Source organism: Phyllobates terribilis, unplaced genomic scaffold (assembly GCF_046119375.1).
Source record: "Phyllobates terribilis strain yellow unplaced genomic scaffold, ASM4611937v1 Scaffold_1198__1_contigs__length_366261, whole genome shotgun sequence".
Classification (NCBI taxonomy): Eukaryota; Metazoa; Chordata; class Amphibia; order Anura; family Dendrobatidae; genus Phyllobates; species Phyllobates terribilis.
Window position 1 is genome coordinate 289239 of NW_027363958.1, and position 72089 is coordinate 361327.

A 72089-nucleotide genomic window follows, 5' to 3' on the forward strand; every position below is an offset into this window, starting at 1 on the left:
TGCTCGGGCGAGTACCGAGCAGTGTCGAGCATGCTCGCTCAACACTAGCTATTATATACTAGATGGTGGCCCGATTCTAACTCATCGGGTATTCTAGAATAGGTATGCGGCCGACCGGGCGCAAGCAGCAGAGCGGTGTTTACATTTGGCGCCAAAATCGCTGATTGCTCGAGGCCGGCAACCGCGACCAATCAGCAAAGCGGTATTAAAATTTGGCGCCTATATCGCAGATTGGTCACGGCCGGCGGTCGCGACTAATCAGCAGAGCGGGGTTTAAATTTGGCGCCAATAATGCTGATTGGTCGTGGCCAGCAAACGCGACCCATCAGCAGAACGGGGTTTAAATTTGGCAGCAATAATGCTGATTGTTTGCGGCCGGCGGTCGCGACCAATCAGCAGAGCGGTATTTAGATTTGGCGCCAATAATGGTGATTGGTCAAGGCCGCGACGAATCAGCAGAGCGGTGTTTAAATTTGTCGCCAATAATGCTGGTTATTCGTGACAGATAACCGCGACCAATGAGCAGAGCGGTGTTTAAATATGGCGCCAATATTGCTGATTGGTCGCGATGGCCCGTCCGCGACCAATCAGCGAAGCGGTGTTTAAATTTGGCGCCAATATCGCTGATTGGTCGCGGTCTCCGACCGCGACTAATCAGCAGAGCGGGGTTTACATTTGGCGCCAAAATCGCTGATTAGTCACGCACGGCGGTCGCGAACAATCAGCAGAGCGGGGTTTAAATTTTACGCCAATACTGCTGATTGTTCGCGGCCTGCGACCGCGACCAATTAGCAGAGCATTGTTTAAATTTGGCGCCAATATCGCAGATTGGTCGCGGCTGGCGTCCGCGACCAATCAGCAGAGCGTTGTTTAAATTTGGCGCCAATCTCGCTGATTGGTCGCGGCTGGCGTCCGCGACCAATCAGCAGAGCGTTGTTTAAATTTTGCGCAAAAATCGCTGATTGGTCGCGGCTACCGGTAGCGACCAATCAGCAGAGCGGTGTTTCAATTTGCAACCAAAATCGCTGATTGGTCGGGGCCGGCCACGGCGACCAATCAGCAGAGCGGGGTTTAAATTTGCCGCCCATATCGATGATTGGTCGGGGCCGGCGGCCGCAACCAATCAGCGTCGTATTAGTGAGGACCGGGGAGCGGCGCTGCCTGTGCGGGTACTTCCGCTGCGAGCAGCTGGGAGATGAGCGGCTGCTCGCAGCAGAAGCATCCCGACCGGCGGCGCCGATCCTCGGTCCTCCGTTCACACTTGCCATCGGGACATCATAGCGCTGTTTAAATTAGGCGCCAATCTCGCTGATTGGTCGCGGTCGGCCGCAACCAATCAGCAGAACGTTGTTTAAATTTGGCGCCAATCTCGCTGATTGGTCACGGTCGGCTGTCATCCGCGACCAATCAGCAGAGCTTTGTTTAAATTTGGCGCCAATCTCGCTGATTGGTCGGGGCTGCCGTCCGCGACCAATCAGCAGAGCGTTGTTTAAATTTTGCGCCAATCTCGCTGATTGGTCGCGGCTGGCAACCGTGACCAATCAGTAGAGCGCTGTTTAAATTTGGCGCCAATCTCGCTGATTGGTCGCGGCTGGAGTCCGCGACCAATCAGCAGAGCGTTGTTTAAATTTGGCGCCAAGCTCGCTGATTGGTCGCAGCTGGCGTCCGCGACCAATCAGCACAGCAGTGTTTAAATGTGGCGGCAAGATCGGTGATTGGTCGCGGCCGCTATTTAAATGTGGCGCCCAAATTGCTGATTGGTAGCGGGCAGCGGCCGCGACCAATCAGCAGAGCGGTGTTTAACTTTAGCGCCAAGATCACTGATTGGTCGTGGGCGGAGAGCTCCCCGGTCCTCCCTTGACACGCTAGCCGCTGATGTCCGCACAGTATCCGCATGGTGTTACAAAGGTCCGGACATTTGTGTTAAAAATCGCTGATTGGTCGCTGGCGCTGCCCGCGACAAATCACCGATTTGGTCGGCAAATTTAAATATCGGCCGCGACCAATCACCGATTTTGGCGCCACATTTAAATAGCGGTGATTGGTCGCGGGCAGCGTCCGCGACCAATCAGCACAGTAATTTTTAACTTTTGCGGCAAAATCAGTGATTGGTCGCGGGCCAAGACCGCGACCAATCACTGATTTTGGCGCCACATTTAAATAGCGTCCGCGACCAATCAGTACAGCAGTGTTTAAATGTGGCGCCAAGATCGGTGATTGGTCGCGGCCGATATTTAAATGTGGCGGCCAAATCGGTGATTGGTCGCGGGCAGCGCCAGCGACCAATCAGCGATTTTTAACACAAATGTCCGGACCTTTGTAACACCATGCGGATACTGTGGGGACATCAGCGGCTAGCGTGTCAAGGAAGGACCGGGGAGCGGCGCTGCGGGTCGGGATACTTCTGCTGCGAGCGCCCGCTCATGTCCCGGGTTCTCGCAGCGGAAGTATCCGCACAGGCAGCGCCGCTGACATCCATGCGCCTAGGGTGTGAAGGGAGGACCGGGGAGCGGCGCTGACATCCATTTGGTCGCGGCTGCTATTTAAATGTGCCACACAAATCGGTGATTGGTCGCGGTCTTGGCCCGCGACCAATCACTGATCTTGCCGCAAAAGTTAAACACTACTGTGCTGATTGGTCGCGGACGCTGCCCGCGACCAATAACTGATTTGGGCGGCAAATTTAAATATCGGCCGCGACCAATCACAGATCTTGGCTCCACATTTAAACACCGCTGTGCTGATTGGTCGCGGACGCTATTTAAATGTGGCGCCAAAATCGGTGATTGGTCGCGGGCAGCGTCCGCGACCAATCAGCACAGCGGTGTTTAACTTTTGCGGTAAGATCAGTGATTGGTCGGGTCCGAAGACCGCGACCAATCATCGAATCGTCTTGGTGTGGACCGGGGAGCGCCGCTGCCTGTGCGGGTACTTCCGCTGCGAGAACCCGGGACATGAGCGGGCGCTCGCAGCAGAAGTATCCTGACCCGCAGCGCCGCTCCCCGGTCCTCCCTTCCGCATGGAGGTCAGCGACGCCGGCGGTCCTTCTGCTGCTACCGGCCGGGAGATGAGCGACTCGCGCCGCTCATCTCCCGGTTGCATCTCCGTCCCGCAGATGGGTCCGGCGGTCAAGGTCGTTCTGCTGGTACTGGCCGGGAGATGAGCGCCTCGCGCCGGTCATCTTCCGGCTGCATCGCCGCTGAGCTCCGTCGAGCAGATGAGCCGCTAACGGCCGCCATCGTTTTTCAGAAATCCCGCGGCGCTGATTGGCCGCTGCCAGACGAGACGAGACGATTATATATATACTGTATATAGATGTATTCTCTCCTGCTTTCCAAGATGGAGTTTGAGCCAGGATATGTGTGTGAGATAAAGAGTCTTAGGAATGTCTTTGTCTAATGGACTTAGAGAAAGCATAGTGTAAGGTGGCTAATGGTTGCGTAGTGGATGGGAGGTATGTATCACAGAGATGGCTGGTTTCTGTGATGTAACCCGGAGTATTTTCTCGAGTGCACGCCTGCACTAAGAGGACTAATTGGTGCACCTGGGAGCCAGGGAACGGGATGCCAGGAGAGAATGGGCGGGTCGAGCAACACACATACCTCACCTCTGGGTGTGGTTAACAGCCTATAAAATCGAGGCTGTTGTTTGGCACATGGTCTGTATGCTTGAAGGGAGGAGGCCTCCTGTGTATGTTTTGCCTCCAGACCAAGCCAGGACACCGGATGCTACACCAGCCTGTGTTACCACAGCGCTGGCCATCCAGAGACTTTGATAGAAGGACTGTTATCTTTGTTTTGCCTGCACTAAAGGCTGTTTTGTTTGCATTTTCCTTTTGAACGGTTTATGAAGCAAACATTACGGACATTTAAAGGAACATGCCTCCTGTTTGCCTCAAATCGCACCTGAGTGAGTACCATCAGTACAATTGGTGTTAGACGTGCGGCAGCGTTCCCAGCAGAGATGTGTGATTGCTACAGGAAGGACTACATGTCCTGGGTCAAGTCTGTCACAAGCTAGCAAGCATCGTCAGACAAAATGGAGGACCTGCTGAAGCACCTGGTCCAGTCGCAGCAGCAGGAGACCAACAGGCTGTTGTTACAGCATTTCCAGCAGCACCAGCAGGAACAACGGCAGCAGATGCAGCTTCTGGCAGCCGTCATCCAGAGCAGGACGAGCGCCCCAACCCCAAGTCTGGCTGATAACACCCACGTCCGGAAGGCGGTACGAAAATGGGCTTTGCAGAAAATGACCCCGGGGGATGACGTTGAGGTCTTCCTGACCGTGTTTGAAAGGGTCGCCGAGAGGGAGAAACTTCCGCCAGAGCAGTGAGCAGAGGTACTGGCGCCATACTTGACGGGAGAGCCCCAGAAGGCGTACTATGATTTAGCTTTGCAGGACGCCAATGAGTATAGCTAGCTAAAAACTGAGATTCTCGCACGCTTGGAGGTGACAATGTCTGTCAGGTCACAGCGGGTTCATCGCTGGGCATATCGCCGGGACAAACTACTTCACTCCCAAATTTTTGACCTGTTGCACCTGGTCCAGAAGTGGCTGCAGCTAGAGTCCTCTACGCCTGCGCAGAGAGCAGGTGGTGATGGACCGATTTGTGCACTCCGTACTGAGGCCCATACAGACTTGGGTTACCCAGGGTGATCCCCGGAATGCGGATGAACTGATAGGACTGGTCGAGAGATACCAGGGGGTTGAAGGTTCTTTGGGAAGGCAGCCCACTCCATACTGGGGGTCCCAGCAGGGGACGGAGGCCCAAAAGGGTGTGGGGCTTCCAAGGTCCAAAGGGGCGGGGGAAGTGGTGCCCAAGGTCTCTACGGGTGATGTTGTTTGCCGGAGGTGCCACGGCCCAGGACATCTAGCCACCTGTTGTACCTTGCCCTCCGAGCCGATGGACTGCAGCATAGGACGCCGTTGTTCATGCTATGCATATACGGCCTGCAGTGTGAACTGTCCACCCAGTGAGGGGCCACAAGCGTGTCCCGTGAAGGTGAAGGGGCGGCAGGTAACGGCACTGCTAGACTCTGGGGGTCTGATGACCCTTGTTAGGGTTACCCTTCCTCTCCAATTGATCCCCGGGAAAAAGTCGGCGTACCGTGCATCCATGGTGATGCTAAGGACTACCCTATGGCCAGAGTGAATATTGAAATGGCCCATGGCACTGAGTCCCACGAGGTCGGCGTCGTTCAGGACTTGTTGCACCCTATTATTTTGAGATCTGTGGGGGAAGGGTTCCGGGTTCAGATAGGAAACCAGTTAACCCTGATGAGGTAGCACCACACCGAGAGTCAGACAGGTTTCCCTATTGTGTCCTTGTGGGGGATGAGGAGGTGGTGTCCCCTGAGTCTGATATCCCAGAGTTAGGGGTGACCAGTGAGAATTTTGGGTCTGCCCAACATAGGGACCTAACTCTGAACGAAGCCTTTAATAATGTCACCGTCATAAATGGGGTTGCACAGGAGCCGGGGGCTGACACAAGGTTTCCCTATTTTATGGTGAATGGGTAGTTGTTGTACCGGGTCACGGAAGTGAGGGAAGAGACGGTGGAACAGTTAACAGTGCCGGGTCCCTATAGACGGAAGGTGTTGGACATGGCCCATTCGCATATCTTGGGGTGACATCTAGGGGTGGAAAAAACGCAGGAACGGATTATGCAAAGGTTCTATTGGCCTGTGTGTCACCGGGAAATACTAACGTATTGCAGGTCCTGCCCTACGTGTCAGCTAACTGCCCCCACCTCTCACTTTCGAAGTCCCCTTGTGCCATTGCCCATTATTGAAGTGCCGTTCGAGAGAGTTACCATGGACTTGGTCGGTCGGTCCCCTGGTTAAATCTGCTCGTGGGCATCAATATATCTTAGTCACCCTGGACTATGCCACACGTTATCCGGAAGCAATTCCTGAGAAATTCCTCCACAAAGAGTTTAGCCCACGAATTGGTCCACGTTTTCTCCCGAACAGGTTTACCAAAGGAGATCCTGACCGACCAGAGAACACCTTTTATGAGTAAGGTGATGGGGGAGTTATGCAAGGTCCTGCAAATCTCCCAACTGAGAACTTCAGTGTACAATCCTCAGACAGATGGCCTTAATAAAAACCACCATGGTTTTAATAAACCATCTAATTAAAGATGGTTTAATAAAGCGCTAAAGAGTATGCTGAGGAAGGCCATAGTAAAGGATGGTAGAGACTGGGACTGTCTCTTACCGTATCTGTTATTCTCCGTCCGAAAGGTTCCACGGTCATCTACGAGGTTCTCGCCATTTGAACTTCTCTATGGCCGACATCCGCAAGGTCTCCTGGATATAACCACGTCAACCTCATCAAGGCGTGGCAAGACAGGAAGGTTGTGGACGTTGGAAGAGTCACAATAACGGAAACGCTAACGAAGGCCCAGAAACAGCAGTGTCGGGAGTAACTGCAGAAGAACCGGGATCTGTTCTCGGAATTGCCGGGCAGCACAAGTGTCATAGAATATATATATATATGAGTGACCGATGATGCTATAAAGAGAGATCTACCCTGATGCTCAATGTATCAGCGTGGCTCTTCTGTGCACGTATTTGGATTTTACATTTTAATTTGGACCAGGCACAAAGTCTCAGAATGTCCCAAATTATGTGGTGACGACAGATGAAAAAAAATTCAAAACTGTGTAGAACATTAGAAGCCTGTATACAGATTCCCTTGTGAGTCCATACTATAATAATGCTTCACCAGGCACGTACGGTGATATTCTCCCATAGAAGCTTTGCTAGATTACGGCATGCGGTGGAGCACAGCATGATTGTTCTTCTGTTGGATTTTGAAGAATGAATGCAAGACCAAGAATGATCCACCATGTCCTCCATTTACTTCAGTGACAACTGATGGCGGTGTATATCCATGTCATAAATGTCAGAGACATTCCCCTTCACAGTGAACATATCACCATTTTTACTACATATGTTTTGTATGGCCACATCTGTAACTGTAATATTAAAAGTTGAAAAGGAAAACATCAAAATGGCAGAATTCCTGTTATTTGGTTGCTTCATGTCCTAAAAAAATACAATTAAAAGTAATCAAAACTTCTCATGGATTTCAGCAAGATATCAATAAAAACTAAAGCTCTGCACAGAAAAAGCTCTCACACAGGTTCATTCATATAAAAATGTGATCTGAGTTTCATCCAGCAGACACTAGATGGCGCTGTGGTTCCCGGTAACGTCACCGCTCCTGCAGCCTCTAGTCATTAATAGCAGCACTCAGCATTGCTGGGTGCGGTGGCGCGTGCCTGTAATCCCAGCTACTTGGGAAGCTGAGGCTGGTGGATCACTTGAGTCCAGGAGTTCTGCGCTGCCCTGTGCTATGTCGATCGGGTGTCCACACTAAGTTCAGCATCAATATGGTGACTCTGGGGGAGTTCGGAGCTACCAGGTTGCTCTAATGAGGGGTGAACCGGCCCAGGTTGGAAACAGAGCAGGTCAAAACCCCCGTGCCGATCAGTAGTGGGACCGCGCCTGTGAATAGCCAGTGTAGAGCAGCCTGGACAACACAGCATGACACAGACTTTTTATACAAATAGCAAACGCTAATTTTATATCGGGAGATCATTATTAACCCTTAGTCACATCTGGAACAAATATTATTAGATTGCTGGTTTGAAGGTGAAAATAATTAACTATGCAAAATATTACAATTTATATATTTATATACATCCGTGTATTTGTACTTTCTCACTATTTCCCCAGATTCTGCTTTTCTGTCTCCTGATCTCTCTGTGACACTGAGCGCTACTGACACCTACTGGCAGAACTAAGAATAATGCTTCCATCTGTTGTGCAGTACTGGGTGTTACCAGCAGAGGACGCTCCAGCTCTAAACCTTTAATATAGAACATGAATCACTGATACTCTGAATGATCTTTGTGTTTTTTTTGTTTCATGTTTTTTTCCATATAACAATCTGTATTAAAAATAAAAAGTAATATTACTATTATTTATATTTAGCGCACTATTAATTCCATGGTGCTGTACATGAGAAGGGGTTACATACAGGATGCAAGTATTAAACACGGTGAACAAACTAACAATGACAGACTGGTACAGAAAGGAGAGGACCCTGCCCTTGCGGGCTTACAGTATACAGGATAATGGGGAAGGAGACAGTCGTGTAGGGGGTTGCGGTAGCTGTTATGAACTGCTACAAGCACTAAGGAAAGATAGGAAAACTGTCCCTACAATAGGACTAAGCTGATTCCCTACGATGCAGCGGGCAACCTGTTCCTTGTGAACAGACCCGCCTAAGTCCTCGGCTAGTCTGAACGCAGACCTATAGATATAAGGGAGGGGTCCCTACAAGAACTAAGGACTGGGATATAGATGGACACCTCCTAGCAGAAATTGTAGCAGAGCAAAGACAAACAAACAAAAAGTACTAGTGGTCCAAGGACCAAGCAAACTACAGAGTTAGGTACAAGGCACCTGGCTAGCTTAAGAGTAAATGAAACACTGAAGTCCAGCAAGGCCAGAAGGGCGGAGCTGGATTTTATAGGTAGAAAGTCATGTGACCAACAAAATAGAAAAAAGACTAACAGGAGGGTTCTAACAGTAGCTCCGGTGGTGGTGAGGTGGCAGCCGGGCCGCCTTCAGGTCATTATTGCACTTACTGCTGTATGGGGTTCGGTGAACAGCAGTAAAGAGGAGGGGCCCCCCTCTTGTGCTTCTACTCACTGGGCCCTGGGGTATCGCGTGCTGGCGTGTCGCCGTATATCTCGGCGCAGGGAGTTTCTGCCTTGGAGCTCTCACGGCTGAATGGCCGTGCAGCTCCGAAGAGAGTCCCTCCGCCTCTTCTGTGAAGCGCTGGAGTCGGCGCGTACACGATGACGTCATCACATACCTGCCGGCATCGAGCACCAGGATGCCACTCCGGAAGCAAATCTGCAGGAATCGTATGAGAGGTAAGTATGAAAACTTTTTTTTACAATAGAATTAACTAAATGATCTTGGACTGGGCAGAGCATATGATGAACTGGGACTGGGGAGTGGGCAGAGCATATGATGAACTGGGACTGGGGAGTGGGCAGAGCAGATGATGAACTGGGACTGGGGAGTGGGCAGAGCATATGATGAACTGGGACTGGGGAGTGGGCAGAGCATATGATGAACTGGGACTGGGGACTGGGCAGAGCATATGATGAACTGGGACTGGGGAGTGGGCAGAGCAGATGATGAACTGGGACTGGGGAGTGGGCAGAGCATATGATGAACTGGGACTGGGGGGTGGGCAGAGCATATGATGAACTGGGACTGGGGAGTGGGCAGAGCATATGATGAACTGGGACTGGGGAGTGGGCAGAGCATATGAGGAACTGGGACTGGGGAGTGGGCAGAGCATATGATGAACTGGGATGAATTTGCGCCAATACTGCTGATTGTTCGCGGCCTGCGACCGCGACCAATTAGCAGAGCATTGTTTAAATTTGGCGCCAATCTCGCTGATTGGTCGCGGCTGGCGTCCGCGACCAATCAGCAGAGCGTTGTTTAAATTTGGCGCCAATCTCGCTGATTGGTCGCGGCTGGCGTCCGCGACCAATCAGCAGAGCGTTGTTTAAATTTTGCGCAAAAATCGCTGATTGGTCGCGGCTGCCGGTAGCGACCAATCAGCAGAGCGGTGTTTCAATTTGCAACCAAAATCGCTGATTGGTCGGGGCCGGCCACCGCGACCAATCAGCAGAGCGGGGTTTAAATTTGCCGCCCATATCGATGATTGGTCGGGGCCGGCGGCCACAACCAATCAGCGTCGTATTAGTGAGGACCGGGGAGCGGCGCTGCCTGTGCGGGTACTTCCGCTGCGAGCAGCTGGGAGATGAGCGGCTGCTCGCAGCAGAAGCATCCCGACCGGTGGCGCCGCTCCTCGGTCCTCCGTTCACACTTGCCATCGGGAGATCATAGCGCTGTTTAAATTAGGCGCCAATCTCGCTGATTGGTCACGGTCGGCTGGCGGCCGCAACCAATCAGCAGAACGTTGTTTAAATTTGGCGCCAATCTCGCTGATTGGTCGCGGCTGCCGTCCGCGACCAATCCGCTGATTGGTCGCGGCTGCCGTCCGCGACCAAACAGCAGAGCGTTGTTTAAATTTTGCGCCAATCTCGCTGATTGGTCGCGGCTGGCAACCGCGACCAATCAGTAGAGCGCTGTTTAAATTTGGCGCCAATCTCGCTGATTGGTCGCGGCTGGAGTCCGCGACCAATCAGCAGAGCGTTGTTTAAATTTGGCGCCAAGCTCGCTGATTGGTCGCAGCTGGCGTCCGCGACCAATCAGCACAGCAGTGTTTAAATGTGGCGGCAAGATCGGTGATTGGTCGCGGCCGCTATTTAAATGTGGCGCCCAAATTGCTGATTGGTCGCGGGCAGCGGCCGCGACCAATCAGCAGAGCGGTGTTTAACTTTAGCGCCAAGATCACTGATTGGTCGTGGGCGGAGAGCTCCCCGGTCCTCCCTTGACACGCTAGCCGCTGATTTCCGCACAGTATCCGCATGGTGTTACAAAGGTCCGGACATTTGTGTTAAAAATCGCTGATTGGTCGCTGGCGCTGCCCGCGACCAATCACCGATTTGGGCGGCAAATTTAAATATCGGCCGCGACCAATCACCGATTTTGGCGCCACATTTAAATAGCGGTGATTGGTCGCGGGCAGCATCCGCGACCAATCAGCACAGTAATTTTTAACTTTTGCGCCAAAATCAGTGATTGGTCGCGGGTCAAGACCGCGACCAATCACCGATTTTGGCGCCACATTTAAATAGCGTCCGCGACCAATCAGCACAGCGGTGTTTAAATGTGGCGCCAAGATCGGTGATTGGTCGCGGCCGATATTTAAATGTGGCGGCCAAATCGGTGATTGGTCGCGGGCAGCGCCGGCGGCCAAATCGGTGATTGGTCGCCGGCAGCGCCAGCGACCAATCAGCGATTTTTAACACAAATGTCCGGACCTTTGTGACACCATGCGGATACTGTGGGGACATCAGCGGCTAGCGTGTCAAGGAAGGACCGGGGAGCGGCGCTGCGGGTCGGGATACTTCTGCTGCGAGCGCCCGCTCATGTCCCGGGTTCTCGCAGCGGAAGTATCCGCACAGGCAGCGCCGCTGACATCCATGCGCCTAGGGTGTGAAGGGAGGACCGGGGAGCGGCGCTGACATCCAATTGGTCGCGGCCGCTATTTAAATGTGCCCCACAAATCGGTGATTGGTCGCGGTCTTGGCCCGCGACCAATCACTGATCTTGCCGCAAAAGTTAAACACTACTGTGCTGATTGGTCGCGGACGCTGCCCTCGACCAATCACCGATTTGGGCGGCAAATTTAAATATCGGCCGCGACCAATCACAGATCTTGGCTCCACATTTAAACACCGCTGTGCTGATTGGTCGCGGACGCTATTTAAATGTGGCGCCAAAATCGGTGATTGGTCGCGCCCGGCGTCGGCGACCAATCAGCACAGCGGTGTTTAACTTTTGCGGTAAGATCAGTGATTGGTCGCGTCCGAAGACCGCGACCAATCATCGAATCGTCTTGGTGTGGACCGGGGAGCGCCGCTGCCTGTGCGGGTACTTCCGCTGCGAGAACCCGGGACATGAGCGGGCGCTCGCGGCAGAAGTATCTCGACCCGCAGCGCCGCTCCCCGGTCCTCCCTTCCGCATGGAGGTCAGCGACGCCGGCGGTCCTTCTGCTGCTACCGGCCGGGAGATGAGCGCCTCGCGCCGCTCATCTCCCGGCTGTATCTCCTTCCCAATGATGGGTCCGGCGGTCGAGGTCCTTCTGATGGTACCGGCCGGGAGGTGAGCGACTCGCGCCGCTCATCTCCCGGTTGCATCTCCGTTCCGCAGATGGGTCCGGCGGTCAAGGTCGTTCTGCTGGTACTGGCCGGGAGATGAGCGCCTCGCGCCGATCATCTTCCGGCTGCATCGCCGCTGAGCTCCGTCGAGCAGATGAGCCGCTAAAGGCCGCCATCTTTTTTCAGAAATCCCGCGGCGCTGATTGGCCGCTGCCAGACGAGACGAGACGATTATATATATACTGTATATAGATGTATTTTCTCCTGCTTTCCAAGATGGAGTTTGAGCCAGGATATGTGTGTGAGATAAAGAGTCTTAGGAATGTCTTTGTCTAACGGACTTAGAGAAAGCATAGTGTAAGGTGGCAAATGGTTGCGTAGTCGATGGGAGGTATGTATCACAGAGATGGCTGGTTTCTGTGATGTAACCCGGAGTATTTTCTCGAGTGCACGCCTGCACTAAGAGGACTAATTGGTGCACCTGGGAGCCAGGGTACGGGATGCTAGGAGAGAATGGGCGGGTCGAGCAACACACATACCTCACCTCTGGGTGTGGTTAACAGCCTATAAAATCGAGGCTGTTGTTTGGCACATGGTCTGTATGCTTGAAGGGAGGAGGCCTCCTGTGTATGTTTTGCCTCCAGACCAAGCCAGGACACCGGATGCTACACCAGCCTGTGTTACCACAGCGCTGGCCATCCAGAGACTTTGATAGAAGGACTGTTATCTTTGTTTTGCCTGCACTAAAGGCTGTTTTGTTTGCATTTTCCTTTTGAACGGGTTATGAAGCAAACATTACTGACATTTAAAGGAACATGCCTCCTGTTTGCCTCAAACCGCACCTGAGTGAGTACCATCAGTACAATTGGTGTTAGAGGTGCGGCAGCGTTCCCAGCAGAGATGTGTGATTGCTACAGGAAGGACTACATGTCCTGGGTCAAGTCTGTCACAAGCTAGCAAGCATCGTTAGACAAAATGGAGGACCTGCTGAAGCACCTGGTCCAGTCGCAGCAGCAGCAGCAGGAGACCAACAGGCTGTTGTTACAGCATTTCCAGCAGCATCAGCAGGAACAACGGCAGCAGATGCAGCTTCTGGCAGCCGTCATCCAGAGCAGGACGAGCGCCCCAACCCCAAGTCTGGCTGATAACACCCACGTCCGGAAGACGGTACGAAAATGGGCTTTGCAGAAAATGACCCCGGGGGATGACGTTGAGTCTTCCTGACCGTGTTTGAAAGGGTCGCCGAGAGGGAGAAACTTCCGCCAGAGCAGTGAGCAGAGGTACTGGCGCCATACTTGACGGGAGAGCCCCAGAAGGCGTACTATGATTTAGCTTTGCAGGACGCCAATGAGTATAGCTAGCTAAAAACTGAGATTCTCACACGCTTGGAGGTGACAATGTCTGTCAGGTCACAGCGGGTTCATCGCTGGGCATATCGCCGGGACAAACTACTTCACTCCCAAATTTTTGACCTGTTGCACCTGGTCCAGAAGTGGCTGCAGCTAGAGTCTTCTACGCCTGCGCAGAGAGCAGGTGGTGATGGACCGATTTGTGCACTCCCTACTGAGGCCCATACAGACTTGGGTTACCCAGGGTGATCCCTGGAATGCGGATGAACTGATAGGACTGGTCGAGAGATACCAGGGGGTTGAAGGTTCTTTGAGAAGGCAGCCCACTCCATACTGGGGGTCCCAGCAGGGGACGGAGGCCCAAAAGGGTGTGGGGCTTCCAAGGTCCAAAGGGGCGGGGGAAGTGGTGCCCAAGGTCTCTACGGGTGATGTTGTTTGCCGGAGGTGCCACGGCCCAGGACATCTAGCCACCTGTTGTACCTTGCCCTCCGAGCCGATGGACTGCAGCATAGGACGCCGTTGTTCATGCTATGCATATACGGCCTGCAGTGTGAACTGTCCACCCAGTGAGGGGCCACAAGCGTGTCCCGTCAAGGTGAACGGGCGGCAGGTAACGGCACTGCTAGACTCTGGGGGTCTGATGACCCTTGTTAGGGTTACCCTTCCTCTCCAATTGATCCCCGGGAAAAAGTCGGCGTACCGAGCATCCATGGTGATGCTAAGGACTACCCTATGGCCAGAGTGAATATTGAAATGGCCCATGGTACTGAGTCCCACGAGGTTGGCGTCGTTCAGGACTTGTTGCACCCTATTATTTTGAGATCTGTGGGGGAAGGGTTCCGGGTTCAGATAGGAAACCAGTTAACCCTGGTGAGGTAGCACCACACCGAGAGTCAGACAGGTTTCCCTATTGTGTCCTTGTGGGGGATGAGGAGGTGGTGTCCCCTGAGTCTGATATCCAAGAGTTAGGGGTGACCAGTGAGAATTTTGGGTCTGCCCAACATAGGGACCTAACTCTGAAGGAAGCCTTTAATAATGTCACCGTCATAAATGGGGTTGCACAGGAGCCGGGGGCTGACACAAGGTTTCCCTATTTTATGGTGAATGGGTAGTTGTTGTACCGGGTCACGGAAGTGAGGGAAGAGACGGTGGAACAGTTAACAGTGCCGGGTCCCTATAGACGGAAGGTGTTGGACATGGCCCATTCGCATATCTTGGGGTGACATCTAGGGGTGGAAAAAACGCAGGAACGGATTATGCAAAGGTTCTATTGGCCTGTGTGTCACCGGGAAATACTAACGTATTGCAGGTCCTGCCCTACGTGTCAGCTAACTGCCCCCACCTCTCACTTTCGAAGTCCCCTTGTGCCATTGCCCATTATTGAAGTGCCGTTCGAGAGAGTTACCATGGACTTGGTCGGTCGGTCCCCTGGTTAAATCTGCTCGTGGGCATCAATATATTTTAGTCACCCTGGACTATGCCACACGTTATCCGGAAGCAATTCCTGAGAAATTCCTCCACAAAGAGTTTAGCCCACGAATTGGTCCACGTTTTCTCCCGAACAGGTTTACCAAAGGAGATCCTGACTGACCAGAGAACACCTTTTATGAGTAAGGTGATGGGGGAGTTATGCAAGGTCCTGCAAATCTCCCAACTGAGAACTTCAGTGTACAATCCTCAGACAGATGGCCTTAATAAAAACCACCATGGTTTTAATAAACCATCTAATTAAAGATGGTTTAATAAAGCGCTAAAGAGTATGCTGAGGAAGGCCATAGTAAAGGATGGTAGAGACTGGGACTGTCTCTTACCATATCTGTTATTCTCCGTCCGAAAGGCTCCACGGTCATCTACGAGGTTCTCGCCATTTGAACTTCTCTATGGCCGACATCCGCAAGGTCTCCTGGATATAACCACGTCAACCTCATCAAGGCGTAGCAAGACAGGAAGGTTGTGGACGTTGGAAGAGTCACAATAACGGAAACGCTAATGAAGGCCCAGAAGCAGCAGTGTCGGGAGTAACTGCAGAAGAACCGGGATCTGTTCTCGGAATTTCCGGGCAGCACAAGGGTCATAGAATATATATATGAGTGACCGATGATGTTATAAAGAGAGATCTACCCTGATGCTCAATGTATCAGTGTGGCTCTTCTGTGCACGTATTTGGATTTTACATTTTAATTTGGAACAGGCACAAAGTCTCAGAATGTCCCAAATTATGTGGTGACGACAGATGAAAAAAAATTCAAAACTGTGTAGAACATTAGAAGCCTGTATACAGATTCCCCTGTGAGTCCATACTATAATAATGCTCCACCAGGCACGTACGGTGATTTTCTCCCATAGAAGCTTTGCTAGATTACGGCATGCGGTGGAGCACAGCATGATTATTCTTCTGTTGGATTTTGAAGAATGAATGCAAGACCAAGAATGATCCACCATGTCCTCCATTTACTTCAGTGACAACTGATGGCCGTGTATATCCATGTCATAAATGTCAGAGACATTCCCCTTCACAGTGAACATATCACCATTTTTACTACATATGTTTTGTATGGCCACAAGAACTAAGGACTGGGATATAGATGGACACCTCCTAGCAGAAATTGTAGCAGAGCAAAGACAAACAAACAAAAAGTACTAGTGGTCCAAGGACCAAGCAAACTACAGAGTTAGGTACAAGGCACCTGGCTAGCTTAAGAGTAAATGAAACACTGAAGTCCAGCAAGGCCAGAAGGGCGGAGCTGGATTTTATAGATAGAAAGTCATGTGACCAACAAAATAGAAAAAAGACTAACAGGAGGGTTCTAACAGTAGCTCCGGTGGTGGTGAGGTGGCAGCCGGGCCGCCTTCAGGTCATTATTGCACTTACTGCTGTATGGGGTTCGGTGAACAGCAGTAAAGAGCAGGGGCCCGGGCCAAGTTCGGGGCCCCCCTCTTGTGCTTCTACTCACCGGGCCCTGGGGTATCGCGTGCTGGCGTGTCGCCGTATATCTCGGCGCAGTGAGTTTCTGCCTTGGAGCTCTCACGGCTGAATGGCCGTGCAGCTCCGAAGAGAGTCCCTCCCTCTCTTCTGTGAAGCGCTGGAGTCGGCGCGTACACGATGACGTCATCACATACCTGCCGGCATCGAGCACCAGGATGCCAGTCCGGAAGCGGAGCTGCAGGAATCGTATGAGAGGTAAGTATGAAAACTTTTTTTTATAATAGAATTAACTAAATGATCTTGGACTGGGCAGAGCATATGATGAACTGGGACTGGGGGGTGGGCAGAGCATATGATGAACTGGGACTGGGGAGTGGGCAGAGCATATGATGAACTGGGACTGGGGAGTGGGCAGAGCATATGATGAACTGGGACTGGGCAGAGCATATGACGAACTGGGACTGGGGAGTGGGCAGAGCATATGATGAACTGGAACTGGGGAGTGGGCAGAGCATATGATGAACTGGGGCTGGGTAGTCGGCAGAGCACATGATGAAGTGTGAGTCGGGGGTGGGGAGAGTACTTGAAAATGATGAATTAGGAGTGAGGGGAGCACACGAAGAATAGGGGTGGGGAGAGCAACTGATGAATTGGGAGTGGGGAGAGCAAATTAATTGGGAGTGGGGATAGGGAGAGCAAATAATGAATTGAGGGTGGGGTAGCGCAAATAATGAATTGAGGGTGGGGGACAACAAATTATGAATTGGGATGGGTAAAAGTAAATGATGATGCAGTGGGAGTGGGAGAGAGTGAGGACATGACAAAATGAATTATAATAGGGCCTGGCCAGAAAAGTCTACCTTGTCCTGGTGGCGGCTTAAAAAATCTTTTGGCCAAAACAAAAGTTGCTGGTTATGTGATATGGTGTTTGATAGGAACTGTTAATGTGTGATTGGTGAGGACGAGGTGCAGAAGTGGAGTTTTTCCAAGAGTGGGCGGTGTGACTGTGACAGGTTTGAGGGATGGAGGTGGAGCTGGGGTGGAGGTGGAGTCTCAAGGGGGCCTGAAAATTTTTCCAGTATGGGGCCCTGAAATTCCTATTGGCAGCCCTGCATTGCAGGCAGGGCAGGCGTCAGCACTCGGTGCACCCGGGCAAGTGCCGGGGCCCTGGACCATTAGAGGGGCCCACTCACTGTCGCGGCTCGGCGAAGCTTGCCCTGCATCTGTGCTGGACCACCAGCAATGCTTGAATGCCGGCATTTCACCAGACATGGCCCCGCGCAGTGCGCTGTGCGGCTGTGTCTGGTAGTAATGATACGACAGGGGCGACACTGCATCTTTAATTGTGTTGGTGTGTCGCCCCTGCGACATCATCACTAGCAGACACAGCCACACAGCGCACTGCCATGTCTGGTGAAGTGCCGGCAATCAAGCAGCGACGGTGGTCCTGCACAGATGCCGGGGAAGCGGCATGTGATGTCTGTGATGGCCATCAGACACACGGCGGCGGCCCTGCACAGCCACAAACCAGAGGAGCTGGACGGGACACAGGCAGGGGCAGGTGAGTTAGGCTTGTTGCCAGCTTCTCCAATCCCCATATTAAAAATATTTCTAATGTGTGTGTGTGCGCATGTATGATTTAGATATCTGTGTATGTCAGTGTGTATGACTGTGTGTATATACTTATGTCCGTTTTATATGTGTTTTTAAGAATTTGTATTCAAATGTGTATGCATCTGTGTATGTGCGTGTCTGCGTATTGTATGTGTGCATATGTGTGTAACATGTGCATGTGTGTACAGTGGGGGAAATAAGTATTTGTTCTCTTGCTACTTTTGTAAGTTTGCCTACTGACAAAGACATGAAAAGTCTAATATCCAAAAAAAATCAAGAAAATCACATTGTATAAATTAGATAATCTTTTTTGCATATTACAGTGAGAAATAAGTATTTGATCCCCTACAAACCAATATGAGTTCTGGCTCCTGCAGACCAGTTAGACGCTCCTAATCAACTCGTTACCTGCATTAAAGACAGCTGTCTTACATAGTCACCTGTATAAAAGACTCCTGTCCACAGACTCAATTAATCAGTCAGACTCTAACCTCTACAACATGGGCAAGACCAAAGACAAGGTCATAGGCCTGCACAAAGCTGGAATGGGATACAAAACCATAAGTAAGACGCAGGGTGAGAAGGAGACAACTGTTGGTGCAATAGTAAGAAAATCGGAGAAATACAAAATGACTGTCAATCGACATCGATCTGGGGCACCATGCAAAATCTCACCTCGTGGAGTATCCTTGATTATGAGGAAGGTAAGAGATCAGCCTAAAACTACACGGGGGGAACTTGTTAATGATCTCAAGGCAGCTTGGACCACAGTCACCAAGAAAACCATTGGTAAACACACTACGCCTTAAAAGATTAAAATCCTGCAGTGCCCGCAAGGTCCCCCTGCTCAAGAAGGTACATGTGCAGGCCTTTTTATTTATTTACAGCAGGGTTTTTGTTCATTTAGCTTCTTGTAGGTTTTTCTGATTCATGGCCATTGTGAAACATGCATTTATGTGCTGCATGTATACCAACTTAAATCAAGCTCAAATTTTGAGTTTTGTCTTTGTATTTTTTGCATTCTGTGCAATCCTGGGTGTGGCATCCCTTCCTAGAGCTGGATAATACATTTAAAGCTTCCCTAGGCTGGTGTTCACAGTTTGGGACTCAGTCCTTTGTCTGCCCTTATTCACACATTGAGGTCAACTTTGACACATGGTAAGGTTTTTAATATTAGACAGTGTAGGACCATCCGGAACGGGTTCGCCTTGTCGATCGTGGGATGGCTTATATAGTATTTTTGATCAAAAACCGTGTTACTAAGAACCCTATTTTATTTAAATTTACTTGGTTTTTATTTATTTACAGCAGGGTTTTTGTTCATTTTGCTTCTTGTAGGTTTTTACATGTGCAGGCCCGTCTGAAGTTTGCCAATGAACACCTGGATGATTCTGTGAGTTATTGGGAGAAGGTGCTGTGGTCAGATGAGACAAAAATTGAGCTCTTTGGGATTAACTCAACTCGCCATGTTTGGGGGAAGAAGAAGGATGAGTACAACCCTAAGAACATCATCCCAACCATGAAGCATGGTGGGGGAAACATTATACTTTGGGGGTGCTTTTCTGCAAAGGGGACATGGCGACTGCACCGTACTGAAGGGAAGATGGATTGGGTCATGTATCGCGAGATTTTGACCAACAACCTCCTTCCCTCAGGAAGAGCATTGAAGATGGGTAGTGGCTGGGTCTTCCAGCAAGACAATGACCCAAAACATACAGCCAAGGCAACAAAGGAGTGGCTCAAAAAGAAGCACAGTATGGCCATGGAGTGGCTTAGCCAGTGTCCAGACCTTAATCCCATAGAAAACTTATGGAGGGAGTTGAAGCTCAGAGTTGCCAAGCGACAGCCTCAAAATCTTAATGATTTAGAGATGATCTGCAAAGAGGAGTGGACCAAAATTCCTCCTGACATGTGCGCAAACCTCATCATCAACTACAAAACACATCTGACTGCTGTGCTTGCCAACAAGGGTTTTGCCACCAAGTATTAAAGAAGTTGTACAGTACTTTAGATTACCGCCCCCCCAATGTATCTTTTTGTAATTACCGCCCCTTGGCGACGCGACCAATCAGCAAAGAGGTGTTTAAATTTGGCGACAATACTGCTGATTGGTCGCGGCCGGCGACCGCGATCAATCAGCAGAGCGGGGTTTAAATTTGGCGCCAAAATCGCTGATTGGTCGTGGCTGACGGCCGCGACCAATCAGCAGAGCGGTGTTTAAATTTGGCGCCAAAATCGCTGATTAGTCGCGGCTGACGGCCGCGACCAATCAGCAGAGCGTTGTTTAAATTTTGCGCCAATACGGCTGATTGATCTCGGCCAGCGACAAGTTACAGTGGCCGGCGCTTGTTACTGCACATCTGCCTCCCATTCAATTGAATAGGAGGTGGATCTGCAGTACCCCTTGGCGGCCACTACAGCTTGACGGCCAAGCATTGCAGGTAAGGACTCCCAGCCTGCGGTAGCCGCCGGCACCGATAACAGCTGATCGGCGGGGGTGCCGCATGCGGGACCCCGGCTGATCATTCATTGATGCCCTATCCTAGGGCATCAATGTCAAAGTAGTGGACAACTTCTTTAAATACCTTTCATGGAGAAAGCCTGAATTTCCCCTATACGTCTTGCTGTTGTGATTGCTACTAGGAAGACAGTGTTGAGAAATATGGAACTTAACTCTGCTTGGTCTAAAGGTTCATTTGGGCTTTTGCTTAAGACGTTCAAGACCAGACTAAGATCCCATGGCGGTACGGAGCACCTGGTTGTGGGTTTAAGCCGGTAGATACCCTTTACGGACTTTAATCAAGGAATGATTGGCCAAGGGATAATCAAAGAACGCTCCTAAGGCCACGGCCCCACTATCAGTATTTGGTCAGAATTTTTTCTGAGGAGTGGGAGCCAAAACCAGGTGAGGAACAATCAGAGAAGAGGTATAATAGAAACAAGTCACCAATTCTGCATTTATCACCCAGTCCTGGTTTTGTCTCCCACTCCTGAGAAAAAATGTTGACCAAATACTGATAGTGGGGCCGTGGCCTTAGAATCACTGTAGAATTTTTCTCCTGGATCTCCTTAATTCTTCCAGAATCAGATAGAATGATGGGAATGCATATGCTATGTCCATATTCCAGGTCTGAGATAAGGCGTCTATCCCGGTCAGATTGTCTCTGTGTTTAATGAAAAGAACTCCCTTGTTTTTGCATTTTTTTTTCTGGAGGCAAACAAATCTATTCCAGGGACGACCCAGCGCTGCGTTAACATGTGTAAAACCTCCATGTTCAAAGTCCATTCTGATGGTTGAATCATCTCCCTGCTTAGAAAGTCTGCCACCTGATTCTTTGATCCTTTCAGGTGAACCGCTGAGACTGACCAGACCTTGTTTTCTGCGTAACAAAATATTTCTTCGGATATGGACTGGAGATGATGTTGTTTCGGTTCTCCCTAATGAAGAAGGAAATAGACAGTAGTGGAGTTGTCTGAAAATATTCTAACGTGTTGGTTTTTGAGACTTGTATCTGTAGTGATGTTTACACATGGCGTGATGATCCAAGGCTTCCTTTTCTGCAGGTTTTTTAGAACCAAGTTAGAGATTCCTTCACCTCCCCTTAGGGGAATGCACACCGGGAGATTTCAAGCAGCTCCCTGCCCGTGCGTGGTTCCAGACCCGGCAGCAGGAAGCCGAGAGCCTCCTGTAGAGGGATGCGGCTACCCCAGGAGCCCCCTAAAGGTATCAGCTTTTGGCTCTCCACTAGAGGAGGGAAGATATGGAACCCCTTGATGCTCCATACTCTTCCAAGTAAGAGCGTCCTCTCCTGTGTCTGTCCCTTAAATGGACAGGAAAAACACTGGTTGGTGGTTGTGGGGAGGGGCTATTTAATCTCTTCTGTGTTCCTGGCACTATCAAGTATAAGAAGGACTACCCCCTGATGGTGTTGTCATGAGGGAAGACCTTGGAAAAAAAGATTTCACTGACTCTGAAAAGTCACAAATTGTTAACAATCTTACAGAGGGTGCAGCACTCCTGAGATTAGCAAGATATTGGGGTGATCACAGAACTGGCAAAAGTTTTGACACCGAATGAGTTATTATACCGAAGGAGAGAGAACTTTGATCAAGAAGTTGATTGGAGAAGGGAAACATAAAGAAGTGCAGAAAATAATTGACTGCTTAGCTAAAAATATTTCCAATGTTTTAAAATGGCAAATAAAACCCAAAACACGTGGTAGGAAAAGAAATACTACTGTCACAGCTCTGTTGTTGGACATCAAGGGGCCGGAGGCGCCTTCCCTATCCCTAAAGCTAGGGGCACCCTAGCTATCCCTGCTCCCATGATTACTTCTAATAGTGAAGAAGCCAGGGCCACGTGCCTTGCTGAGCTCCTAAACCAGCCCTTGTTTGTCCCCTCACCCACCCAGGGAAGTGGGAAGTTGTGTAAGAATACACAAACCAGACTAACAAGTGAAGACATACAGGGATAAATGAAAATGCCAATCATACAAATATGCACTCACAAACAACAGAGTGGAACATTGGGAAGTAAGGAAGGAAAAACCAAATAGGAGAGGATGAGGATATACAAACAGACAAATCACCAAGCAACAGTCTTTAGAACAACCTCCTCAAACAACCAACACCTCCAACTCCAGAACCAGGCAGTATGAAACTAACACTGGTAACCCCTGCTTCCAGAGGCAAATATATATATATATATAGCAGAGGGGAGTGGCCAATACTCAGTAAGGGTAATTTTTTCCAGACCAAGTAGAGGGAAAAAATTATGGAATCACCCTGTAAATTTTAATTTCCAATACTAACACCTGCATCAAATTAGATCTGCTCGTTAGTCTGCATCTAAAAAAAAGTCCTCACACCTTGGAGAGCTGTTGCACCAAGTGGACTGACATGAATCATGGCTCCAACGCGAGAGATGTCAATTGAAACAAAGGAGAGGATTATCAAACTCTTAAAAGAAGGTAAATCATCACGCAATGTTGCAAAAGATGTTGGTTGTTCACAGTCAGCTGTGTCTAAAATCTGGACCAAATACAAACAACATGGAAAGGTGGTTAAAGGCAAACATACTTGTAGACCAAGGAAGACATCAAAGCGTCAAGACCGGAAACTTAAAGCAATATGTCTCCAAAACAGGAAATGCACAACAAAACAAATGAAGAACAAATGGGGGGAAACTGGAGTCAATGTCTGTGACCGAACTGTAAGAAACCGCCTAAAGGAAATGGGATTTACATACAGAAAATCTAAACAAAAGCCATCATTAACACCTAAACAGAAAAAAACAAGGTTACAATGGGCTAAGGAAAAGCAATCGTGGACTGTGGATGACTGGATGAAAGTCATATTCAGTGATGAATCGCGAATCTGCATCGGGCAAGGTGATGATGCTGGAACTTTTGTTTGGTGCCGTTCCAATGAGATTTATAAAGATGACGGCATGAAGAGAACATGCAAATTTCCACAGTCATTGATGATATGGGGCTGCATGTCAGGTAAAGGCACTGGGGAGATGGCTGTCATTACATCTTCAATAAATGCCCAATGTTTACATTGATATTTTGGACAGTTTTCTTATCCCATCAATTGAAAGGATGTTTGGGGATGACGACATCATTTTGCAAGATGATAATGCATCCTGCCATAGAGCAAAAACTGTGAAAACATTCCTTGAAAGAAGACACATAAGGTCAATGTCATGGCCTGCAAATAGTCCGGATCTTAATCCAATTGAAAATCTTTGATGGTAGTTGAAGAAAATGGTCCATGACAAGGCTCCAACCTACAAAGCTGATCTGGCAACAGCAATCAGAGAAAGTTGGAGCCAGATTGATGAAGAGTACTGTTTGTCACTCATTAAGTCCATGCCTCAGAGACTGCAAGCTGTTATTAAAGCCAGAGGTGGTGCAACAAAATACTAGTGATGTATTGGAGTGTTCTTTTGTTTTTGTCTTTCATGATTCCACAATTTTTCCTCAGAATTGAGTGATTCCATAATTTTTTTCCCTCTGCTTGGTCTGAAAAAAATTACCCTTACTGAGTACCACATTTTTTATCTTGATTTCTTTTAGTGTTTCTTAAAGCCATAAAGTTGTCATTTGAAATGAGTTTAGTTTTGTGCCATGTCTGTGATCTGCTTTTTTTCAACAACATTAAACAACTGAATGAACATCCTCCGAGCCCGGTAATTCCTGGCAAAAGTTATGGGGTTGTATAAGAGGTCCGAGAGCTGCAGCTCTGGCCGCCCTGAAGAAGGCTCTGGCTTCCGGAGGATACACTGTAGAGAAGAATAACAGCGGCCTGAAGCTGGCCACAAAGGCTCAGGTCACCCAAGCTGAAGGGCAGCAACTCCCCCGAATCCTTCAAGCTGAACAAGAAACAAGGCGGCCGAAAAGAAGCCTCTGTCTGGGCTAAGTCTTAGAAACAAGCAACCAAGCAAGTAGACAAGTATCTGAAGAAGGCCAAGAAGGTTCCAACCTTGGCCTAGGAGAGCATGGAAAAAAAGGCAAAGAAAGCCACCATAAAACCAAATGCTGCTCCGAAGCCCAAGAAGGTGAAGACCAGTCCGGCTAAGAAGGCGGCTAAAGACAAGAAGCCTTAGCTAAGAAATAAACTGTAGCTGCCCCGACCTTCTCCCATAAAGGCTCTTTTCAGTCAGAGCCACACTTTGTCCCGGCAGAGCTGTGTGATCAGTGTCCGAGTGTCCCCCGCTGCTTCCGTCAGCAGCACCATTATAGCAGTGTACGGGGATATGGAAGCACAATGACATCGGAGGCCACAACTGCAGAAGTCTCATGTAGACATGATGTGACCCTTTCATGCGTTAGCGCAGCCTGTAACCAGTGTGAACTGCGGACACCCAGCAGCACTTCATGGAGGAGTGAACCATGAGATTACTATGAGTTGTGCGGAGCTCACTTTGCTTAATGATTGGTCACAGACATCAGGGGCTGAAATAGCCAATGGAGTGTAGGGGCGTGCTTCACGTGAACCAATGAGGACGAGCACACGAGTATAAATACCCTGCTCTTGTTGTTCCTCTCATTACATCTGTGTATGTCTCTACAGAGCTATGGTCAGAACTAAGCAGACCGCCCATAAATCCACTGGAGGGAAAGCTCCCCGCAAGAAGCTGACTTAAGTGGTCCGAAAGTTCCTTCTGGTTGGATGGATAATTAATTCTCAACCGGTATGAGAAGGATAACCTCTGATATAGGCCTAATGAAATATTTGGGGTCACCTTGCTTCGTGACTGTCACTTCCACTTTGTGCACCTTGCCATCTTCACTTGGAAAGGTTTTTGATATACAGGTGCATCTCACTAAATTAGAATATCATCAAAAAGTTAATTTATTTCAGTTCTTCAATACAAAAAGTGAAACTCCTATATTATATAGAGTCGTTACAAACAGAGTGATCTATTTCAAGTTTTTATTTCTGTTAATGTTGATGATTATGGCTTACAGCCAATGAAAACACAAAAGTCATTATCTCATTAAATGAGAATAATTAACAAAAACCACCTGGAAATGCTTCCTAAGCGTTTAAAAAAGTCCCTTAGTCTGTTTCAGTAGGCTCCATAATCATGGGGAAGACTACTGAATCGATAGAGTCAATGACTGCCTTCTGGACATCTAAGTAAACATTCACTCTCCGGGAGATCCGCCGCTACCAGAAGTCCACCGAGCTGCTGATCCGTAAGCTTCCCTTCCAGCGCCTGGTGAGGGAGATCGCCCAGGACTTCAAGACCGATCTGCGCTTCCAGAGCTCAGCCGTCATGGCCCTGCAGGAGGCCAGCGAGGCTTATCTGGTGGGACTCTTCGAAGACACCAACCTGTGCGCCATCCATGCCAAGAGGGTCACCATCATGCCTAAAGACATCCAGCTAGCCCGCAGGATCCGTGGGGAGAGGGCTTAGATCTGCCCTGGGCACCAAAGACAACACAAAGGCTCTTCTCAGAGCCACCAAATGTTCCCACTAAGGAGCCAATTCCTAAACTCCAGATCCTTATGCTGCCTGGCTCCAGTGTTCTGCTGGTAATAGGTGGAGATGGGCCATCAGCTCCTTCAGTTATATATGTTTCATTCCTAGATTTTAAACTAAATTGTGATTTACAACCATCATGCGCCTCCATTGGTTTCAGGAGTGATAATGGTTAATTGAACATCAATACAAATCAGAGAGAGTGCAGAGATGTCATTGTCTTGTATGAGACATTTTTCAGGGGATGCAGCTGCCCAGGGACTTGTTACATCCAGAGCTCCCCACTCCGTGATGGCCGGTAATGGTCACCGGTTTTGAGGCCACGTGGCACATGGATGAAGGGGTTACTGCCGATCACTAATCCTTTGCTGATTGTGGGTGGAGCCATAGACCTGGTTAGTGCTGATTGGCTGCCAATGAATATGAAATCCCCGCACAACGGCTGATGGTTTCTCTCGCTCTTTGTTCTCCGTGTAACACGTGGTGTCAGGGCGGCGGCTCTTGGGCTGTGAGTGAATATTTGATATAATATAGTCAGCGCTATGTGTAGAGTATATAATACTATTTTGAGGGTTAACCCTAGAACGCATGACCATAAAAATCTACACTTTCACATACCTGGGGCCTTTTAGGCCCGTGTGCAAATAATAAATAAATGAACAACTGGAAATGACAAACAACTATATACCTGAGGAATACCTAGAGTTTCAAAATTCTAACTAAAGTAATCTTGCAGAAAATAGAAAACAATTAACAGGGTGGGCCTGCGAGGCCCCAGGTATGCGTTCTAGGGTTAACCACATCATATTGCTGTATAGAACTCTATATGGAGGAATATAGTAATAGCAAAACGTTTTATATGGGTTGTTAATGCACTACATGGAATGAGGCATACAGCATTATTTGGTGGTGTACAGAACATTTTTGGGGAGAATACAGCTGTTTATAGAGGATATACAGCTCGAGTTACCATCACTATATGGGGGTTACACACCACTATCTGTAGAAGTACGGCAGTATACAGCACTATATGGATGTTGGGTATATAGTGCTATGCGGATGGAGGATAATGAGTTTACAGAACTATATAAGGTGCAAGCAGCACAGGAGTTTAGAGCAAAAGAGCACTATATGGAGGGTATATAGTTATACAAGTGGAATATATCGCACTATACGGAGGTATACCAAAACAGTAATTGTATATCTAACATATTAGGTGTTCTGCGCTCTGATTTTATTGGAAGTTATCAGACTTCTTTATTCACAATGGATTACATCGGGTCCATCAGTGAAAATTATTATTTATTTATATAGCGCCATTGATTCCATGGTGCTGTACATGAGAAGGGGTTACATACAAAATACAGATCACTTACAGTAACAATGATAGACTGGTACAGAGGGAGGAGGACCCTGCCCTTGCGGGCTTAAATTCTACAGGATGGTGGAAAAAGAGGAAGGAGACAGTAGGTTGGGGGGTTGTAGTAGCTCCGGTGTTGTATAGGAGGTAGCGGGGTCATGGCCGGCTGTAACCTTTCTCAAAGAGATGGGTTTTCAAGTTTCGTCTGAAGGATCCGAGTGTGCTGGATAGTCGGACGTGTTGGGGGCACAGAATTCCAGAGAATGGGGGGATATTCGGGAGAAGTCTTGGAGGCGATTGGGTGTGAAACGAATAAGTGTGGAGAGAAGGAGGTCTTGGGAGGACCGGAAACTACGTGAGGGAAAACATCGGGAGATTAGTTCAGAGATTTACGGAGGAGAAAGGTTATGGACGGCTTTGTAGGTCAGTGTTAGTAGTTTGAATTGGATACGCTGGGGAAATGGGAGCCAGTGAAGGGATTTGCAGATGGGAGAAGTGGGGGGAGTAACAAGGAGAGATTTGAATTAGTCGGGCAGCAGAGTTAAGAAGGTATTGGAGAGGTGCCAGAGTGTTAGCAGGTAGGTGACAGAGGAGGATGTTGCAGTAGTCCAGGTGGGAGATGATGAGGGCATGCACAAGCATTTTAGTAGATTGAGGGTTGAGGAAAAGACGGATTCTGGCAATATTTTTGAGCTGGAGGTGACAACAGGTGGAAAGAGCTTGGATGTGCGGCTTGAAGGACAGGGCAGAGTCGAGGGTTAATCCGAGGCAGCGGATGTCCGGTACAGGGGAAAGTGTGATGTTATTTATTGTGATAGATCGATCAGGTAGGGAAGCTACATGAGATGGAGGAAAGATGATGAGTTCAGTTTTGTCCACATTGAGCTTGAGGAAGCGAGAGGAGAAGGAGGATATGGCTGATACACTCTGGGACTCTGGACAGCAGAGAGGTGACGATGGGGCCATAGAGGTAGATCTGAGTGTCATCAGCATATAGGTGATACTGGAAGCCATGTGTATTGATAAATTGTCCTAGGCCAAAGCCTTGAGAGACTCCAACAGAGAGAGGGTGGGATGAGGAGGTAGCATGGGAGACGTTAAATGTGCGGTTGGAAAGGTATGAGGAGATCCAGGATAGGGAAAGGTCTTTGACGCCAAAGGAAGAGAGGATCTGTTGTAGGAGGCAGTGGTCAACTGTGTCAAAGGCAAAGGACAGGTCTAGAAGGAGTATAGAGAATTTTCTGTTAGCTTTGGCTGTAAGTAGGTCGTTCGTAATTTTGGTCAAAGCAGTTTCAGTTGAATGATGGGAAAATGATTAAGAACCAGGGAGCATCAGGTTAGAGACACGTAATGTCTCACCAACTAATCACGTTCCTGTGATCGTATTCTCTCATGTACAGGTGTGCTTGGCCAGCTCTCCGGGCAGCAGCAGGCGCACAGCGGTCTGGATCTCCCGGGAGGTGATGGTGGAGCGCTTGTTGTTGTGAACCAAGCGGGAGGCTTCCCCTGCAATGCGCTCAAAGATGTCATTGATGAAGGAGTTCATGAAGCCCACGGCCTTGGAGATGTCGGGGTGGACCTGCTTTAGAACCTTGTACACATATAAATTACAGTTTGCCAAAAAACACATTGACTGGACTAAAGAGAAGTGGCGCAACATTCTATGGACAGATGAGAGCAAGATTGTCTTGTACTGGGTCTAAAGGCCGTAGACAGTTTGAGAGATGACACAAACTCTAAATTCAAGCCACGGTACACTGTGAAGACTGTAAAACATGGAGATGCAACCAGACTGGTTTGGGGATGTTTCTCATACTGTAGAGTTGGGCCCATTTATCGCATACCAGGCACCATGTACCAGTTTGAATATATCAAAATACTGGAAGAGATCATGTTGCTTTATGCTGAATGGGAAATGCCCTTGAAATGGGAGTTTCAGCAGGACAACGACCTCATGCATACCAGAAAGCGGGCAACATCCTGGTTCCACACCAACAAGATTGATGTCATGTTATGCTGTTTTTGATACAAAACCTAAGAATGCAAAAGAACTGTGGAATGTAGTGCAGTCAGCCTGGGTCAGATGTTAGTGACTCCATGCCACACAGATGTAAAGCCGTTATCAGAAATAAAGGCTATACAACTAAATAGAAGATCAGTTATTAACAGAAAAGTGAAGTCTGGAAACAAATGTAAAATCTAAGTTTGTAAATGAGAAGGCAGGCATTATTATCATTTTCAGTTTAAAAATTGACATCTTGTTCATGTTTCCATTTGGAATTGAGGGTATAGCTCTCAATGCCTCTGTATATGGAAAGAAATGCTACGAGGATTCAGCTTTTTCACAATTGTTTTAAACACACTGTGTATACAGTTATCTGCAAAATAGCAATGGAAATTTCTGCTTATTAACACAGGTTTATATAGACAGGAAACAAAGGAATTGCAAGTATTCAGGGTGGTCCTGACAGCACAATGGAGATGGCCTGCAGCCATGCAGAGGACAGAACTTGTTCTTCAAGGTTGGGGGAGACATGGAGAATAATCTATGCACATGGTTAATTCAGGGAACAAGATGGAAGATTTTAAAGACAAGTTTCCTTGGTAATGCCGCTCATCTAGTGCTGTATACCCATCTGCTTCTCACCCCCATACTGTATACCTCCAGTAGAGCCTGTATAATCCTCATATGCTGCTCTGCCCCAAACACTGCAGGACACCTCCACATACTGCTGTATACGGCCACATGATGGGCTTTACCCTCAAAATACTACTGTATACCCCAAAAAGTATCATATACCACCACATAGTGCTGAATAAATCACATCCATCAGATATGTAGTCACAGCTCCCAGCCCGACAAGAGCCGCCATCCTGACACCACATGTTACACCGAGAACACAGAGCAGAAGAGATCAGCCTCAGTGCAGGAATCACACACTCAGTGCTCAGCCAATCAGCGCTCAGCAGGGCTATGGCTCCGCCCACAGGCAGCTCCTCAGTGTTATCCCATTAGCGCCTGCGATGCTTCCAGCCGCCCCTGGAGCAGCAGCCTGCAGTCACCCCAGCACAGGGGGTCTCCAGCCCCTCGCCCTCCCCAGCAGCAGGAGCTCCTCCTCAGAAGATGTGGGCGGCTCTGAGAAGAGCCTTTGTGTTGTTAGAGCAGAACAGAAGCATTAACCCCCGAAGCCGTAGAGAGTGCGGCCCTGGCGCTTGAGCGCGTACACCACGTCCATGGCGGTGACGGTCTTCCTCTTGGCGTGCTCGGTGTAGGTGACGGCGTCACGGATCACGTTCTCCAGGAAGACTTTCAGGACGCCGCGAGTCTCCTCATAGATGAGGCCGGAGATGCGTTTGACTCCTCCTCTGCGGGCGAGACGGCGGATGGCAGGCTTGGTGATGCCCTGGATGTTATCACGGAGAACCTTCCTGTGCCGCTTGGCACCGCCCTTCCCCAGACCTTTCCCTCCTTTGCCGCGACCAGACATCTTCCAAGCAGTCAGCAGAAAGCTATGACTGACAGTGCGCAGTCCTCCATTATATAGAGCGTGAGGGGACCAGAAAGAGGACTGCAGAGGTGACGCGCTTCCAGGGCGGGGATGGAAAGGAATTTGCATTATCAGCTCCGCCCCTTCCTCTGATTGGCCGAGCACAGAGCTGTTAGTGATTTTGAATTTCCCGCTCATTGTCCTGGTATTTTCCTGCTTCTACTGTGATGGTGGAAATAGTCACAGCCCTGATTCCTCTCTGGTGACATCCTGCTCGGAGGAATTACACTGTGACACCTGGAAATAACTCACTGTGAGGTCTATAGAGTTATATACTCTCCTCCATCCAGTGATGTATAAGCTCCATATCCTGCTGTATACCCCTATATAGCACTGTATAAACTCCATATACAGTTCCCCATATAGTGCTGTATACCCTCCATATACTGCTATATATCCCCCATATCCTGCTGTATACCCCTATATAGCGCTGTATAAACTCCATATACAGTTTCCCCATATAGTGCTGTATACCTTTAATATACGGCTGAATTCGTCCATGAAGCGCTTTATACCCTCCATATTGTGCTCATTTATCTCAGCGGCAGGTTCTGCTGCAATAAACAAGTGATCGGCTTCTCAGTGACAGATTCAGATCTAGAAATCGATCAATCTTTAGGAGCTTATTGACCAGGTGCCTTCACCAGTCTGCGGAGCAAAAGGTGTGTAACATCAGAGGAGGATCAGCGAGAAAGTGCTGGAAACGTGCCGAGCACTGAAAGAGTTAACAGCCCATCTCCATCTATTGGCAGCAGAACAATGGAAACAGAGGGCACTAGGACCCAGTGTTCTGGGAGAGAACAGGATTCCACGAGTGAGGGGTGAACTATAGAAACAGCAATAACCCACAAGGGGCACAATGATCCCATCAAGGTAAATCACTAGCACCAGGGATCCGATATATAAAAAGTAACTTTTAATAGAGAATTTTATAACTGCAGCTAAACCAACAGATAGATATCTAAACAGATACAAAACATATAGTGCAAAAGTCAACCAGTGCAATAATAAAAATGGTACTGTCACCACTTGTAGAGTTGTGAAGAGGCCGTCCATATAATCAGGAGGGGCATGGATACGAGGGCTCCCTAATTTCCCTGTAGTGCCCCGAGCAGGTCTCCCGTCCGGACAAGGACAGAACCAAAGTGCGGTCTATCCCGCTAGTGATGTCTCGGGTTTGTATGGAGACATTACAAGCAGGATAGACCACATTTGGGTAAAGTCCTTGTCAGGACACGACAGGGTTTATATGGACAGCCTCTTCAGAGGACTACAACTGGTGAGACTGTACTATGGTTTATTATTGACTTTTGCACTTTATATGCAGGTTTTGTGTCTGTTTAGATTATTGTTGGTTTAGCTGCAGTGTTAAAATAATCTGTTAAAAGTGACTTTTTAATTCTATATCAGACCCCTGCTGCTAGTGAAGGGTGAGCGAGTATCTATGGCTGCCAGCACCTGCTCCTCTATTATCAGACTTATCCCAATGTTCCACATCCCAATATAACTCATCCTCCCCATCTATTATCCTCTAATCCCTTCCTGCCCTCTATGGCTGGAAGTATTGACCCAAAATGGCCCTCCTGCTAACACACGAGGTACCAGTCAGTGCAGCCTCATGTTCCCCAGGGAGAGGAGCAAGACACGGACAAGCAGCCACAGCTCTGATGTAGACGGGGTGGGTGGCTCTTAGAAGAGCCTTTGGGTTGTGGGTACAGAGCTTGGAGCAGATCACTTGGCGCTGGTGTACTTGGTGACGGCCTTGGTGCCCTCGGACACGGCGTGCTTGGCCAGCTCTCCGGGTAGCAGCAGGCGCACAGCGGTCTGGATCTCCCGGGAGGTGATGGTGGAGCGCTTGTTGTAGTGAGCCAGGCGGGAGGCTTCCCCTGCAATGCGCTCAAAGATGTCATTGACAAAAGAGTTCATGATGCCCATGGCCTTGGAGGAGATGCCGGTGTCAGGGTGGACCTGCTGCAGCACCTTGTACACATAGATGGCATAGCTCTCCTTCCTGCTCTTCCTCCGCTTCTTGCCGTCCTTCTTCTGAGTCTTGGTCACAGCTTTCTTGGAGCCCTTCTTGGCTGCTGGTGCAGACTTGGCTGCTGGTGCAGACTTGGCAGGTTCAGGCATGATGATAGCAGAATGTTCTCTTCACTGGAGAGAGAGAGAATAATGATCCTGCTCCTCCCAGAGCGGCCGTATTTATAGACCGGCCATGCAAATGAGCAATGCTGTCAGATCGCTGTACTATTGGGTGAGAAAGTCATGTGACCAATGTTCACTAATAATCTCCGCCCACTGCAGCTCATTGGTGTTTCCACAAGTCTTGTTTCCATTGGTGACTTTATATCCAGCCAATGGTAGGAGAGGAGGCGGGGCAGCAGCAGGTTATACAAGGCGCAGGAAACCTTGTATAAGAGAGTTCTCTGTCACCACAAGAGCTGGCGCCGCTGATCTCTGGTGTGAACATTGACAAAATACTAATGAATGATGGGAAATTACCAACACTCGTGTCCTCAAAGAGCAGAGCACTAGGGGCATGAATTATCCCACTATGTACACACCATATTGTGCAATAAATGTCATATGCTGTATAGTGTATATGCCCTCCATTCTGATAAAGCTGTAAACTAAGAAATAGTGCAGTATACCACCCATACACTGCTGAATACTCCCCCATTTAGTGCTGTATATCCTCCGTATATATTGTATACCCCCTATATAGTACTGTGTCCACATTCACAGTGGATTAAACCTTGTACATGAGTGAGAATATGATCAGAGGAAGGTGATGAATTGGGGGTGTGGGGCGGACATTGTACGTTTCTAATCTGATGTGCTCTAGTTCTTAATCATATTATCACTGCTAGACAAGATATAGCGCTATATACTGCCATATAGTGCTGTACACCGTGATGTAGTGCTCTCTACCACCCATGCACTGTCGGATACTTTGTCTATTACCTTACCCATGCTCTCCATTTTACAATAGCCTTCATAATCTGAATTTCCCACTCTCTCATCCAGGACTTCTCTTGTGCTGCACCAGGTTTCTGGAATGCGCTGATCACCATGCTTCATTAATCTAACGCTCCCCCTCTGATATTTCCTTAGAATCTGTCGCTCTTATTCATCTGTCTCCACAGCCTCCATGCACCCAATAGCACTGGGTATCTGGATGAAGTCCGGATCATGCAGCTTTATATGAAAAGCCTTGTGATGGCTGGACCGTACATGACAAGCACACTCTACCTATTGTGACCCCCCTATTCCCTGTAATCTTGTGAGCAGCAGGACCCTCACTCCTCTCACGTTGTCTTTACAATTGAGGTGAACATGTACAATGCTGCTGAATATGTTGGCGCTATAGAAATAATTGGATACCTCCATACAGCGCTTTATTGCCTCATTCCGTGTAGTGCATTAATCATCCATATTGTTGTATACACCCCATATAAAGCTTTATACGCAAATTTATTACTGTATACCTCCATATAGATCTCTACAGCAATAGGATACGTTTTACCCTTAAAACTGTAGCACATGGTGATATAGTGCTGACTATATTGTATATCAAATATTCACTCACAGCCTGAGAGCCGCCATCTTGACACCACGTTTTACACTGAGAACAAAGGAAAGTAACCATCAACCATTATGCGGGAACTCCATATTCATTGGCAGCCAATCAGCACTAAGCAGGGCTATGGCTCCGCCCAGTCAGCACCAGATTAGTGTTAGGCAGTAACCCCTTCATCCATGTGGCACGTGGTGTCAGGACAGGCGACCACTACAGGTCATCACGGAGTGGGGAGCTCTGGATGTAACAAGTCCCTGGGCAGCTGCATCCCCTGAAAAATGTCTAATACAAGACAATGACATCCCTGCGATTTGTATTTTTGTCACATTAACCATTTCCGCCTATGAGACCACTCGATTTCCAGGAATGAATCTCACATAACTGAAGGAGTTGATGGACCATCTCCACCTATTACCAGCAGAACACTGGAGCCAGGCGGCAGAAGGATCTGGAGTTTAGGAATTGGCTCGTTAGTGGAAGGATTTGGTGGCTCTGAGAAGAGCCTGTGTTGTCTTTGGTGCCCAGGGCAGATCTAAGCCCTCTCCCCACGGATCCTGCGGGCCAGCTGGATGTCTTTAGGCATGATGGTGACCCTCTTGGCATGGATGGCGCACAGGTTGGTGTCCTCGAAGAGTCCCACCAGATAAGCCTCGCTGGCCTCCTGCAGGGCCATGACGGCTGAGCTCTGGAAGCGCAGATCGGTCTTGAAGTCCTGGGCGATCTCCCTCACCAGGCGCTGGAAGGGAAGCTTACGGATCAGCAGCTCGGTGGACTTCTGGTAGCGGCGGATCTCACGTAGAGCGACTGTTCCTGGCCGGTAACGATGCGGCTTCTTCACTCCGCCAGTGGCAGGAGCGCTCTTCCTGGCGGCCTTAGTGGCTAGCTGCTTGCGAGGAGCTTTCCCTCCGGTGGATTTACGGGCGGTCTGCTTAGTTCTGGCCATAGCTCTGTATAGACGAGTACAGAAGTGATGAGCGGAGCGGCGGGAGCAGGGTATTTATACAGTGTGCGCGTGCTCATTGGTTCACATGAAACACGCCCCCTACACTCCATTGGCTGCTTCAAACACGCCCCCTACACTCCATTGGCTACTTCAACCCCTGATGTCTGTGACCAATCATTATGCAAAGTGAGCTCCGCACAACTCATAGTAATCTCATGGTTCTCTCCTCCATGAAGTGCTGCTGGGTGTCCGCAGTTCACACTGGTTACAGGATGCGCTAACGCATGAAAGGGTCACATCATGTCTACAAGAGTCTTCTGCAGTTGCGGCCTCCGATGTCATTGTGCTTCCATATCCCCGTACACTGCTATAATGGCGCTGCTGACGGAAGCAGAGGGGAAACTCGGACACTGATCACACATATGGTCTGTACATGTCCCCAGCCTGCGGTATACTGCCATAGTGTGCTGGACATAGTGTCACTATAGTACAGTATAAATCCATATGGGGCTATATACTATGATACAATACTGTATACACTCAGTATAGCGCTGTATTCCTCCAGATGATGCTGTCTATGGCCAAGTACTGACATTACCCTCCATATACCGCTATATAACACCTCCATATAGCGCTGTATACGGCCACACGATGTTATCACCCTCCATATAGCGCTGTATACGGCCACATGATGTTATTACCCTCCATATAGCGCTGTATACGGCCACATGATGTTATTACCCTCCGTATACGGCCACACGATGTTATTACCCTCCATATAGCGCTGTATACGGCCACACGATGTTATCACCCTCCGTATACGGCCACACGATGTTATTACCCTCCATATAGCGCTGTATACGGTCACATGATGTTATTGCCCTCCATATAGCGCTGTATACGGCCACACGATGTTATCACCCTCCAAATAGCGCTGTATACGGCCACATGATGTTATTACCCTCCATATAGCGCTGTATACGGCCACACGATGTTATTACCCTCCATATAGCGCTGTATACGGCCACACGATGTTATTACCCTCCATATAGCGCTGTATACGGCCACATGATGTTATTACCCTCCATATAGCGCTGTATACGGCCACATGATGTTATTACCCTCCATATAGCGCTGTATACGGCCACATGATGTTATTACCCTCCATATAGCGCTGTATACGGCCACATGATGTTATTACCCTCCATATAGCGCTGTATACGGCCACATGATGTTATTACCCTCCATATAGCGCTGTATACGGCCACATGATGTTATTACCCTCCATATAGCGCTGTATACGGCCACATGATGTTATTACCCTCCATATAGCGCTGTATACGGCCACATGATGTTATTACCCTCCATATAGCGCTGTATACGGCCACATGATGTTATTACCCTCTATATAGCGCTGTATACGGCCACATGATGTTATTACCCTCCATATAGCGCTGTATACGGCCACATGATGTTATCACCCTCTATATAGCGCTCTGCACCACGTGTTACACTGAGGAGAACAAAGAGCGAGAGGAACTATCAGCCGTTGTGCGGGGATTTCATATTCAGCGCTCAGCCAATCAGCGCTCAGTAGGGCTATGGCTCCGCCCACAGGCAGCACAGGATCAGCTCCTCCCCGCAGACACTTGGTGTTAACCCTTTAGTGGCCGATGTTCCCAGTCCCCGCAGAGCAGACTGCAGCCATCCGGGCACAGGGCGGTCAGCAGCCCCTCCCCCAGCAGCAGGAGCTGCGGCTTCTCCTCAGATGTGGGCGGAGCACAGAACTGTTGGGGAGGTTGAATTTCCCGCCCTTTTTCCTGTCATTTTCCCGCTTTTATCGCGAGGATGTTACATCCGGTCACAGAGCTGACTCCTCCCCGGTGACTGCTGCTTGGGTCACCGACAGGTCTATAGTGCTGTATACCTCCATATACAGCTATATGCCGTCTATATCCTGCTGTATACCACCATATACTGCTGTAACCCCCCATATAGTACTATATACCGTCTATTTATACTCTCCACAAAGAGCTGTGTACACTCCATATCCTGCTGTATACCCCATATAGTGCTATATACCCTCCATATCTTTCTGTATACCCTCCATATCCTGCTGTATACCTCATATAGTGCTATATACCCTCCATATCCTGCAGTATACCCCATATAGTGTTATATACCCTCCATATCATGCTGTATACTTCCATGTAGTGCTGTATACTCTCCATATCATGCTGTGTACACTCCATATCCTGCTGTATACCCCTGCTATATATCCTCCATTTCCTGCTGTATACCCCCCCATATCCCACAGTATACCCCATATAGTGTTATATACCCTCCATATACATAGTTCTGTGTACCCTCACTATATCACATTATATACAGAGCTCCTGTGTATAGTGTCAGTGTACAGATAATGCAGGGATCACTAGTGACATTATATACAGAAGCTCTGTATATAGTGTAAAGGAAATACAGTGATCACTAGTGACATTATGCACAGGAGCTCTGTGGTCCGAGCCCCTCCTCTTTGCTTCTTCTCACCGGGCTCCATACACTAGTAAGGGCAGTAACGCACTGATGGCGGCCCTTCATATGAACACGACCTCAGCGTTACAATTTATTACATTTTTTATGGGTTTAATAGAGGAAAAATATCAATCACGTTGGTTTTTTAAGCCAATTTACTGATCCCCGTACATAATCTGATCGCTGTGTTGTGTTGCTGGTCGTTAGGATTACAGAGACACCAAATATGTCTGTTATTTGCTCGTTTGTGATGTTTATTATTTTTTAACAAAGCAAATTACCATATTTTTTGGACTATAAGACGCACTTTTTTCCTCCAAAATTTTGGAGGAAAGTGGGGGATGTGTCTTATCGTCCAAAGGTACTGTTGCTGTGGATGGTGGGAGGAGTGGGGGGAGCGTCGTAGGAGCCATCTGCTGCAGCCAACACTGTTCCCCGCTATAAAAGAAAATGAATATTCACTGCTGCTGTGGCACCCCAGGTCTGGTCGCCACAGTGGCAGCAATGTCATGTCTGAGAGCAGGTGGGAGGTTCCCTGGTTGGGGACAATTAGCATGCAGCACCTCCTGCCTCAGTCCAGGGAGGGGAGAAACCTGCCCTTTATAAACTGGATCTGGGGCGGGGTTAGTCAGTCCAGCCAGAGAGAATTTCCAGACAAGCCGCAGATAGGGACAGGTCAGCAGCAGGCTGAAGAGTCCCTGTAGGCAGAGGAGGAACACGAGGCCAGGAGGGGAGCTAGCAGAGCTCGTCCGGCCTAGAGACTTACAAAGTCGGACACTGGAGTCCGAGGCTGTGAGGGCTATAAGCTCAGCAGCAGAAAACCACCACGCAGGGGACTTCAAGTCCTCTGGCCCAAGGAAGCCCAGAGGCTCAGCCACACGAGAGGGACCACTACTACCCCGGAGGGGTGAGATGTACGGAAGGCCCGAGTCGCCAGTCATACGGGTGATAACAACATGGTACACTCAGAGACGTGGGCTACCACTACACTACAGCAGAATAGCCAAGAAAGAGTGAAGTCAGCACGGTAGGCCTACAAACTCCCCCTGACCAGCAGGATTTCCCAGTTGCTCTCAGACTGACCAGGCCTCCATTGTTAACCTGTATTCCGGACGGGTCCCTTAATACCACCAACAGTAAAAACCCTGAATTGCATGATAGACTCCGTGTGGTTACTGCTTCTCCCGCGCACCATCACCACCAACATCCCTATTTACTGCCTTGAGGCTATACTCCTCCCGTGGGGAGTTATACTATCTTCTGCTGCACCCACAACACCAGCCTCAGCGGTCTGCCCTGCAGCGGCGGTTCATTCTGACCACAATCCACGGGTGGCGTAATCGGACATTTAATATCACAAAACCCTATAAATAGACTGCCATTTGGGTTGACCACCCTGAGCCACGGGACCGGGTCCCCGCCACACGAGCACTAAAACACCCAGCATCCGCAACGGGTCCGGTTCCGGGTATCCCCACACTCACACAGCCCAGGGGGCGCGTCAACTTTTGGCGTAGTCGGCAGGATTTTGTGCCCGCCACCAATGGGTACTGCGTGCCTGAAGAAAGACTGTAAAGCTTATGTTGGTAGAGTTTCCCGCCATCCGCATCCGTTTCCCGCTATCCGCGGACATTTTCGCTGCGCAAGGTCCTGAACGGAGCCGAGCGGATGCTGACGTCACCAGGACACGACGCAAGGTCCTCAACCCCGACGATCGCCTGCAGAGCCGCGGCCTACAGAAGGAAAGCAACGGAAGGTAGGCCACGGTTGACTAGGGGGGAAGAGGATGACGGAAGCAGAGGGAACTGTCACCGCCAGCACGGCTGCTGCCGCAGTAATGCCGTTCACGATGCCTTATATCCCCGGAGCGGCCTGGTTGCCCCAGTACTCAGGGGAGTCGCATACCCTGAGCGACTTTAAAGAGAGAGTATATAGCATATTCAAGGTGTACCCCCAGACGGAGGAGCAAAAAGTGACCATACTGATAGGCCAGTTAACCGGCGCGGCCCAACGAGAAGTAAAGTCCTGGTCAGTCAAGGACAAGGGGACCGTGAAGTAGATTTTGGCCCGTCTAAAGGACACTTTTGATACCCGCACCTCAGCAGAGATCAAAATGAGACTTTATGGGTGCAAGCAGCGGGCAAAAGACAGTATAAGAGACTATGCTTTGAACTTGCAAGAGGCCCTGAGAGCCATCAAGCAGGCAGACCCTGACAGTGTGAGGAATGCAGATAAACTGCTGACTGAACAATTCATTGAGGGTCTGCTGTCCAGCGCCCACCGAACTCAGTTACGCCTGATGGCCCTGCAGAACCCTGAGCTAGACTCTGCACAGTTTAAGGACAGAGCCATCCGTGTACTCCGACAACCCGCACCCGGTGGCGTTGCGGCCTCCAGACGCCCTGCTATCACTTATCACCAGGAAGCGGCGCCCCAGTCTACAGAATCTGCAGGAGCCAACGCACAGACCATGAATAGTACCCCGTCTACAGACCTGCACCATCATGTCCAAGAACTGACTAAAAGCGTTGCCGCACTAACCAGGACTGTGCAGTCGTTGCAGGTATCCTCTCCAGGAAAGATCCTGCTGGCTACCAGTCCGCAGGACGTCCCGTGGCGCCGACAGAAGAGGATCCCACCGTCCAGAGGGAAGCCAATGAACCGCTACGACCAGGATGGACAACCCATCTGCCGCCACTGCAGCCAGCCACGACATATTGCGAGGTACTGTAATTTAAACGGGCCCAACCTGGGGCAGAGGGCCAACCCCCAGGCGTAAGATCATCAGGCCCGTCAAACTGGCGTGACAAGTATGTGGGGGGACGACCGTTCTTGCCTGTGGTACTGGATGGCATTCCCATGAGTGCACTGTTGGACACCGGGTCACAGGTAACCACCATCCCCTATATACTTTTCAAGCGGTACTGGGATGACACGGATATTACCCGCTACCCAGATAATGACTTGAGCATCATCGCCAGCAATGGTCAGCCCATGCCGCAGGTGAGGTTCAAGGAGGTGACCATCAAGATTGGTAAAGTTGAATAGCCGGCGCAGGGACTGATTATTGTGGACATTGACCGTAGTGAATGTCACCCTAAAATAACCTTGGGTACTAACGTAATTGAAAATTGTCTTTCAGAGATAATTGTTATATTACAGCAGGCCGCAATGAATGCCAGCTCCAGCCAGCAGCGTGTCTTACAAAAGGAGATCAGAGCCCCGATGAAGCGGCAACAGGTAGAACTGTCTGGTGGTGAGATTGGAAGCGTTAGAAGCCATGCCCCCAAAAAGTGAAATGATGATCTGGTGCCGGTCTGCAATCGGGTTAAGAGGTAGAGACTACCAAACTATGGTAGAACCCGTTTACTCAGACTGTAGGCCCACCATTTTGACAGCACGGGGGGTGGTTGATGTCCGCCATGGGAGGGTACCAGCCCGCATCCTAAATATTGGGGAAAGAGAAGTACACTTGCCCCGGTATGCCACTCTGGCCAAATTGTTCACCATTAACCAAAACTCTGTAAAGGCCGTGGAACCCTTGCCTCCATCTCCCCCAGAGGAAGGTAACGGCTCTAAAAGACAAATGTGTAGCGCCGGCGTCGCTGCCCTCTGCTAGGCAGGGACGCTGTTCCCCTCACCTCCCTGCTCCGTGCCCGGCGTCCTCCTCCCGCTCTGCTGGCAGCGCGCGCTCCTTCCCGGCCACTGTGCTTAGGGCGCGCGCGCTCTCCCTCCCTCTTAAAGGGGCCGCGCGCGCCGTCCTAAGGAGTCCCCGGCCAATGGCCGGAGGACTTCACCATATATAAGGCACCTCCTCCAAAATGGAGGTGCCCGAGCAATGTTGTTGCACTGTTCTACTCTGCTTCAGCCCTCAGGTCCCGTTGCCAGTTACCTGCCAGTTACCTGCCTGATTCCTGCCAGAGTCCTGCCAGTTTGCTGTCTGTTTCCTGCCAGTTATTCCTGCTACCTGCTTGCTAGCCTGAGGTCCGACGGTCTGCCTTACAACTCCTGTCAGTCTGTCTAAGGACCAGCTTGCCCGCTCACCTGGGAGCGCACATCAGCTACCTGCCTGCTTGCTAGCCTGAGGTCCGACGGTCTGCCTTTCTACTCCTGTCAGTCTGTCTATGGACCAGCTTGCCCGCTCACCTGGGAGCGCTCCTCCGCTACCTGCCTGCTTGCCTGCCCGGAGGCTCCGCCGTCACGTGCTGTGACCACCAGCTATTCCAGAGACTCTTGCCCGCTCACCTGGGAGCGCTTCTCCGCTACCTGCCTGCTTGCCTGCCCGGAGGCTCCGCCGTCACGTGCTGTGACCACCAGCTATTCCAGAGACTCTTGCCCGCTCACCTGGGAGCGCTTCTCCGCTACCTGCCTGCTTGCCTACCTGGAGGCTTCGCCGTCACGTGCTGTGACCACCTGCTATTCCAGAGACTCTCGCTTGCTCACCTGGGAGCACACATCCTCCATCTGCCTTGCTAGCCTACCTGGAGGTTCAGCCATCACAGGTCGTACCTACCCTTTACCTAGAGACTGCCCCGGTCACTTGCTGTGACCTCCAGCCCGTTCACCCAGAGACTGCCCCGGTCACTTGCCGTGACCTCCAGCCCGTTCTTCCAGAGACTGTCCCGGTCACTTGCAGTAACCTCCTGCCCGTACACCCAGAGACTGTCCCGGTCACCTGCTGTGACTGCCTGCCTGGTCGCCACCCGCTCCCTTACAATGACCGCCCCCTTGTATAGTAGCTCAGAGGTTCCGCCTCCCAGACCCGTTACAGTTTGCTCGGGCCATGGAACCCGGTGGCACCCAAGCTCCCTCGCTCTCGGACCTCTGTCATGAACTGTCCCGTCAGAGGTCCCAACAGGAGTCCATCCTGGGTCACCTGCGGAATGTCAATTCTCGCCTGGATACTCTGACTGCTCCACCAGCAACCACCGCCAGTGCCATGACTCGCAACCCGGCAGCTCCGCTGCCCACCAATACCATGGTATCCTACCCCGGACCCCGGCTTTCTGCACCTCCTCGCTTCGGAGGCGACTCCGCCCAGGCTCGGGGCTTCATAAATCAGTGCACCCTGCACTTTGAACTATTGTCCCACCAGTTTAACTCCGACCGGGCCAAAATTGCCTTCATCATGTCCCATCTCACCGGGGAGGCCCTGGCCTGGCTAAATCCTCTATGGGAGAGAGGAGACCCCCTGGTGTCCGACTTGCCTGCCTTCCTCACGGCTTTCCGGAAAGTCTTCGACGAACCCGGACGGAAGACCTCATCCGCATCATCTCTGCTACGCCTCCGTCAGGGAAGTCTCACCGTGGGCCAATATGCCATACGGTTCCGTACCCTTGCCTCGGAGCTGGCCTGGGATAACGACGCTCTGGTATCCGTCTTCTGGGAGGGTCTGTCCGGCCGTATTAAAGATGAACTTGCCGGTCGGGACATTCCTACCACTCTCGATGACCTAATAACTCTTGCCACCCGGATTGACCTACGGTTCCAGGAGCGTGCCAAAGAGGTCACCCGTGAGAGGAGGTTTCCACGTCTAGCTCCTACCTTTCAGAAACCCGTCACTCCCTCCATCTCTCCCCAGGTACACTCTCCTGAGTCTATGCAGGTCGACCAGACCAAGATGGTCAAAACCCGTCAGGACTTACGCCGTGCCAAGGGGAGCTGCTTCTACTGTGGCAGTAAGGAGCACCGGATCCGTGCCTGCCCAGAGAGGTCGGGAAACGCCTGTGTCTAGGTTCGCTCAGAGAGGTCGACCTAGACAAGAATAAATCCTCTCCATCTCTGCTGCTGTCAGTTTCAATCGTCTGCGGGGAGAACCGTTATTTCGAACTAGCCCAACTGGACTCTGGAGCAGCCGGGAATCTTATTTCACAGTCCCTGGTAGAGAAATACCGCATCCCCACCAAACCTCTGGCTGTACCCTTGTCTGTTGCTGCCGTCGATGGGGGTCTCTTACCACGCCCCATCCAACTCATCACCGAATCCATTACTCTACAGGTGGGAATGCTGCATTCTGAGAGTATCTCCTTTCATGTTCTGCCTGGACTCTCTCACGCCCTCTTGCTAGGTCTACCTTGGCTCCAGAGACATGCACCCGTGCTTGACTGGCAGACCGGAGAAGTCCTTCGCTGGGGACAGGACTGCCATAAGACCTGTCTGGTTCCCGTCCATCCCGTCCGTCCTTCTCCTACCCCAGCTAATCTACCTGGACTTCCGATTCCTTATTGGTCTTATGCTGACGTCTTTAATAAAAAGGAAGCAGAGACACTACCCCCTCATAGACCATACGACTGCCCTATCGACCTGTTACCCGGTACTACTCCTCCCCGTGGGCGTATTTATCCATTATCCGCTGCTGAGACCCGGTCGATGTCCGAATATATTGAGGAGAATCTGGCCAGGGGATTCATCCGGAAATCTACCTCCCCGGCGGGAGCAGGCTTCTTCTTGGTAAAAAAGAAGGACGGCTCTCTCCGTCCCTGTATAGACTATAGAGGCCTTAACCAAATCACGGTGAAGAATAAGTACCCCCTTCCGCTCATTCCGGAGTTATTTGATCGTCTGAGAGGGGCTAGAATCTTCACCAAACTGGACCTCCGTGGGGCGTACAACCTGGTTCGTATCCGTCAGGGGGATGAATGGAGGACGGCATTCAACACCCGGGACGGCCACTATGAATATCTGGTAATGCCCTTTGGTCTCTGTAACGCTCCTGCCGTCTATCAAGAGTTGGTCAATGACATCTTCCGGGACCTTCTCTACTCCTGCGTAGTGGTGTACCTGGACGACATCTTGGTCTTCTCTCCGGATCTCCAGACTCACCGGAGGGACGTTCGTCAGGTCCTGCTCAGGCTCAGGCAGAATCACCTCTTCGCTAAATACGAGAAGTGCCTCTTTGAGCAGACCTCGCTTCCGTTTTTGGGCTACATTATTTCTCAGACCGGCCTACGAATGGATCCCGAGAAACTGTCTGCCATCGAGAAATGGCCTCGACCGGAGGGGTTGAAGGCCATTCAGCGGTTCCTGGGCTTCGCCAACTACTACCGCCTCTTCATACCACACTTCTCTTCCCGGACTGCCCCAATTTCCGCGCTCACCCGTAAGGGTACTAATCCCAAAGAGTGGCCGCCCGAAGCAGAGGAGGCCTTTCTTTCCTTAAAACAGGCCTTCTCTTCCGCCCCGGTGCTGCATCGCCCGGACGGCAACAAGCAGTTCTTCCTGGAAGTTGACGCCTCCTCCTCTGGAGCCGGAGCGGTACTTACTCAAAAATCATCTTCCGGGAGGATGGTAACTTGCGGCTTCTTCTCTAAACTCTTCTCCTCCTCAGAGCGCAATTATTCCATAGGAGACCGAGAGTTATTGGCCATCAAACTGGCATTGGAGGAGTGGCGTTACCTGCTCGAGGGGGCTCTTCACCCGGTAATAATTTACACGGACCACAAGAACTTGGCTTACCTCCAGCATGCCCAGAGACTTAACCCGCGCCAAGCCCGGTGGTCCTTGTTTTTTGCTCGCTTTGATTTTGTTCTTCATTTTCGCCCGGCTGACAAAAACGTCAAGGCTGACGCCTTGTCTCGATCCTTTCTGGTGTCTGATCTCGAGGAAGATCCGAAACACATCATCGATCCCGCCAGAGTAATGCAGGTGACTCCCGTGAGTCTAAATCGTCTCCCTCCCGGAAAGACGTTCGTATCAGTACCTGATCGGGAGAAGATCCTTCACTGGGGTCACTCGTCTAAACTGGCTGGCCATGCCGGTCAAAAAAAGACCCTCCAGCTTATTACCCGGCACTACTGGTGGCCTACCCTGCACAAGGACGTAATAGACTTTGTTTCTGCCTGTGTGTCCTGCGCCCGCAACAAGGTTCCGAGACATCTGCCAGCCGGTCGCCTCCTTCCGCTCCCAGTACCTGCTGCCCCCTGGCAGCATATAGCAATGGACTTTATAACAGACCTCCCAGTCTCTGCCGGTTGTACGGTCATTTGGGTGGTCGCTGACCGCTTCTCCAAGATGGCTCATTTCGTTCCCCTGCCAGGCCTCCCGTCTGCACCCGAGCTAGCTAAAGACTTTATTCGTCACATCTTCCGTCTTCATGGCCTGCCCCTCCACATCGTGTCGGATCGTGGGGTACAGTTCACCTCACGCTTCTGGAGAGCCACTTGTAAACTGCTAGACGTCACCCTGGACTTCTCTTCCGCTTACCACCCACAGTCCAATGGTCAAGTGGAGCGGATCAATCAGAACCTGACCAGTTACCTCCGGCACTTCGTTAATGCCCATCATTCAGACTGGGTGGATCTCCTACCATGGGCCGAGTTCTCTTATAACAATCACGAGAGCGAATCCTCCTCCAAATCCCCGTTTTTTGTAGTCTTCGGTCAGCATCCTCGGATTCCTTTTCCTGTCTCCACCTCTGTGGACAACCCGGCTGTGGAATCTCTCGTTGGCAAATTTTCCTCCATTTGGGAGAGTACCCGATCCGTACTCCTTCAGTCGTCCGAACGGATGAAAAGACACGCTGACAAAAAACGCCTGGATCCTCCACAATTTCGTCCCGGAGATAAAGTCTGGCTCTCATCTAAATATGTCCGACTCAAGATACCTTCTTACAAGTTAGGGCCTCGGTTCATCGGCCCCCTGGAGGTCATCAGTCAGATCAACCCGGTGGCCTATAAATTGAAACTCCCGGCCAACTTACGGATCCCTAACTCCTTCCATGTATCTCTCCTCAAACCTGTGGTACTTAACTCTTTTTCCAAGTCTACAGGTACGCCTCCTGCTCCGGTTTCTGCTGAGGACAAGTTTGAGGTAGAGAACATTCTTGCCACCAAAAGGGTAAGAGGAAAGACCTTTTTTCTAGTAGATTGGAAGGGGTTTGGTCCTGAGGAGAGAACGTGGGAGCCCCGGGAGAACATCCATGCCCCTCTTATCCTTGCTAAATTTCTGTCTGGCCTAAAAAAGGGGGGGCCTAAAGGGGGGGGTACTGTAGCGCCGGCGTCCCTGCCCTCTGCTAGGCAGGGACGCTGTTCCCCTCACCTCCCTGCTCCGTGCCCGGCGTCCTCCTCCCGCTCTGCTGGCAGCGCGCGCTCCTTCCCGGCCACTGTGCTTAGGGCGCGCGCGCTCTCCCTCCCTCTTAAAGGGGCCGCGCGCGCCGTCCTAAGGAGTCCCCGGCCAATGGCCGGAGGACTTCACCATATATAAGGCACCTCCTCCAAAATGGAGGTGCCCGAGCAATGTTGTTGCACTGTTCTACTCTGCTTCAGCCCTCAGGTCCCGTTGCCAGTTACCTGCCAGTTACCTGCCTGATTCCTGCCAGAGTCCTGCCAGTTTGCTGTCTGTTTCCTGCCAGTTATTCCTGCTACCTGCTTGCTAGCCTGAGGTCCGACGGTCTGCCTTACAACTCCTGTCAGTCTGTCTAAGGACCAGCTTGCCCGCTCACCTGGGAGCGCACATCAGCTACCTGCCTGCTTGCTAGCCTGAGGTCCGACGGTCTGCCTTTCTACTCCTGTCAGTCTGTCTATGGACCAGCTTGCCCGCTCACCTGGGAGCGCTCCTCCGCTACCTGCCTGCTTGCCTGCCCGGAGGCTCCGCCGTCACGTGCTGTGACCACCAGCTATTCCAGAGACTCTTGCCCGCTCACCTGGGAGCGCTTCTCCGCTACCTGCCTGCTTGCCTGCCCGGAGGCTCCGCCGTCACGTGCTGTGACCACCAGCTATTCCAGAGACTCTTGCCCGCTCACCTGGGAGCGCTTCTCCGCTACCTGCCTGCTTGCCTACCTGGAGGCTTCGCCGTCACGTGCTGTGACCACCTGCTATTCCAGAGACTCTCGCTTGCTCACCTGGGAGCACACATCCTCCATCTGCCTTGCTAGCCTACCTGGAGGTTCAGCCATCACAGGTCATACCTACCCTTTACCTAGAGACTGCACCGGTCACTTGCTGTGACCTCCAGCCCGTTCACCCAGAGACTGCCCCGGTCACTTGCCGTGACCTCCAGCCCGTTCTTCCAGAGACTGTCCCGGTCACTTGCCGTGACCTCCAGCCCGTTCTTCCAGAGACTGTCCCGGTCACTTGCCGTGACCTCCTGCCCGTACACCCAGAGACTGTCTGCCTGGTCGCCACCCGCTCCCTTACAAGGACCGCCCCCTTGTATAGTAGCTCAGAGGTTCCGCCTCCCAGACCCGTTACAAAATGGAGGACTGGTGCCAGAAGCTGCACGTGGGCACAGACTCCACTTCCCCACACCAGAAACAGGGAGTCTACCGGGTGGTTCAGGAGTACGAAAGAGTCTTTAGCAAACACCCGCTAGACTTTGGGCAAGTAAAGGGGGTAGAACACCAAATCCCCACAGGATACTATCCACCCATAAAAGAGAGATACCGGCCTGTACCCCCTGCACACTATCAGAATGCCAAGGGTATGTTGCGAGAGATGAAGGAGGCTGGGGTGATCAGGGATAGCTGTAGCCCCTGGGCAGCTCCTCTAGTTCTTGTAAAAAAGAAAGATGGCAAGATGAGGATGTGTGTAGATTATAGAAAGGTCAACAGAATAACACACAAAGATGCGCACCCGTTACCTAGGATAGAGTAGTTTTTGGCTGCACTAAAATCTGCTAACTTCTTCTCTACTTTGGATCTCACTAGCGGGTACTGGCAGGTTCCTGTAGCAGAGTCAGACAAGGAGAAGACCGCCTTCACCACCCCAATGGGTCTCAGTGAATTCAACTGTATGCCGTTCATACTCTGCAACGCACCAGTGACCTTCCAGAGGCTGATGGAGTGCTGTCTGGGGCACAGGAATTTAGAGACAGTCCTACTCTACCTGGACGATGTCATCGTATATTCCAAGACCTATGAGGACCATCTAAAGCACCTGGCAGAGGTGTTCGATGCCCTGGCAGGCTTCGGCCTAAAGGTGAAACCCTCCAAGTGTCATCTACTGAAGCCAAAAGTACAGTACCTGGGACACATGGTGAGTGCTGACGGAGTAGCCCCAGACCCTGACAAGATCACGGTGATTAAGGACTGGCCAAGACCCTTCAGCATAAAGGAAGTGTGGCAGTTCCTCGGGTTGGTAGGCTATTACCGAAGATTCATCTCCGGATTCACCAAAATGGCAGCCCCTATGCAGGACCTCCTGTTAGGTCAGTCAAAGACTAAAAGTCAGAAGCCACCCCTTAAGTGGGACAAGCTGGAGGAGGAGTCTTTCCGCCAGCTGAAGATGGCCCTCACGGGGGATGAGATCCTGGCCTACCCTGATTACGGCCAGCCTTTTATCCTCCACACCGACGCCAGTAACGTGGGGCTAGGATCCGTACTGTCCCAGATCCAGCAGGGCAGAGAACGGGTAATTGCTTATGCTAGCAGAAAGCTGAGACCCACAGAGAGAAACCCTGGGAATTATAGCTCCTTCAAGCTAGAGTTCCTGGCAGTGGTGTGGGCAGTCACCGAACGCTTCAAGCATTACCTGGCTTCTTCTAAGTTCACTGTGTACACGGACAACAACCCGTTGACACACCTGGACACTGCAAGACTTGGTGCCCTAGAGCAGAGATGGATGGCCCGGCTGTCCAATTATTAATTTACTATCAAATACCGGACAGGGCGCGCTAATGCCAACGCAGATGCATTGTCCAGAATGCCTCACTTGCAGGACGGGGGAGAAGATCCAGAAGAACTGGAAGAAATTGAACTCCCTGAATTCCACCGTCATGGGATCGCCCAGTGTTCCCACTGCGTAAAGGAGAGGTGCTCTGCTACCACTACGTTCAATCCCTTACCCCACCACGGCTGGGCCGAGAAGCAAGATAGTGACCCCGCAGTCCGCCTGGTGAAAGAGATGCTGACCCAGGCTGATGCCCACCTTGATCCGGATGCTCCAGAAGAGGCCAAACAGCTGTGGAAGGAGAGGAGCAAGCTGTTTCTCTATGAGGGGAGGCTGTGCCGCAGGACCGTCAACTCTCGAACACATGAGCTGATCTGGTAGGTAGTGGTCCCAAGGCAGGATGCGGCTATGGTCCTAGAAGCATACCATGACGGCGCAGGGCACTTTGGATGGAAGAAGCTGGAGTTCCTGTTGCGTGAGCGGTTCTTCTGGGTAGGCATGAGAGGGGCTATAGAGAGATGGTGCAGAGACTGTGGCCCGTGCAACCTTAGGAGGAAGGACCGCGCCAGCCAGAAGACTCCCCTACGGCCCATCATCATAAAGCAGCACCTTGAGCTGGTGGCCCTGGACCACGTAAAGCTGGCTCCAAGCAGATCGGGATACGTCTACGCCCTCACAATCGTAGATCACTACTCCCGGTTCCTAGTGGTGGTCCCTGTCAAAGACTTAACAGTTCAGACGGCCGCCAGAGCCTTTCAGCAGCATTTCTGCCGTCCACAAGGGTATCCATAGCAAGTGTTGACTGATCAAGGTCCAGCGTTCGAGGCTGAAGTCTTTCAGGAATACTGCAACCTGTATGGCTGCAAGAAGACAAGGACAATGCCTTACCACCCCCAAACCAACGGGATGTGTGAGAAAATGAACCAGGTAGTAATAGACCTGCTCAAGACGTTGCCCCTGGAGGAACACAGCCTGTGGCCTGAGAAACTGCCGGATCTGGTGAACTTGTATAACCATATCCCAGTGGGTTCTACCAATTCCCCCCCGGCTTACCTAATGAGGGCAAGACCTGGTAAGCTGCCAATTGACCTGGAGATGGGAGTCCTGACACCTGAGGACACCTCACCAGAAGCAGATTGGGACACAGAACGACAGCAGCAGTACCGGAAAGTACAGGAGAGCGTGGAGCGAAGTCTGTCTCAAGCAAGAGAGGAACTACAACCAGCATGCTCCTGCTGCTCCCCTGGCACCTGGAGAGCAGGTCTTGAAGAGGAAGAGACGGCTCCACAAGTTGGATGACCAGTGGGAGAAAGACCCGTACACCGTACTGCCGTCAAGCCATGAAGACCCAAAGGTGTGTGTTATCAGTAAGGATGGAGGACAGACCACAGCCACTGTCTCCAGAGACCACCTGAAAAAGTGTCCCGAGCAGCTGCAAAGCGCTGATGAAGACCAAGATAGCCCTCGACCCGCAGAGGAAAGGGAGGAAATGGTCAGTACAGTGCTCGGAGGATTTCCCCGGTCCTGGACACAAATCAACAACGCCATAGTGGTACCCTTCCTTACCTTCCTCCAACCAGCCCCTCAAGAGCCTGCAGAAGAGCAAGTGGCCCCGGAGGCAGAAGAGTACATACCAGCAGCCCAGGAGAATCAACCCTCTGCTAGTAGTGAACCTGCCATGCCCGTGGTGAGCCAAAGAGTACGCAGAAAGCTGCCCAACCTACCCGTTACATCTGCAAACACCTCTAGTGCAGACATGAGCACACCCAGTACACAGGGGGTGGAAACAGGGGACCCGAGTAGAGTACCACCAGACAGTGGGTTACGTAGGTCCACCAGGAGCACTAAAGGCCAGGTACCCGCTCGCTGGAGAATCTAAATGCAACGTATATATACCTGTAAATTGCAAATGTTAAAATGTTTGTTGCTTGCATACTTATTATGTTTCTCTAGTTACCCGACAGGGTTCATGGACTAACAGGTTATGGACAATGAATAACCAGAACTGTACCTTGTACATAGTTGCACCTGATAAGGTGCCCTCTTTTGAAGACGACCACAGAACACAAAACCCGTAGAGGTGGCTGAAGACTTGGTCCAACTCCGGATCATCAAAGCCCTGTAGCCACCCCAGGGCCTACGTGGAGGGTTTGGGACGGGTCCCTCAAACTGCATCATGGGTGACAAGGACACCTGGTTACGGGAGTGCCGTGACCTAAAAAAAGACTAAACTTCTTGTAAATATGTTACTGAATTGTTATTACTTGTTGTGTTTTTGCAAAATGTTTTGTCCCAGAGTACTAAATTTCACTAGGGGAGAATATGGCACCCCAGGTCTGGTCGCCACAGTGGCAGCAATGTCATGTCTAAGAGCAGGTGGGAGGTTCCCTGGTTGGGGACAATTAGCATGCAGCACCTCCTGCCTCAGTCCAGGGAGGGGAGAAACCTGCCCTTTATAAACTGGATCTGGGGCGGGGTTAATCAGTCCAGCCAGAGAGAAGTTCCAGACAAGTCGCAGATAGGGACAGGTCAGCAGCAGGCTGAGGAGTCCCTGTAGGCAGAGGAGGAACACGAGGCCAGGAGGGGAGCTAGCAGAGCTCATCCGGCCTAGAGACTTACAAAGCCGGACACTGGAGTCCGAGGCTGTGAGGGTTATAAGCTCAGCAGCAGAAAACCACCACGCAGGGGACTTCAAGTCCTCTGGCCCAAGGAAGCCCGGAGGCTCAGCCACACGAGAGGGACCACTAATACCCCGGAGGGGTGAGCAGTACGGAAGGCCCGAGTCGCCAGTCATACGGGTGAGAACAACACGGTACACTCAGAGACGTGGGCTACCACTACACTACAGCATGATAGCCAAGAAAGAGTGAAGTCAGCACGGTAGGCCTACAAACTCCCCCTGACCAGTAGGATTTCCCAGTTGCTCTCAGACTGACCAGGTCTCCATTGTTAACCTGTATTCCAGACGGGTCCCTTAATACCACCAGCAGTAAAGACCCTGAATTGCATGACAGACTCCATGTGGTTACTGCTACTCCCGCGCACCATCACCACCAACATCCCTATTTACTGCCTTGAGGCTATACTCCTCCCGTGGGGAGTTATACTACTATCTTCTGCTGCACCCACAACACCAGCCTCAGCGGTCTGCCCTGCAGCGGCGGTTCACACTGACCGCAATCCACGGGTGGCGTAGTTGGACATTTAATATCACAAAACCCTATAAATAGACTGCCATTTGGGTTGACCACCCTGAGCCACGGGACTGGGTCCCCGCCACACGAGGACTACAACCCCCAGCATCCGCAACGGGTCCGGTTCCGGGTATCCCCACACTCACACGGCTCAGGGGGCGCGTCACCGGCGCGAGGCGCTCATCTCCCGGCCGGTAGCAGCGGAAGGACCGCCAGGGTCGCTGACCTACATGTGGAAGGGAGGACCGGGGAGCGTCGCTGCGGGTCGGGATACTTCTGCTGCGAGCGCCCGCTCATGTAACGGGTTCTCGCTGCGGAAGTACCCGCACAGGCAGCACCGCTCCCCGGTAGTCAACAAGACGATTCGATGATTGGTCGCGGTCTTCGGACCCGACCAATCACTGATCTTACCGCAAAAGTTTAACACTACTGTGCTGATTGGTCGCGAACGCTGCCCGCGACCAATCACCGATTTGGGCGCCAAATTTAAATATCGGCCGCGACAAATCATCGATCTTGGCTCCACATTTAAACACCACTGTGCTGATTGGTCGCCGACGCTGGGCGCGACCAATCACCGATTTTGGCGCCACATTTAAATAGCATCCGCGACCAATCAGTACAGCGGTGTTTAAATGTGGAGCCAAGATCGGTGATTGGTCGCGGCCGATATTTAAATGTGGCGCCCAAATCGGTGATTGGTCGCGGGCAGTGTCCGCGACCAATCAGCACAGCAGTGTTTAAATGTGGCGCCCAAATCGGTGATTGGTCGCGGGCAGCGTCCACGACCAATCAGCACAGCGGTGTTTACATTTTACGGCAAGATCAGTGATTGGGCGCGGCTGAAGCCCGCGACCAATCACCGATTTGTGCGCCACATTTAAATAGCGGCCGCGGCCAATCAACGATCTTGCAGACACATATAAACACCGCTGTGCTGATTGGTCGCAGACGCGATTTAAATGTGGCACCCAAATCGGTGACTGGTCGCGGGCAGCGCCCGCGAACAATCAGCGATTTTGAACAAAAATGTCCGGACCTTAGTAACACCGTGCGGTTACTGTTGGGAGATCAGAGGCTAGCGTGTGAAGGGAGGACCGGGGAGCGGCGCTGCGGGTCGGGATACTTCTGCTGCGAGCGCCCGCTCATGTCCCGGGTTCTCGCAGCGGAAATAACCGCACAGGCAGCGGCGCTTTCCCGTCCTCACCAATACGATTCGATGATTGGTCGCGGTCTTCGGCTGCGACCAATCACCGATTTGGGCGGTACTTTTAAATAGCGCCCGCGACCAATCACCGATCTTCCACACACATATAAACACCGCTGTGCTGGTTGGTCGCGGACACGATTGAAATGTGGCGCCCAAATCGGTGATTGGTCGCGGGCAGCGTCCGCGACCAATCAGCACAGCAGTGTTTAAATGTGGCGCCCAAATCGGTGATTGGTTGCGGGCAGCGAACGCGACAAATCAGCACAACGGTGTTTAAATTTTGCGGCAAGATCAGTGATTGGCCGCGGCCGAAGACCGCGACCAATCACCGATTTGTGCGCCACATTTAAATAGCGGCCGCAACCAATCACCGATCTTGCAGACACATATAAACATAGCTGTGCTGATTGGTTGCGGACGCGATTTAAATGTTGCGCCCAAATCGGTGATTGGTCGCGGGCAGCGTCCACCACCAATCAGCACAGCGATGTTTAAATTTGGCGCCAAGATCGGTGATTGGTCGCGGCCGATATTTAAATGTGGTGCCCAAACTGGTGATTGGTCGCGGGCAGCGCCCGCGAACAATCAGCGATTTTGAACAAAAATGTCCGGACCTTAGTAACACCATGCGGCTACTGTTGGGAGATCAGCGGCTAGCGTGTGAAGGGAGGACCGGGGATCGGCGCTGCAGGTCGGGATACTTCTGCTGCGAGCAGACGCTCATGTCCCGGCTTCTCAGAGCGGAAGTATCCGCACAGGCAGCGGCGCTGACCACCAAGCGGAAGGAAGGACCGGGGAGCGGCGCTGCGAGCCGGGATGCTTCTGCTGCGAGCGACCGCTCATGTCCCGGCTTCTCGGAGCGGAAGTATCCGCACAGGCTGCGGCGCTGACCTCCATGCGGAAGGGAGGACCGGGGAGCGGCGCTGCGGCTCCGGATACTTCTGCTGCGAGCAGTCGCTCATCTCCCGGCTTCTCGCACCGGAAGTAGCCGCACAGGCAGCCGCTCCCCGGTCCTCACCAATACGATTCGCTGATTGGTCGCGCCCTCCTTCGCGACCAATCAGAGATTTGAACGCTAAATTCAAACACACTCCTTAGTAACATGGCGCGCGAGATTTAAAACCCGCTCCTATGATTGGTCGCGGTTGCCGCCCGCGATCAATCACAGATTTTCACACCAAATTTAATCACGCTCTCCGGCCAATTACCGCAACATTTCAAATAGCTACGCTACCTTCGGGAGATAGCAGGGCTAACTCCGCCCATGTGGTCATGTGACTCACAAGCTGCTTATAACGTACTGAGCAGGTTTTCTCAGTCACACTGTGCGAGGGACTTCAGTCAGACTGTGCAAGGGACTTCAGTCAGACTGTGCGAGGGACTTCAGTCAGACTGTGCGAGGGACTTCTGTCACACTGTGCGAGGGACTTCTGTCACACTGTGCGAGGGACTTCTGTCACACTGTGCGATGGACTTCAGTCACACTGTGCGAGGGACTTCAGTCACACTGTGCGAGGGACTTCAGTCACACTGTGCGAGGGACTTCAGTCACACTGTGCGAGGGACTTCAGTCAGGTTTACTGAACACGTTCTGCCAGTGACAGCGCGCTGAAGAGATACTTCTTTACGCTTCCTGTTTTATAATGGGTCCTAAGGGAAAATATGCCACGGAGGAAGACAGAAAAGCAGCAGAAGTAGCAAGAAAACGACAACGTCAAGACATCACAACATACTGCAACCAGACAAGCCCAGGATGCGGAATCTCACCAAAAACGCCGTGAACAGGAGACACCCCAACACACTGCCGCCAGACAAGCCCAGGATGCGGAAGCTCAACAAAAACGCCGGGAACAGGAGACACCACAACACACTGCTGCCAGACAAGCCCAGGATGCGGAAGCTCACCAAAAACGCCAGGAACAGGAGACACCACAACACACTGCCGGCAGACAAGCCCAGGATGCGGAAGCTCACAGAAAACTTCGGAAGCAGGAGACAACACCACACACTGCCGCCAGACAAGCGCAGAATGCGGAAGCTCACAGAAAACTTCGGGACCAGGAGACACCACAACACACTGCCGGCAGACCAGCCCAGGACGCGGAATATCACAGAAAACGTCGGGAACAGTAGACTTCACAACACACTGTTGCCAGACAAGCCCAGGATGCCGAATGTCACCAAAAACGCCGGGAACAAGAGACACCACAACACACTGTCGCCAGACAAGCCCAGGATGCGTAATCTCACAGACAACATCGGAAACAGGAGACATCACAACACACTGCCGCCAGACAAGCCCAGGATGTGGAATCTCACAGACAACGTCGGGAACGGGAAACACCGCAACACACTGCGGCTAGACAGGAACATGATGCGGAATCCCATAGACAATGTCGGCTGAATGAATCTCCAGAATCCAGGACAAATCGAAAACAACACGATCGACAAATTTATCAAAAACGAATGCTCTACCAACTAAGGCAAACCCAGCAGAACATTCAACAACTTGCACGTTACGTAACAGACAATGAAACTATAATTATTCAACACTACTGTGGGGAGATGAATGTAGTTTGTTCAAAATGCGACTCTCTAAATTTCATCGAGGAAAAACCATCTGACAATCAGTTTACTCAATGCAGCCAAAAAGGAAAAGTGATGCTACCAAGATGTCACTACTCAAATCTTTGTGAGCAGTTGATGAAAGGAACGCATGAACACAGTAGAAATTTTATGGAAAATATCAGAAGTATCAACAGTTCTCATGCGTTTGCTTCATTTGGTGCCAGCATTGCACAGCCCCCTGGATTCGGACCGTATTGTTTTAAAATTCATGGCCAGATCTACCACCGCACTGGAACACTTCACCCAGAACTAGGACAACCACCAACATTTGCACAATTATACATCTTTGATCCAAATGAGGCTACAGAACAAAGGATGAACCGAAAATAAAATGAAAAGTGTAATGCAGAACTGATGAACCTAATTGCCGTACATTTACAAACAATCAGCCCATTTGCTGCCGCATATCGCATGCTAAAAGACGTTGAAGCTGAGGAGGAACAGAGAGCTATACAAAATGGAATGGAAATGCCTTCTATTATCATGGCAATTAAACAAGAACATCAACAAGATCCCCGATGTTACAACAAACCACGTGTAAGTGAGGTCGCAGTTGTTTTTCAAAACGATGATGGAGAGCCTCCTTTTCAAAGAGACATATTAGTCCATCTTAAGCCAGACAAAAACAACCCTTTCGTTCCTAAAACACAACGTATTAGCATTTTGCACAGCAACCTTGATGCTCTTCTGTATCCGCTATTCTTTCCAAGCGGTGATCAAGGGTGGCATGAAAACCTACACCAGCAAGGAACTTCAAGAAGAATTTCACAACTACAGTACTACAGTTTTCTTCTGTCTGTGGGAAATTACTTCAATCCTATTTTAAACGGTGGGTGGGAAACTGACACAATAGTACTTAGTCGACGCATACGTTAAAATTGAAGCGAATCGGCTCAATTTCATACGAATGAACCAAAAACAACTTCAAGTTGAAGACTACTGCTTTCTTCAAGAACATTTGCAAAAACAATCCATTCAAAAAGGAATTCCAATTGGAAAAACAGTAATTCTCCCGACATCCTTTGAAGGTAGCCCCCGCAACATGCAACAGCGTTATCAAGATGCAATGGCAATAGTAACAAAGTATGGAAGACCTGACATTTTTTTAACAATGACCTGTAATCCTAAATGGCTGGAAATTACCGAAAATCTACAACCCTGGCAGCAAGTTGAACACAGACCGGACTTAGTTGCACGCGTATTTCGACTAAAACTCAGCAGCCTTTTTAAAGACATGAAAAATGGGCTTTTTGGAACAGTCGTAGCAATGGTACACGTCATAGAGATTCAGAAATGAAGTCTCCCACATGCTCATATACTAATTATTTTAGACGCGGATTCCAAGTTTCGCACGGAGGACGAAATTGACAACATAGTGTGGGCTGAAATTCCTAACCAAGAAAAGTATCCTGAATTGTATAATATTGTAATCTGTAATATGGTTCATGGCCCATGCGGTGTAGCAAATCCAAAAAGTCCATGCATGGAAAACGGAAAGTGTACAAAAGGTTTTCCAAAGCAGTTGAAATAGCACACTGTTAAAGATTTGGACGGCTACCCATCCTACCAGAGACAACTGATTGATAATATTGTACACAACAAAAAGATTATAAATAACTCATGGATAGTTCCATACAACCCGTACTTATTAAAACGCTACAACTGTCACATCAACGTTGAAATCTGCTGTTCAATAAAAAGTGTTAAATATCTTTTCAAGTACATCTACAAGGGGCATGACAAAGCTAATGTCAAAATACAACAAAAAACAGTCAATCACGATGAATCATCACGGTTTGTTGACTCAAGATATGTCAGTGCTCCAGAAGCTGCTTGGAGAATATTTGCATTTCCAATACATTCGCAGTCCCATGCCATTATACGTTTAGCTATTAATTTACCAAATCAACAGCAGCTTTATTTCTTTGAAAATGCTCAAGTCGAAGATGTCTCCAAAAATTTAAGCACAACGTCAACATTAACCCCTTAAGCCCCGCGGGTGGTTTGCACGTTAATGACCCGGCCAATTTTTACAATTCTGACCACTGTCACTTTATGAGGTAATTACTCTGGAACGCTTCAACGGATCCCCCTGATTCTGAGATTATTTTTTCGTGACATATTGTACTTCATTATTGTGGAAAAATTTCTTCGATATCACTTGCGTTTATTTGTGAAAAAAATGGAAATTTGGCGAAAATTTTGAAAATTTTGCAATTTTCAAAATTTGAATTTTTAAGCCCTGAAATCAGAGCGATATGTCACACAAAAGAGTTAATAAATAACATTTCCCACATGTCTACTTTACATCAGCACAATTTTGGAACCAAAATTTTTTTTTGTTAGGGAGCTATAAGGGTTAAAAGTTGACCAGCGATTTCTCATTTTTCCAACAAAATTTACAAAACCATTTTTTTAGGGACCACATCACATTTGAAGTCACTTGGAGAGGTCTTTATGACAGAAAATACCCAAAAGTGACACCATTCTAAAAACTGCACCCCTCAAGGTGCTCAAAACCACATTCAAGAACTTTATTAACCCTTCAGGTGCTTCACAGGAATTTTTTGAAGGTGGAAGAAAAAAATGAACATTTAACTTTTTTCACAAAAATGTTACTTTAGACCCAATTTTTTTTATTTTCACAGGGGTAACAAGAAAAAATGGACCCCAAAATTTGTTGTGCAATTTCCCCTGGGCACGCAGATACCCAATATTTGGGGAAAAAACACTGTTTGGGCGCACGGCAGGGCTCGGAAGGGAAGGAGCGCCATTTGACTTTTTGATTGTAAAATTTGCTGGAATAATTAGCGGACGCCATGTTGTGTTTGGAGAGCACCTGTGTGCCCAAACTTTGGAGCTCCCCCACAAGTGACCCCATTTTGGAAACTAGACCCCCCAAGGCACCTTTATAGATGCATAGTGAGCACTTGGAACCCCCAGGTGCTTCACAAATTGATTCGTAAAAATGAAAAAGTGAAAAAAAAAACACTTTTTCATTTTTACGAATCAATTTGTGAAGCACCTAGGGGTTCCAAGTGCTCACTATGCATCTAGATAGGTGCCTTGGGGGGTCTAGTTTCCAAAATGGGGTCACTTGTGGGGGAGCTCCAATGTTTGGGCACACAGGGACTCTCTAAATGCAACATGGTATCCGCTAACAAATTGAATGGATAATCGGCTCAAATTGTTAGCGGACACCACATTGCGTTTGGAGAGCCCCTCTGTGCCCAAACTTTGGAGCTCCCCCACAAGTGACCCCATTTTGGAAACTAGACCCCCCAAGGCACCTTTATAGATGCATAGTGAGCACTTGGAACCCCCAGGTGCTTCACAAATTGATTCGTAAAAATGAAAAAGTGAAAAAAAAAACACTTTTTCATTTTTACGAATCAATTTGTGAAGCACCTAGGGGTTCCAAGTGCTCACTATGCATCTAGATAGGTGCCTTGGGGGGTCTAGTTTCCAAAATGGGGTCACTTGTGGGGGAGCTCCAATGTTTGGGCACACAGGGACTCTCTAAATGCAACATGGTATCCGCTAACAAATTGAATGGAAAATCGGCTCAAATTGTTAGCGGACACCACATTGCGTTTGGAGAGCCCCCAAGGCACCTATCTAGATGCATAGTGAGCACTTGGAACCCCAAGTGCTTCACAAATTGATTCATAAAAATTAAAAAATGTTTTTTTTTTCACTTTTTCATTTTTATGAATCAATTTGTGAAGCACCTGGGGGTTCCAAGTGCTCACTATGCATCTAGATAGGTGCCTTGGGGGGTGTAGTTTCCAAAATGGGGTCAATTGTGGGGGAGCTCCAAAGTTTGGGCACACAGGGGCTTTCCAAACGCAACATGGTGTCCGCTAACAATTTGAGCCGACAATTTGTTAGCGGATATCATGTTGCATTTGGAGAGTCCCTGTGTGCCAAAACATTGGAGCTCCCCCACAAGTGACCCCATTTTGGAAACTAGACCCCCCAAGGCACCTATCTAGATTCATAGTGAGCACTTGGAACCCCAGGTGCTTTACAAATTGATTCATAAAAATGAAAAAGTGTTTTTTTTTTTCACTTTTTCATTTTTACGAATCAATTTGTGAAGCACCTGGGGGTTCCAAGTGCTCACTATGCATCTAGATAGGTGCCTTGGGGGGTCTAGTTTCCAAAATGGGGTCACTTGTGGGGGAGCTCCAATGTTTGGGCACACAGGGGCTCTCCAAACGCAACATGGCGTCCGCTAACAATTTGAGCCGATTTTCCATTCAATTTGTTAGCGGACACCATGTCGCGTTTGGAGAGCCCGTGATGTGCCTAAACAGTGGAGCTCCCCCATAAGTGTTACCATTTTGGAAACTATACCCCTCAAGGATTTTATTAAGGTGTATAGTGAACATTTTGAACCCAGAGGTACGGCACAGAATTTGTTTACATTAGGTCATCATATTGAATAAGTTGTCATTATTCTTGAGCGCAAGTGCTCGCTACTTGAGTTTGCATCGGGTACTCAGGTATGCACCATGTACAGCGTGTGCTCGAGTGACATGCTCGAGTCCCTGCTCCGCATGTTTCACGGTTATTAGACACCCAAAAAAAAACATGCGGGGATCGCTCGTGCATGGCAGGCAATCCCCGTAAAGTTTTTTGGCCGCGAAGCATATGGGGCAGAGACTCGAGCATGTCACTCAAATACCCACGATACTCAATGCATACCAGAGCACCCGATGCAAACTCAAGTAGCGAGCACTTGCTCTCAACACTAGTCGCCATATCGTCATCTTTTTTTCTTACTTTTGAAAAAAATCCCAACCCCAGCCCTAACCCTAGCACAACCCTAGCCCTAGCACAACCCTAGCCCTAGCACAACCCTAGCCCCAGCACAACCCTAGCCCCAGCACAACCCTAGCCCCAGCACAGCCCTAGCCCCAAACCCAGCCCTAACCCTAGCCCAATCCTAACCCAAGAGTTTATTTTTGACGCTGTTCCTTGTGCGGTATAAGTGATTAGACGACTTTATTCTTCGGGTCGGTGTGATTACAGCAATGCCAGAATCATATGGGGTTTTTATGACTGACAGCTGTCACACACTAAAAGACGCATTTTTTGTAAAATCTAGTTTTTGAATCGCCATATTTTGAGAGCTATAATTTTTCCAGATTTTGGCAGACAGTCATGTGACGGCTCGTTTTTTGCGGGATGACTTGACGTTGTTATTGGTGCCATTTTCAGGCACGTGACATTTTTTGATCGCTTTCTATTCCGATTTTTGGGAGGCAGAATAAACAAAAACCAACAATTCAGGAATTGTTTTTTTTTTTTTTTTTTTTAATTCTGTTCCGCGTGTGGTAAAATTGATGAGGTATCTTTATTCTTCGGGTCAGTACGTTTACAGCGGTACCACATTTGTATCATTTTTCTATGTTTTGGCGCTTATACACAATAAAAGCTATTTTATAGAAAAAAATATTTTTTAGCATCGCTTTATTCTGAGATCTATAACTTTTTTATTTTTCGGCTGATGGAGCTGTGTGGCAGCTTGTTTTTTGCGGGACGAGATGACGTTTTCAGCGGTATCACTTTTATTTATATGCGTCCTTCTGTTCGCGTGTTATTCCACTTTTTGTTTGGCGGTATGGTGATAAAGCATTGTTTTTTGTTTCTTTTTTTTTTTTTTTTTTTTACCGTGTTCACTGAAGGGGTTAACTAGTGGGACAGTTTTATAGGTCAGGTTGTTCCGGACGCGGCGATACCAAATATGTGTACTTTTATTGTTTTTTTTTTTTTTTTTTTATAATAATATTTATTGATGGGTACATTATATTTTTATTTTTGGTGGATTATTTTTTTTATTTTTTTTTTTATATTTTTGCAAACTTTTTTTTTATATTTTTTTTCAACTTTCACACAGTTTATACACTTTATTACTTTGTCCCACTCTGGGACTTTCACTTTTTTTTCTCTGATCGCCTGCATGGCACAGGAATGCAGCACCATCCCTATGCCATGCAAGCTGTCAGAAATGCACAGTGTGAAGATTGCTTGGAGATGCACTGCGCATGTCCAAGCAATCTTCCTGCTGTCTGGTGACCCGGATGTTGTCATGACGACATCGGGTCGTCATGGCAACACCCGGGAAGCCTTTGCAGACTGCGCTGGAAGCCAGAAGAGGAGGTGAGTATCGGCGATCACCTCCCCTTGCCCCCGCAATGCTGCGATCGATTTCGATCGACTTCGATCGCAGCATCGCGGGGGTTAATGTGCTGGGAGCGGTGCAGTACCGCTCCCTGCACATAGTACCGGGTGTCAGCTGTGACAATCAGCTGACACCCGGCGGCGATCGCGCCCGCACAGCCTGTGTGCGCGCGCGATCGGCATGACGTACTAATACGGGTCTGGCTCTTAAGTCCCAGGGCACAGACGCGTATTAGTACGGCAAAAGTTGTTAAGGGGTTAATGGAATGGTTTTTGCTGAACCAACGTGACAAAAACGCAAGGCAGTATTTGTATCGAGAGATTCCAGAGCATTACGTTTGGAATAAAACTTGGAAGCCAAGACAACGAGGACTTAACAGAATAATTGGACGCATGTATACTGTTAGTGTCAAGGATCAAGAAAGATATTGCCTTCGGCTGATACTACTGCATATCAAAGGAGCTAGAAGTTACGAAGATTTGAAAACAGTTAATGGAGTATTGCACGATGCATTTAAAGCTGCAGCTTTGGCTTTAGGACTTCTATTGGATGATACTATGTGGACACTTACTTTAGAAGACGCAGTTACCCTACATATGCCTAAGAAACTTCGTGAATTGTTTGCCTACATTTGTGTCTTTGGACCTCCTACAAATCCGGATAAACTTTGGACAAATTTCAAAGAACACATAATTGAAGATTACTGCTTACGTCTTCACAACAAAAGTGGAAATTGTCAAAATTGCGAATCTTATGTCATGCAAGATGTCCAAAATATCCTACTACTGCATGGAAAAACGTTTTCAGACTTTAATTTGCCACAGTCTGCAAGTCAAGTTGCACATATTCAAGAGTATGACGAAGCTTATGAATTATTGTTGGCAACAGAGAAGAAAAACTCCTTAAATCAAGAACAAATGATTGCATATGACACTATTGTGAGCGCTGTACAAAACCAAGCCGATCCACCGCCAAAATGGTTCTTTATTGACGGTCCTGGAGGCAGCGGTAAAACATACCTCTATGAAGTTTTAATGCATCACGTTAGAGGGTTAGGAAAAGTCGTATTGCCATCGGCTACAACAGGTATTGCAGCAAACCTTTTAAGAGGAGGTCGCACTATGCATTCACTCTTTGGGATACCAGTTCCAGTCAATGAAATCTCCGTTTCCAGAATCAAACAAGACACATTTGCAGGAAAACAGTTGAACAGTGCAAATTTTTTGATACTTGATGAGTGCACCATGGCACCCAAATATGCTTTGAGCTTAATTGACAGACTTCTGCGTGAAGTTATGACTACAAATATTGCTGAAAAAAATGAAATTCCTTTTGGAGGTAAAGTTTTTGTCCTTGGCGGAGATTTTAGGCAATGCCTTCCAGTTGTACCAAATGGAACAAGAACAAATATTATCGAGTCAACCTTAAAAATGTCAGACCTTTGGAAAGAGTTTAATAAACTCCAACTAATTAACAACATGCGATCTTCTGACCCAGAGTACAGCAACTGGCTTCTTAACCTTGGTAATGGTGAACTGAGCAATGAATATAACCTTGGAGAAGACATTATTGAAATACCAGAAGACATGTTGCGCACTGACTGCATCGTAAGTGATGTTTTTGGACAACGCGTTGAAATAGATGTGAACTACCAAAGCAGTGTTGAGAGGGCCTCTTCCTATGCAATTCTCTGTCCCAAGAACGATGACGTAGCTTTGCTAAATTCCCGTGTGATGGATAGAATGCCTGGAGAGTATAAATTATACAAAAGTGATGATTCGGTGGATGTCGACAATGAAGATGAACGAGAGCATTATCCAGTTGAATTTTTAAATAGTGTTACGCCATCAGGAATGCCATCCCACAGACTACAACTTAAAGTTGGAGCAATCGTAATATTGCTGCTGAATCTAAATACAAGAAATGTTCTATGTAATGGAACTCGCCTTATTGTTACTGGACTCCATTCTCACATAATTCAAGCAACAGAGATCACTGGATCTGCAAAAGGAGAGGAAGTGTTCATTCCACGCATTGATTTATGTCCTTCAGACACCGGTCTTCCATTTAGGCTTCGACGTCGACAGTTTCCAGTAAAACCAGCATTTGCCATGACAATAAACAAGTCACAAGGTCAAACTCTACACCGTGTTGGCATATATTTACCAGAGCTCGTTTTTGATCATGGACAACTCTATGTTGCATTTTCAAGAGTTAAAATGAGATCCAATGTCAAGGTGCAAGTTTTGGATACCCATTTACAAGGAAAGTTGCTTAGAGATAGTCCAAAAGTATTCACCAAAAATGTTGTGTACAAAAATATTTTAGGTTGATATTGTTAAGAAATATATTCTAGGGTCTTACTTCTTTTGTCCGATGATTTATTGTAAAATATTGTTACAGATTCATGGAATAGTTTATATATTTTGATCATCTGTTTAATAATTTTGTTCAGTTGTATTAAGTTCTATAACCAATAATAGTTAATAATAAAGTATTATTCTGTGTATTCATTGTATTATTGTTAAATCTTCATAGCGGCATCTGCAGCATGTGCTACTAAAGTGAATGCAGATTTGTGCCTCTCCACGCACTTAGTCCCGGCGTGGAAAGCAGCGAATCTACAGACAGCAGCTAATCACAGCAGTATCTGAGAGCGCGTGCTGTGCCTCACATCCTGCGAGGAGCTGCTGAAAACAGGACAGACAGCGCTGGAGCAGAGAAAGGAAACAAGGGGAGGATTAGGGTTTAGTTTTTGAACTGTGCTGTAGAGATGGGGGAATGAGTAGGTCATACAAAACCAGGATAAGGGGGCCATACAAGCTAAGATGAGGAAGCCGTACAATCCAAGATAAGTCAGCCATACAAACCAGGATTAGAGGAATGACGCAGCCATACAAACCACATTGACAGACCGCGCTGTGGATGCTGGATGTGACACGATGAGGGATAACCCCACCCACAGCCCGTCATTCACTGTGGTGCGCGGAACAGCAGACCCCTGGCTGCAGACGCAAATAGTCGTGATGTAAACGGAAGCAAGATCCGGCAGCAGGCGGGAGAATTACGTGCTGGCTGTGCGTCGTCAGCGATGTTGTCACAAGCAGGATTGACAACATGACGTAATGACAAAATTCATTAGGGGCCCCGGGGGCATACATTGGGGGGTTAAGTTAAAGTAGTGCACAACCCATTTAAACACTGCTTCGCTGCTTAGTCGCGCCCGGTCAGCCGCATGCATATTCTAGATTACCCGATGCATTAGAATCGGGCCACCATCTAGTTACATATATCAAACTGAAATAGCTGTTGCAAAAACACCAATTTTTATAAAACATTAAGCTTAAGATTAATAGGGGTGCCCAAACTTTTTCATATAACTGTATATGGGGCTTATATATACCAAGATGGAGCCAGGATGATGGACATATATACCAGGATGGAGGACGTATACATAATCAGGGTGTGACAGCGCCCTCAGGAGGTCGTCCTTCATATCCTTGATAGGTACAAGAACACACAAGTGGTTTCCTGTCCCTATCAGGGACAGACGCAGAAGAGGTGAACTTACAGTTTCCAGTCAAGCAGAAGCTCCTGATGTCGGGCACAGGAGGATCGGGATGGGGTCCTCGCATCTCTCCCCTTCCTCCTGCCGTGGGTCCAGAGGCCGGCACCCCGCTAATCGAGGGGACCCTCAACCTGTCCAGTTGAGCTATGGCTCCTGAGGTGAACCGCATCCCCCTTAGGGGAGTCTCCTGTGCGCACTGAAGATTGAATGCAGGAGCACTTCCGGTTACAGAGGTGATGACGCACAGACCTCCAGTACCCGGCGTGCATTCCACCGCACTTTGGAAATTTAAAAAAAAGGGCACCAAATCCTAATTAAAGGGGAAACACCTTTTGACGATTCAGATAGAAGAGAGGTGAGATAATACTATTTAAGATGTTTTCAGAGGGGAGCTGAGGTTACCAGTGCATCTAGACTGCCAGCTATGGAAGGACAAACCACTGCTAAAGAGAATGAATATTCACTCTTCTCCATGCCCATGGGAGTGGAGAAGACTGAAAATTTATTCTAATAGCGGGCACACAGGATCGGGGAGCTGCAGCACGAAGCTGGGGGCTGCGATTGACAGTGTGCGCTATTAACGAGAATGAACATTCACTCTTCTCTCTTATGGGTGTGGAAAGGAGTGAATATTCATTTTATTTAGCTGCGGGCACACATGGTAGCTGCAGCTGCCGACTACTACCTGTGCCCACTGCTCCACCGCCGCAACCTGCCCCACCACCCTCCACAGCCGGGAGAACAGCTGAGCCGTGACGAGATGCGGGACTGAGACCTCAAATATCAGAAGGAGTTATTCAAAAAGTAATTGCGCAGGAAAGAAAGCTTGTTGCATACAAACCGTGTATTCCAGAGTGCATAATTAAAAGAAGGATATAAAGGAGTACAACTGATGTTAATAAGGTTAGCAGAGTTACAATGTGAGGTGGGTGGTAAATGCTCCACACTGGAGCTGAAGACACTGAAGATTACATGAAGGCGAGAGAGATTTACTGTGGGGGTGTATATAATCTGGAGGGGGAAAGATTTACTGTGGGGGTGTATATGCTCTTGGGGGGACAGATTTACTGTGGGGGTGTAAATACTCTTGAGAGGGAGAGATTTACTGTGGGAGTGTATATACTCTTGGTGGGATAGATTTACTGTGGGCGTGTATATTCTCTGGGGAGGAGAGATTTACTGTGGGAGTGTATATACTCTGGGGGGGGGACAGATTTACTGTGGGGGTGTATACAGTGGTGGCCAAAAGTATTGGCACCCCTGCAATTCTGTCAGATACTTCTCAGTTTCTTCCTGAAAATGATTGCAATCACAAATTCTTTGGTATTATCATCTTCATTTAATTTGCTTGCAAGGAAAAAACAAAAAAGAGAATGAAGCAAAAATCAAATCATTGACCATTTCACACAAAACTCCAAAAATGGGCCAGACAAAAGTATTGGCACCCTCAGCCTAATACTCGGTTGCACAACCTTTAGCTAAAATAACTGCGAACAACCGCTTCCGGTAACCATCAATGAGTCTCTTACAATGCTCTGCTGCAATTGTAGACCATTCTTCTTTGGCAAACTGCTCCAGGTCCCTGATATTTGAAGGGTGCCTTCTCCAAACTGCCATTTTGAGATCTCTCCACAGGTGTTCTATGGGATTCAGGTTTGGACTCATTGCTGGCCACCTTAGAAGTCTCCAGTGCTTTCTCTCAAACCATTTTATAGTGCTTTTGGAAGTGTGTTTTGGGTCTTTGTCCTGCTGGAAGACCCATGATCTCTGAGGGAGACCCAGCTTTCTCACACTGGGCCCTACATTATGCTGCAAAATTTGTTGGTAGTCTTCAGACTTCATAATGCCATGCACACGGTCAAGCAGTCCAGTGCCAGAGGCAGCAAAGCAACCCCAAAACATCAGGGAACCTCCGCCATGTCTGACTGTAGGGACCGTGTTCTTTTCTTTGAATGCCTCTTTTTTTTTACTGTACACTCTATGTTGATGCTTTTTCCCAAAAAGCTCTACTTTTGTCTCATCTGACCAGAGAACATTCTTCCAAAACGTTTTAGGCTTGCTCAGGAAAGTTTTGGCAAACTCCAGCCTGGCTTTTTTATGTCTCGGGGTAAGAAGTGGGGTCTTCCTGGGTATCCTACCATACAGTCCCTTTTCATTCAGACGCCGACGGATAGTATGGGTTGACACTGTTGTACCCTCGGACTGCAGGGCAGCTTGAACTTGTTTGGATGTTAGTCAAGGTTCTTTATCCACCATCCGCACAATCTTGCGTTGAAATCTCTTGTCAATTTTTCTTTTCCTTTCACATCTAGGGAGGTTAGCCACAGTGCCATGGGCTTTAAACTTCTTGATGACACTGCGCACGGAAGACACAGGAACATTCATGTCTTTGGAGATGGACTTGTAGCCTTGAGAAGAGATTGCTCATGCTTCCTCACAATTTGGTTTCTCAAGTCCTCAGACAGTTCTTTGATCTTCTTTCTTTTCTCCATGCTCAATGTGGTACACACAAGGACACAGGACAGAGGTTGGGTCAACTTTAATCCATGTTAACTGGCTGCAAGTGTGATTTAGTTATTGCTAACACCTGTTAGGTGCCACAGGTAAATTACAGGTGCTGTTAATTCCACGAATTAGAGAAGCATCACATGGTTTTTCAAACAATGCCAATACTTTTGTCCACCCCCTTTTTTAGGTTTGGTGTAGAATTATATCCAATTTGGCTTTAGGACAATTCTTTTTGTGTTTTTTCATTGAAGACAAATTAAATGAAGATAATAATACCAAAGAATTTGTGATTGCAATCATTTTCAGGAAGAAACTGAGTATTATCTGACAGAATTGCAGGGGTGCCTGTTATGATCTGCTACAAGCACTAAGGAAAGACAGGATATCTGTCCCTACAATAGAACTAAACTGGATCCCTACGATGTAACGGGGAACCTGATCCTGCGATCAGACCCGCTAAAGTCCTCAGCTAGTCTGTACGAAGACCTATAGATCCCTACAAGATCTAGGGACTGGGATAAAGTTGGACACCTCCTAGCAGAAATTGTAGCAGTAAAAGACAAACACACAACATAGAACATAGAGGTCAGAAGACCTAGCAAAACTAACAGAGAACGGTAACAGAGCACCAAGCTAGCTCAAGAGTAGTAATACAATGAAGTCCAGCAAGGCCAGGAGGGCGGAGCCGGATTAAATAGGCAAAAAAGGTCATGTGACCAGCAAACTAGAAAAAAAACAACAGGAGAGTTCTAACAGTACCCCCTCTTCTAAGAGGATCCTCCGGAACCCCTAGGCCTGGGCTTATCAGGAAACCTCCTGTGAAACGCTCTGACAAGTCTGGAAGCAGAAACATCATCCGCCCTCACCCATGAGTTATCCTCGGGTCCGAAACCCTTCCAAGTGACGACATACTGCAAACTCCCTCTATACCGTCTAGAATTTAGGATGCGGGAAATTTCATATTCCCCGTCCTCCACCACCGGAGGAACAGTGGCAGAGGCGTCACCAACCGACACATCAGCTCTTTTCAACAGAGAAACATGAAACACCGGATTAATCTTCCAGGAGTTAGGAACCTCCAACCTAACAGCAGATTGGTTAACTATCTGAAGCACCTTAAAGGGCCCTACAAACTTGGGACCCAATTTTTTAGAAGGAATCCTCAATTGTAGATTCTTAGAGGACAAGCAAACCATGTCACCAATAGCAAACGAAACCTCTTGCCGTTTCCTATCAAAGTACCTCTTAGATTTTTTGTTAGCCTCCTGAAGATTATCACGCACATCCGTCCAAACTCTCTCCAAATCACCGGAAAAACTCTCCTCCTCAGGCACAGCCGATACCAATTTGGAGAATGACCCAAAAGATGGATGTCTCCCAGAACAACAAAAAAAAGGCGAACACCCAGCAGAAGAGGATGTATGGTTGTTAAGAGCAAATTCAGCAAGTGGCAGAAACTCAGACCACCCCTCTTGATTGTCTGCCACAAACAACGCAAGAACTGCTCAACATCCTGGTTCTTTCTTTCTGTCTGGCCATTAGACTCAGGATGATATCCGGATGAAAACGACAAATGAACTCCCAACCTGTCACAAAAGGCACGCCAAAAACGAGCCACGAACTGAGGTCCCCTATCAGAAACAATGTCAGTAGGAACGTCATGTAGTCTGACAATTTCCTTGACAAAGGCCTTAGCGAGTGTCTTAGCGCAAGTCAGTTTGATGAAGGGAACCAAGTGACACATCTTGCTAAAACGGTCCATGACCACCCAGATGACCGTGAAACCTTCAGAGAGGGGAAGGTCAGTAATAAAGTCCATAGCCAGATGTGTCCAAGGTGCACTAGGAACCTCCAGAGGGCAAAGCAACCCCGCAGCAGGAGCATGCGAAGACTTAGATCTAGGACACACAGTACATTGACGCACCCACTTAGTGACTTCCTTCTGCCATCCAGGCCACCAAAAACTGCGACCCACAAGTCTCTTGGTCTCAGAAATTCCTGGATGACCTGCCAACCGAGACTCATGACACTCAACAAACAAATCTCTCCTAAAGGTCCTAGGCACAAACAACCTCCCATGGGGAGTGTTAGATGGGGCATTCTCCTGAGCTTTAAGAATCTCATCCTCCAAAACGGAGTCCAAAGCAGCAATCACAACACCTTCTTGTAAAATGCTCTCCTCCTCCTCCTCAGCACCGACCATGGGAGAAAAGCTGCGAGACAAAGCATACGCTTTAACATTCTTGGTACCCGGGATGTAAGTAACGGAAAAAATAAACCGCGAGAAAAAAAGTGCCCACCTAGCCTGACGGGCATTCAAGCGCTTGGCAGCATCAAGATAGATCAGATTTTTATAATCAGTGAAAACCTGAATGGGAAATTCAGCACCTTCCAAGAGATGATGCCAGTGTTCGAATGAGAGTTTAATAGCCAGCAATTCCCGATTACCAATATCGTAATTAAGTTCAGTCTCAGAAATTTTTTTTGAAAAAAAGGCACAGGGATGTACTCCATCCTTGCTTTCCTGAGACAACACCGCATCAACCCCCACAGAAGCATCAACCTCAATCAAAAACGGCTTAGTCACATCAGGCTGCATAAGGATGGGAGCAGAGGTGAACCTCTCCTTTAGAAACACAAAAGCTTCAATGGCCTCAGTAGTCCACTGAACCGCATTAGCATCTTTCCTGGTGAGATCGGTCAGCGGTTTGACAATAATAGAAATTTTTTTTATGAATTTTCTGTAATAATTGGCGAAACCCAAAAACCTGTGTATCGATTTCAAACCAATAGACCTAGTCCATTCCTGCACAGCTTGAACCTTCACCGGGTCCATCTCAAAACCTTCACTGGAGATAATGTAACCCAAAAAACTAATTCTCTGTACAGCGAACTCACATTTCTCTAGCTTAGCAAAAAGCGAATTGTCCATTAATAACTGTAAAACCTCACGTACGCTCCGCCAATGAGACTCCAGATCAGGCGAATAAATCAGAATGTCGTCCAAATACACAACCACATTTTTGCCGATCAAAGGTCTAAGGATTTCATTAATAAGATTCTGAAAAAAATGCTGGAGCATTGGTAAGACCAAAAGGCATAACCAGATTCTCAAAATGACCCACAGGAGTGTTAAAAGCAGTCTTCCATTCATCACCCTCCTTCATGCGCAACAAATTGTATGCCCCCCGGAGATCAATTTTAGAGAACCACTTGGCCCCCACTAACTGGTTAAACAAATCAGGAATCAATGGCAGTGGGTAAGGATTGCATACAGTAATTTTATTAATCTCACGAAAGTCCAGACAAGGACGTAAACCGCCATCTTTTTTTTTTACAAAAAAAAATCCAACAGCCACAGGAGACTTGGAAGGCCTAATGTGACCGGCGGCCAAGCTTGTCTGTATGTATTCCTCCAAAGCCTTTCTCTCAGGAATAGTAAGATTAAATAAACGACTTTTAGGAAGAGTCGCTCCAGGGACAAATTCAATGGTACAATCATAGTCTCTATGGG

At 49.1% G+C, this 72089-nt stretch overlaps 3 protein-coding genes across 3 annotated transcripts; all 3 read right to left on the reverse strand.

Moving 5' to 3' along the window:
• Positions 1-30134: 30134 nt before the first annotated feature.
• LOC141243148 (histone H4) lies at positions 30135-30576 on the reverse strand. The gene has a single exon (XM_073668898.1). It carries the CDS (start codon positions 30554-30556, stop codon positions 30245-30247), a length of 312 nt encoding a protein of 103 aa, XP_073524999.1. The 5' UTR covers positions 30557-30576; the 3' UTR covers positions 30135-30244.
• Positions 30577-32347: 1771 nt separating this feature from the next.
• Positions 32348-32781, reverse strand: LOC141243150 (histone H2B 1.1-like). Its single transcript, XM_073668900.1, has one exon. The coding sequence runs from the start codon at positions 32744-32746 to the stop codon at positions 32348-32350; it is 399 nt and encodes a 132-aa protein (XP_073525001.1). The 5' UTR covers positions 32747-32781.
• Positions 32782-34728: 1947 nt separating this feature from the next.
• On the reverse strand, positions 34729-35160 carry LOC141243152 (histone H3). Its single transcript, XM_073668903.1, has one exon. It carries the CDS (start codon positions 35137-35139, stop codon positions 34729-34731), a length of 411 nt encoding a protein of 136 aa, XP_073525004.1. The 5' UTR covers positions 35140-35160.
• Positions 35161-72089: the final 36929 nt, after the last annotated feature.

What these genes read in the sequence shown, in the direction of transcription:
- LOC141243148 (XM_073668898.1), bottom strand. Translation starts at nt 30,556, where the DNA reads ATGTCTGGTCGCGGCAAAGGAGGGAAAGGTCTGGGGAAGGGCGGTGCC.
- LOC141243150 (XM_073668900.1), bottom strand. Translation starts at nt 32,746, where the DNA reads ATGCCTGAACCTGCCAAGTCTGCACCAGCAGCCAAGTCTGCACCAGCA.
- LOC141243152 (XM_073668903.1), bottom strand. Translation starts at nt 35,139, where the DNA reads ATGGCCAGAACTAAGCAGACCGCCCGTAAATCCACCGGAGGGAAAGCT.